A 64,783-nucleotide genomic window follows, 5' to 3' on the forward strand; every position below is an offset into this window, starting at 1 on the left:
TGGCCAGAAAAAACTGCTTCATAGCCTCTCTCTGCTCTCCAGCAAACGTATCCGCCTCATTAATGATTAGCAATACTCTAAGGAGGTTGTTTTGTTTCATAAAGGCGGGCTTGTGCCAGACAAAGGCTCTTGTGACCGCTGAACTGTTCCCGTTTGGGATCAATTACTATTCAGTTGCATGAAACAATGCTACATCCTCTCTGCTCTGGATTCAGCACTTTTTTCTTTCAGTTATTTATTTTTAATTGAATGCTGGAGACAGTGTAGGAGAGACAGACAGTAGTAAAGCTGAGGGAGACAGAGACAGACAGTAGGAAAGCTGAGAGGGCGTAGGAGTTTGATGTCGGTTGGACGGACGGTTCTCGAGATAGGTGATGCTGACACGCACGCATGTACGTACAGTTATAGTAGGATAAAATAATGAATTAATAAAAGTGCATTCTGGTGAATTATGCTGTGGTGTGTGGTGTTCCAGTCAATGTCAGATAAAACAGTACAAAAAAACTGGTAAAACAGTGTCAGTTGCTTGCTAGTGAAACCCATTTTACATTTTGAGGTCCCAAACCAGCGAATAGAAAAGAGTTAATTTAAATTATTGTCCTCTGTATGCAGAGAAGGCTTGCTAAGGGCCAAGTTGATTAAATTCCACTGCTCCACAGTACTGTCGTGTGAGGAGAGGTAGTGGTGGGGATAGTGAACTCAGTGGACCCTGCAGCAGATGTTAGCCTTGTGGTTTAATGAATATATAATCTCCCTGGTGCATGCCACCCATATACAAGCATCTGCTGTTTTTAGCACGTTTTTGGGTGCTGGTTTATGTCATGCTGTGGGACTGACAGTCAAATGTAAGGTACTTTCCAGTGTCAGTGGTACTGTAATATTGGGTCTCCAGACTGTATCGGTTCCCAGAGTGGAGAACAGTATAGCACATTCCTCTATACAGACTTCTGTTTGTTTTGCCAGATATGTTTTGCCAGATAAACCGTCTATTCTTGAACGTCGGAAAGACCAAGGAGATGATTGTAGACTTCTGCACACAACAGCAGAAATCTTACATGCCCCTTTTGTCAACTGGACACCAGTGGAGAGGGTGAGCAGCAAGTATATTGGTGTGCACATTACCATGGACTCACTGCGTAGATATTAGTCTGGAACTTTGGTGTGGAAGATTCATTTCCAAGGGGTGGTTAGGTTACAAGCAGATTCAAACGTCACAGCAAAAAACTGATGCTGATGACGACGACGATGACGACGTGTATATAGGGTATGGGTATGGGTATTCATTTTCATTCATCATTCCTTAAAATTGATACAGAACAGTCTCCAACAGTGATGTCAGAAATAACAAATAACCAATTATGCTAAATCTGGTGTAAACTGTGGCTACATAAAAACTAAACACCAAGTCAACTTCCTGCTAAAAAATCACACCCAGTGTGAAGTGAGTGGTAATATTTATGAGTTATTAATTTCATCATACGTCTCGCTAGCCAATCACAGTAAGTCCTGCGAAGTGACGTGCTTAAATTTTTTACATTATTATTAATTTCATCATGCGTCTCGCTAGCCAATCACAGCGCGTCTGCGAAGTTTGAAGTTAATTTCATCATGTGTCTCGCTAGCCAATCACAGCACGTCCTGCAAATGTTTTCAGACCCTATGGGCGTGTTTTCCACAGCATGGCGTCACAGCGAAAGACAAATTTTCATGACGGAAAGAAAAACTTTCACCACGGATGGGTCCCAAACCCTCTTATAGGAGCGGTTGCACCGCTCAAAAATAAAACTGATTCAGTGATTACCAGGAAACAGTAACAGCCAGCTATTGACAAAATTCAATCAATTGGATATGCAGTGGGAGAGCAAGAATATCACAGATCTTTTTCAACATGACATGTCTGACGTGATGCATGAGCGTTGTACTGATCTTCAAAGCCTTTATGTTAGAATCAGGTCACAGTCCAGCCGGCTGGAGGTTCTCAGAGCTCATCGATTATGGAAGGCTGCTCTTATAATGAGCGAAGGTCAACTGTTTTCGTCAATGTCTTCCTGTTCTCTCCTCTGTCCCTTCTTCCCTACAGTCTCCTTCCCCCCTCTCCTGTTGTGTGACATCCAGCCTTACTCTGTGAGAGCCAATCAGAGAGAAGAGGACATGTCAATGTTATCAGCATGCCACAGACGGCAAGGTTTGAGGGAGACGGGACTTTTGGGTTTCTGCCCCAGTAGATGGCTAATTATCCACATTACTCAGTGGGAAGACCGCTGCTCTCCCTGTCTCAAAACCAACTATTGAATCCCAGAACGCCACGGGTGGCCATTTTGATGTTTTTGTTGAGTCAATGGCTGTGATTTGAACCAGGAGCTTTCTCATGCTGGACAACACTGAAGATCTCATTAGCAACGGCTCAGAGGAGGCCCCCATTAGGCCCTCATGGTTAATCAGTCTTGCTTGCATTTTTACTTCCAAATAGATAATAGCATAATATTGGTTCATGTGCAGCATCACTATTGATATACATGCAGCAACATATTTTTCTGTGTCATATATTTCTAATTAACCTGGTGTTCAGAACAGTACAAATACAAATGATTTCTAGTAACTAAATAGTGTTTAGTTTTTTGGGGGACAGGTACAATACTAAAAGACATTGTTACAATTAATAGATGCACTTTGCATATGGGTTTCTAGTCAGAAGCTATTTCGTAAATCCTGTCCTTAATGAACACAATACAAGTCCTGTTTCAGTATCCTGACATACCAGGTTCCCGCCTGCCTCTTCTTGCCTCTGAGTTCTGACAATGACCTGCTGCATTCTGCATGTTGCTAACATGTCAGCAACCTTTGGGAGTTTGCCATAAAGGACTGGTGGTTAACATGTTCCCACCAGGAGACACCAAGTAACACACGCAACGTGTGGGTGTAGCAGACCTTTAGAGACTTCTCAACAAGTGGGTGTAGCAGCCGTTGAGGGACTACTCGGGGGTGGGGGTGAGGGTCTCACAGCCTCACACAGCCGTAGAGGGCAGGGCAGTCTCCATAAATCTTTAATTCGCCATGTTGGAGCCCCAGATCTTCTTCAGGTCATTGAGAGACTGCCACGCCTTGGCCTTCCATATTTTGATGTCTGCTCATGAGTTGTTCCTGGATATTTGAAGTCCTTGACCTCCTTCAGCTCTCGACCTTACAATATCTTCAGTGGCATATGCTCGAGTGTGTTGTACGTGACCTGTCTTTTTAGCATTCTGACAGAGGCCCACATGCCTGCACTAAGCCTTCACTTGTAGGAGCAGTTCTTGTGCCTGTCTCGCCCTGTGAGAGAGCAGTGCAATGCCATTGGCAAAGTCCAGGTCTGTCTTCACAACTGCTGGGTGGCATCTAGACATGCATGGAGTGATGGTAAATCTGAGCTCGGCCTCCCTCCCGAGTATGGCTCTCCGTAATGCAAAGTCAAGGATGATAATGAACAAGAAGGGGGTGTTAATAGCCTGAGACCAGACAAATCTGCCAGTGCAAAAAAATAAATTGCCCTCAGCGATTTGGGTCCGCTCCGTTGTGAATCCATTTCCTGCTCCCGAAGTCTGGGGTGACCAATCAGGGCCCAGTATTCAAATATGGAAGACTGTAATTGGTAGTTGGTTGTAGGTCTAACCAATTGCGTCCAGAGCCATTGTTTTGATCCCGCCCCTTGGGAAAAAAACGTCCTCATAGAAGCACCAGACTCATATCCACGCAGTGATATAGTCTGGCTACGCAAGGCTAGGGTGTTAATACCCCCATAAAGCCTTATTGTCTTCACCAGGCCGAAAGGCATGGCGAGAGAGTATGTTTTTCACCCTGTCTGTCCGTCCGTCCGTCCGTCCGTCCGTCCGTCCGTCCGTCCGTCCGTCCGTCCGCGTGTGTGTCCGTGTCCGTGTGTGTGTGTGTGTGTGTGTGTGTGTGTGTGTGTGTGTGTGTGTGTCCGTCTGTGAACAGCTAATCTCCCGCACCGTTGGCTTGATCGCAGCGAAACTGTGCACACACACTCCCTGGATGCCAATTCAGAACCTCTGCCCCAAATCTTTCACATGGGTCTGTTATAGTGCCACCAGGAGGTCGCTTTTTGCAAAACTCATTTTTTGACAGTACTCCTACATATTTTGTCCAAATGTCACGCAAATCGGTACACAGTATCTCTATAGTCATTAAACAAAACTGGTCTTCCAGATTTTTCATATTCCATTCTGATTGGCTAAAAATGGCTTCCAAAGTTTGCAGGAGTGCTCCGTTTTGAACAAAATTCCTCAAATCATGAACACAGCATGCTATTTCCGTGAAAATTTGCACGTACATTCCCACTAGGCCGAGGAAGAAATGCCACTTGAAGTTTTTCAAATCAGCCTCATGGTGGCGCTATAACAGGCCGATTTGTGTTTTTAACTATAACTGCACGATCTGTGTAAAACTTTGTATGTGCACTCCCGAGAGGCCAAGGAAAAACCTTTGCACTGCATTTTTCACATCTGCGTTTTATAGCGCCACCAGGAGGCCAACTTATGTAAAACACATTTTTGGATATTACTCCTTCAGATTGTGTCCCCATTTCACGCAAATCAATTCACATGATCTCTATAGTCATGTGATCAAGACGGATCTTTTTCAGAATCCATCCTGATTGGCTAAGATTGACATCTAAAGTTTGGCCCGTTTTTGAACAAAATGCCGCAAATCATGAACGCAGCGTCCGATTGCGGTGAGACTTGCACACACATTCGCACTACGTTCAGGAACAAATGCCACCCTTTCAACATATGCCCTATTATAGCGCCACCAGGAGGCCGATTTTTGCAAATATATATATATATATTACTCCTACAAATGTTTTCCAAACATCACGCAAATCGGTACATATCTCTTTAGTCAATGCCCACACTAACCTACCTGACCTGGCGGAGACCTGTGCTCCGAGTAGCACTTTTTCTAGTTATGTCTAAAACTGTTGTACTACTAAACCTTTCATGGTGAAATGTTTAGTGTAAGGTTTGTTATACTACCAACCAAACCTTTCATGGTGACCGACCCATTCAGATTTGAAGTGAAGAGATTTGATCGTTCGCTCCAAGGGTGTACTGTTGACCTGCTGTACATAATTAATGGATCGGACCGATACTCTGTGACGCTGCAAAAACCACATGCCGTTTCGACTGGGATTCCCAAGGGCAGAAGGACGAGGGGAGTGGGATGCATGGGAACATGAGAACCAGGTGGTTTGTTGTTCACAGAGTAAACGTTTATTTTCTCTCTTCCTATTCAACAGCAAATTGTTCATACTTATCTAAACTTTTGAGATCACAGGGACATCTGAGCTCTTTGCCTCTGATACGGTTTAATATTGGTTGCTTGTCATGCTATTCTGAACCACTCATGATAAGTTTAAAAATGACAAAAGTCAACCCAAAACATATCTAACATCATCTGCTATAGTTCACACACAACAATACTGTAAGTATGTGTATGGGGGTGCCACAGTGTGTTTACAACAACTTTAAAGTCTCAAAATAAATAATAGCATAACAAACACAGGTCTCCGCCAGGTCAGGTAGGTTTTGTGACCTCCTGGTGGCGCTATAATAGGCCAATGTGAAAAGGGTGCCATTTCTTCTTAGGCCTTGCACGATAATCAGACACTGCATTCATGATTTAAGGCATTTTGTTCAAAAAAATGTGTTTTGCTAAATTAGACCTGCTGGTGGCGCTATAAAAGGCCAATGTTAAACGGGTGACATTTGCTCCTCAACATAGTGAGAATGTGCGTGCAAAGTTTGACCGCAATCGGATGCTGCGTTCATGATTTGCGGCATTTTGTTCAAAACAAGCCACTACTGCAAACTTTAGATGTCAATCTTAGCCAATCAGGATGGAATATGAAAAATCACACACATTCGTCTTGATCACATGACTATAGAGATCATGTGTACCGATGTGCGTGAAATTTGGATAAAATTGGAAGGAGTAATATAAAAAAAAATGTTTTACATAAGTCTGCCTCCTGGTTGCGCTATAAAAGGTAGATGTGAAAAAATCAGGGCAAAGGTTTTTTCTTGACCTCTAGGGAGTGCACTTACAAAGTTTTACACAGATCGGTGCAGTTATAGGTAAAAACACGAATCGGCCTGTTATAGCGCCACCATGAGGCTGATTTGAAAATGTTCAAGTGGCATTTCTTCCTGGGCATAGTGGAAATATGCGTGGAAAATTTCAAGGAAATTGCATGCTGTGTTCATGATTTGAGACATTTTGTTCAAAACGGAGCACTCCTACAAACTTTGGAAGACATTTTTAGCCAATCAGGATGGAATATGAAAAATGTGAAAGACCTGTTTCGTTTAATGATTATAGAGATACTGTGTACTGATTTGCGGGATTTTTCGACAAAATCTGTAGGAGTACTGTCAAAAAATATGTTTTGCCTTAATCGGCCTCCTGATGGCGCAGAGGTTGGGGGGCAGAGGTTCTGCTGTGGCATCCAGGGAGTATGTGTGCAGTTTCATTGCAAGCAAGCCAACGGTGCCAGATATTAGCTGTACACAGACAGAATGACGGACACACGGACGGACACACGGACGGACGGACAGGGGGTAAAACATACTCTCTCGCCATGCCTTTCGGCCTGGTGGAGACAATAAATAAAGTGTAAAACTTTTAGATTCAGCAAACAAACAAAGGTAAGTGGATTGTCCCCAACATAATCTCCGTCCCACAGATAATGATTTTTGCAGCACAGGAAATAAGTAGAAAGGCTGAGGAAGTATTAAACATGATCTCATAGAGAGAACATTTCCATGTTGTGTTTGCTCAGTCAGTAATTACTTCTCCTCTCTGACTAACTGAGTTTCCTCTGAGCTCAGCTCCTCTGTGTTTTCTGATCCAACAGCATCACTTTGATTACATTATGAAATATACTGAGAAGACAACCTTTCTAAGCATACTGCTAATGAAATACAAACCTTTAAGCAGAAACAAATAAACAGACAAATAGGGGAAATTCAAACATTTCAACTGCTCCCACAGCCGCCAGCTAGCTAGTCTGACTGAACCAAATGCAAAGGAAACGAGAGAACATTCAATGAAAACTAATGGGCTCTTTTACCCCGTGTCACTATTTATACCTACTCACTGTAGAAGTGCAGTGAACACCAAAAAATAACTGTACTGTGCTGTACCTGGTATTGTTTGCTGCTGGTTGTACCCTGATACTGTACTGTTGGTTCTAACCTTCCAATTCCAAATGTATGTATAATTTAATTCTGACTTGCTGATAACGATTTCTTTCTTTACGATTTTCTCAACACGGTTTCTCAATACAATCACATACTGCATATCTATAATTCTACAAATATAGATTCAGTTTTCAATTCACTTTGTACACAAAGACTGTTTAAACAAAGCTTTGCTTGAGGAACTCTTGTGCAAACTTTGACTCTGGACCCATGAGCGATTCAGCACTTTGTGAAATATATCCGTATTATTAAATGAATTTATGATAAGTGTGTGCAATTCAGATTCAGCTCTGTCACAGCTTCTGGTTGATAATTAAAAGCTTACAGCTCTAATTTCCTTGCATGAAATTGGACGTTGAATATTCATTATGCAAAAAGAATCTTTGGAATTATAACACAATATTTTCAGGGGAATTAAATCAATTTGGCCAAACTTTTTGTTGTTACAAAAGTATTGTTCCATAATTTTGTCTGCAGGAATGGAAAGAAAGATTTCACGGAGGTAGTTAGACTTTTTACAAACACTTATTTTTCTTTTCAAATTCACTCCTTATCTTTCCAAATATAGCATTAAAAGAGGGGATGAAGCAATATGTCATATGTTACTATTTGAATGAAAGCGTCAAGGATGTTTAATTACCTGTGGGTCTTTCAGTTGTGGTTTGTACATTTTTCTCCCGTAGTTATAAACTCTCTTACTTTCTCAGCCTATCGAACCCACACCTTACCCAATCACATCAAACCATTTACTGTTTTAAACCTATGTTATGCATTAAATTACACAGCTTTGTGGAATACTTGATTCGGAAACAACAGGTCTGATATTTCTAAATAGCAGATCACAGTTCTCAATACCTGACCACTGACTCTGTTTACATTGCTATGAAAGTGGAAGCATGTAAGTAGAAACATTTTTCTTTTCTTTTAATGATTGATTTTGTTCATTAAGTAACTGTGTAATAAGCAGGATAAAGTACAGGTAGTCATTGTCTCCGCCAGGCCGAAAGGCATGGCGAGAGAGTATGTTTTACCCTCTGTCCGTGTTTACCCTCTGTCCGTCCGTCCGTCCGTTAGCAGCTAATCTCTGGCACCGTTGGCCCGGCCGCTGTGAAACTGTGCACGCACACTCCCTGGATGCCAATTCAGAACCTCTGGCCCAAATTTTTCAGATTGGCCCGTTATAGCGCCACCAGGAGGCCGATATGTGCAAAACACATTTATTGATGCTACTCCTACATATTTTGTCCAAACATCACACAAATCGGTACACAGTATCTCTATAGTCATGTGATCAACACAGATGTATCCAATTTCCCATATTCCATCCTGATTGCCTAAAATTGGCTTCCAAAGTTTGCAGGAATGCTCCGTTTTGAACAAAATGCCTCAAATCATGAACACAGCATGCAATTTCCGTGAAATTTTGCACGCACATTCCCATTAGGAGGGAGAACTACCTTTTTTTTTCCAAATCAGCCTCATGGTGGCGCTATAACAGGCCGATTCGTATTTTTACCTATAACTGCACCGATCTGTGTAAAACTTTGTATGCACACTCCCTAGAGGTCAAGGAAAAACCTTTTGCCCTGCATTTTTCACATCTGCCTTTTATAGCGCCACCAGGAGGCCGACTTATGTAAAACATGTGTTTTTATATTACTCCTTCCAATTTTATCCATATTTCACGCAAATCGGTACACATGATCTCTATAGTCATGTGATCAAGACGGATGTGTTAGATTTTTTATATTCCATCCTGATTGGCTAAGATTTACATCTAAAGTTTGCAATAGTGGCTTGTTTTGAACAAAATGCCACAAATCATGAACGCAGCATCCGATTGCGGACAAACTTTGCACGCACATTCACGCTATGTTGAGGAGCAAATGCCACCCTTTTAACATAGGCCTGTTATAGCGCCACCAGCAGGTCTAATTTAGCAAAACAATTGTTTTGAACAAAATGCCTCAAATCATGAATGCAGTGTCCGATTGCCGTGCAAGGCCTAAGAAGAAATGGCTACCTTTTCACATTGGCCTATTATAGCGCCACCAGGAGGCCATAATAACCTACCTGACCTGGCGGAGACCTGTGCTCCGAGGAGCACTTTTTCTAGTTATTGTATGTTCTCACTATACATTACCTCTTACATATGTACTGAATATTGTAAAACACTTTGAGTTATATTCTATTTGTGAAAGGTGCTATTCAAATCAATAATATTTTTCTCAATTTCTTCTCAAGATTTCAAGCACCGCCCCCCTGCAAATCCTGTACCCTACCTTTAAGCCATATGAAAAATTATTTCAACAGATATGGAATTCAACAGGTTTTCGACCCTCCTTTGCACCACTCATGTTCACATCGCTTTAATTGTAATGAACCGCTCCATGCGGATCATTAGTCAGAGATGTCAAACAAGGAGAAGCGTTGCTGTTATTGAGGTGAGCTGACCGGAGCAGATGGGAGAGGGAAACAGCAGTAGGTCCTGGAAGCCAGTCAGGCCTAATAAGCCAATTAGGGAAGTGAGTGTCAACACATAGACTTCATGGATGTCATACCAGGTGGCCAGTGTACTGACCAGACCTGCAAGCTAACAACACTGTATCACTGTGACTCATTCACAATGGCTGCCCATACAGACGGCAGCAGGTTTGATTTAAAACAGTCTATTTTACCATACCCAGGGTGGGGTTGGCGAAAGGGCCTTTCTGTGTGGAGTTTGCATGTTCTCCCCGTGTCTCCTAGGGTAGTTAATACCCTCACAAAAACATGTAGTAATCCTGGTCGCTATACCGCCTCCCCCATGACAGCCGGGGCGCCTGATGGAGGGGAAGGGAACTGCCTGGAATAACGTGTTCCTTCCACGCGCTACGTCCAACCAGGGAAACTCCCCCCTGTCAGGTGACAAGTAGGTCAGTTGGCTCTCATGCACTGAAGGAAGCATGAGCTCGGCCCTGGCCTCCCTGGCTGTGGGGGACTGGTGTAGCGCTGGTGTAGGGCTGGTGTAGCGCCCAGGATCACTTAGGAAATTGGCACCGGGTGAAAAAACTGGGTTACAAAAATCGCAAATGATTTGACCTGACTGACATTGCTATCCTTAATGCTCTCACCATTGGGGCTAAAAATGAACAAATAACGAAAAAGGTCAGTTCACTGTTCAGTGAAACTGGACCATTCTGGCAGTCTACTTGTGTGCATGCATGTCCTAGTGTGGTGACATCTATGCCTCATTTGGCAAAACGGAAATAGCCATTTTTATTAACTAGATTTTCAGGCCGCAAAACCTAGTCCTATGTTGCATTGATAAGAGCAATTGTCTACGAATTATGGCCATTTGAAGTGTTAAAGACTGCTATAACACTGCTGCCCAGCAGTGATGTTCTTGCAGCACCCAGGTCTACTGTCATACCTGTGCGACCTTGCGTTCGGGAGGTAGGGCACTTCCGGGTTGCACATCCCTCAGAGAGTGTGTGGGCCGTCTAAGAGCACCCACCAAGTCTGAGGCCTTTAGCATGCTGGGAACTGGAGTTATGGCTGTTTAAAGCCATGCGGATCGGAGCAACGGTGCGCCTTGCCAGGTCCGCATGTTACGTCTGTGACGTCCACCCACCCACCGTCGGTTGACACACTAGGCAATTTTAATTTAGGATATTAAAGCCAGTGACAACAAAGTGCTTTACAAGAACAATGTTGAACAACACGCACGCACGCACGCACGCACACGCACACACGCACACACACGCACACACACACACACACACACACACACACACACACACACACACACACACACACACACACACACACACACACACACACACACACACACACACACACACACTGGTGGCTGGAGGTTGTGTTTCCTGATGTCATGCTCATGGTGGTATGATTGGTCTACTTTTGAGGGAACAGGCATACTGTACATACATACATTACACACAGACAGACAAACAGTGGCGTCAATTCAGCAAAAGCTAAGGTATGGCAAGGTCACCTAACAGCATCAATATCAATGGCCATCAAACACTAATTTCATAGGTTATAGGCTATAGCAAAGGCTACAATGTTATGTGGCAAATGTTTGTCAAAGCCTTGAGACGACTTAAGCTTTGCAGTCTCCATTTTAGTGAAGAATGCATTCAGAGAATACTTTTATATCCAACTAAACAACTGTGACGAGAGAACGTCATCACTACCTGATTATTTACAATGCCATCACTACCTGATTATTTACAATAATGCACCACACTGAAGACAGGGGCAGCTGTAGCTGAGTGGGTAGAGAGGCCGACTGGTAATTCAGAGGGTTGCTGGTTCACAACTCGGTCAGCCCAGTCATTGTGTCCCTGAGCAAGACACGTAACCCCTAAATGTTCCCTGGGTGCCACATTAATAGCACTTCCCACAGCTCCTAAATTTTAGGATGGGTTAAATGCAGAGGACAAATTCCACATATGGGCAAATGTACAGTGACAAATGCCACCAAATAGACTAAAGTGGACTGCATTATTATAATTATTAAACACATTCCTGCTTCCTCTGAGATTTGTAGCAATGGAGAAAGTCACTTTTCCCTGTGGTGGCAACCTTCTAAAAATGTTTTGGATAGACAAATGTAAGTCTATGCATCCCAATGGACTAAACATTGATTTTGTATTCAAATGTTTCCTCTGTTGTGGACTCCAAGTCTTTTAACAGGCCTTAACGCTCATGTTAGGCAGCTGTGGGGCTCGCTTGTTTGTTGCTGATGATGTTTCTACTGATGTAACCCAATTTTCTATTCTATCGTGAGCCAATCGCTGTATTGGTGTTGTACAGTGTTTGCTATGTGATCGAATAAGTTCTTATTTTACACCTATTTATATCTTATAACGTATATTTATTTAACTGCATTCCCCTGGTGTCCCAGGTTAAATCAGTAGTCCCCTGGGTCTCGCGGAACAGGACGTGAGTGATTGTTTTAGAATCACTCTCATGTTGGTGTAGCTGCTGTATGCTATAATATGATTCATGAGACGCTGAAAATAAAATTAACCCTGCATATAAAAACAAAACAGTTAATTAGTTTGATATAATAAAAATCCCCCACAGATGCAACTGAACTGTATCTGTGAATTTCATCTATATTATGTAGAATTAGATGCTGTATACTCTAGCCAATCAGAATTAAGCCTGTGTCCTCGCCCTCGCCCAACTTCTTTGCTCTTTTTGTTGTAATTCATTTAAACTTTGTTGCAGCGTTGTTTCAGTAAGAGCTGAAATGTAAGAGCACACTTGACTATTTAGTTGCATGTGTTATGCATTTTTTAAATGCTATAATTTCTTTCTTTGGTGCGTCAACCCAGTCGGCATGTAAAAAGGGTTGGTGGTACCTGTTAAACTTTATTCAATTCCAATCAGTGTACATCCAATAAAGCACCACAATCTTATAATGGATTACTTGAGACACGTTATTAAATATTATTCTGCTCATGGAGGTGATAAGTGACCTTTTAATCACACAATAATGCTAACATATGGTGCAGGAAGGTCAGTCTGACTAACTACCCCGTTCACAGTCCAGAAATCAAAGTGAATTCCACGGTTGACTGTTCTCTTGTAGTACAACTATTGGAAATCAAAGCTGTATTTACAGCTCCAAGACTGATCAAGCACTATCCCTCAAACTATTGTTTTCCCTTTTTTAGCTTTAAAAACTAAAATAACTAGAAAAGTGTGCTCCTTGGAGCACAGGTCTTCGCCAGGCCGGGTTGCCCAACCAGGGCCCGCAAACTTTGGTCATAGCCACTTGGAATGGGATCTGACAAATCTAACTGATACATCTTGATCACATGACCCCAGAGATAATGTGTACCGATTTGTGTGAGTTTTGGACAAAATCTGTAGGATTATAGCAAAATTGTGTTTTGAAGAAAATGTAATCTGGCACAAACAGGGCTTATAAATTACTGTATGTATTACTATGTAATTTTAGATAAGTTTAGTTTATTAGCATATTATTTTCAAAAAACAATTCCCAAATCTGTCTCATGGTAGAGCAATAACTGGCCAAATTTAAAAATAAAAATAAAATAAAATAAATTAAAAATAAATGGGTCATGGACATCCCATTCTTGGCCTACTGGGAGTAGGCCAAGTTTTCCCTCTGATCGGTCCAGCGGTGCTCGTGCAGAACGGGCCCCTCCAGCAAACTTTGAAAGCCAATCGTAGTCAATCAAAATAGAATCCAAAAAATCTGACATATACCTCTTGATCACATGACTGCAGAGATAATGTACCAAAATCGGTAGGAGTAGTAGCAAAAACTGCGTTTTGTAAAGAAAATTCATCATGGAGGAAAACTAGTCAGGTGGAAATGGGAAGTTTCATAACGATCCAAGGAAATGTTGATTGTATGACCAACAGTTCAAGAGTTAAAGGCTAAAACATGAATTGGCCTGTTATAGCGCCACCATGAGGCCGATTTGAAAAATGTAGGTTGGCATTTCTTCCTTGGCCTTGTGGGAATGTGCTTGCAAAGTTTCATGGCAATTGAACGTTGCGTTCATGATTTGAGGCATTTTGTGGCCACTCCTGCAAACTTTGGAAGCCAATTTTAGCCAATCAGGATGGAATATGAAACATCAGAGGGATCTGTCTTGATCACGACCATAGAGATAATGTGTACCAATTGGCGTGAGGTTTGGACAAAATCTGTGGGAGCAATATAAAGAAATGTGTTTAGCAAAAATCAGACTCCTGGTGGTGCTATAACAGGCCCATGAAAAACATTTGGGCCCGAGGTTTTTCTTGGCCTCCAAGGACTATGCATGCACAGTTTCATGCCGACCGGTCAAACAGTGCCGGTGATTAGCTGCTCATAGACGGACGGTCACACACACACACACACACACACACACACACACACACACACACACACACACACACACACACACACACACACACACACACACACGCACACACGCACACACGCACACACGCACACACGCACACACACACACTGGGACATGTACGGACATGGGCAAAAACATAGTCTCAGCCACGCCTTCGGCCTGACGGAGACAAAAAAAGACATACCAAGTACTTACATATTCTTACATACTTATATTCTGAAACATAATAACTATCAGGTACTTTTATTCTGGGAGTTTTGGGCATCAGTCACTTATTGCAACAGGAAGAGATGTGAACCAAATGAAACCAAAATGCAACCGAATTGAACCATAGGACCCTTACGGGTCCATTTGGTTCCATTTGTAAACTGTCAGAGTTATGCTGGTCCTTGAAATTTAAAGGTTTGAGAACCACTGGTATCGTAATTGACGTCCACATACCAGCTCTGACAGTGTGATGGAACCGATTCTGGTTCCTCAATGTTGCATCCGTTTCCTCCCAATCCTAATAGGCACCACGTGAGCTCCATATAGGGTCACGTGAAGACGTGGTGACATTGCATGTGACATCTCTGAAGGAGCTAGAGAATATAAGACGTGATGTCACTTCCTTGCGGCAGCTCCCTTCAGTTGATGGCTCACTGGTGTTGGAGTCTTAAGCCCAAGCAGTCAGACCACCATCACATCAACAACATCCCGTCCCGGGATGATGGAGGCGGCGAAGAGAGCTTCAACATCAGTGTGCACACGCTCTCACCAGAGACGGCTGTTAAAAGAGGAAGAGGAGGCGAGCCAAGCGGACCTCCACAGGGGATGTGGGAGGAACAAGCTCTTCCGGCTTGTGGCGTCGGCAGACCCCAAGGCCACCAAGGCCATAAAAGCAACTGCCTGCAGGTTCTGTGGAACGGCAAACGGAACAGAATTCTCTGCCGTGGGTAGTACTAGTGTATGCTCAGACCAGGACTGCCAGGAGTATGCCAAACTGGCCTGCAGCAAGACACACACCTGCGGACACCCGTGTGGAGGAGTTAAGAACGAGGAGAGCTGCCTGCCATGCCTGCACGGCTGCGACAAGAGCACCGGCCGTCTAAAACAGGACGCAGACGACATGTGCGTGATATGCTTCACGGACACACTCTCTGCCGCTCCCGCGGTGCAGCTGGACTGCGGGCATGTGTTCCACCTCCGGTGCATTCGCTGTGTCCTCGAGAACCGCTGGCTTGGACCTCGCATCACATTTCGATTTGCGTCGTGTCCCGTTTGCAACAGCATAATGAATCACTCAGTCGTTAAGGACCTGCTAGACCCCGTTAAGGAGCTTTATGAAGACATAAAGAGAAAGGCTTTGACGAGGCTAGAGTATGAGGGCCTCCGTGAGAGTGAAGCGATCGCTACTCCGGGAGCATTGTTCCACAAAGACCCAGCAGGCTTTGCTATGGACAGATATGCGTACTATACCTGCTACAAGTGCAAAAAGGCGTACTTTGGTGGAGAGGCACGCTGTGATGCAGAGGCAGGACATGCAGATGACTACGACCCGAGTGAACTGATATGTGGAGCATGCTCCGACATCCCCAGGGCTCAGATGTGCTCCAAGCACGGCACAGAGTTCCTCGAGTATAAATGCAGGTACTGCTGCTCGGTGGCCATTTGGTTCTGTTTTGGCACCACACACTTTTGCAACGCCTGCCACAATGACCACCAAAGGATGTGTCGTTTCGCCAAGCAGGAGTTACCCCATTGCCCGGCAGGTCCCAGCGGCAAGCAGTTGGAGGGTACCGAGTGCCCTCTGCATGTCGTGCACCCACACACTGGGGAGGAGTTTGCTTTGGGCTGTGGAGTATGCTGGAATGCCTACACCTTCTAGACCAGTGTTTCTCAAACGTTTCCATATCAAGGACCCCCAAATTGAAAATGTAATTAGTTTGTTCCAAAAATGTTCATAAATAGCAGATGTACAAGCTATATATATCTTGTATTTCTGCTATTTGTGAATAGCCAAATAATAAAATAAAGTTAAAGTGGTTAAAATGATTGTGAAGCTATGTTAACTATGCTGGGGACCCTGTGGGACCACCCCAAGGACCCCTGGGGGTCCCTGGACCCTACTTTGAGAACCACTGTTCTAGACCACCCACCTTATCATCCTATAATTGGTCCTTACTATGTGCTTTATAATATGGTACCATTGTTGTCTACTCGCTCTGTGTCTCAGAGGAGGGCTGTGGACAGTTCAGAAACCCGCCAATCTAATAGAAACAGCAGGCTTTCTATTCCTGTAAAGTTAGCATGCTATAATGGAAGCCATTGTTCTTGCATTAATACAAATAATAATAATACAAATACAATACAAAATAATACACAATACAAAAATAATACAAAAAAAATAAATCATATTTAAAATGACCAAACCTGCCTACCGATGATGTCACTGGTAGGCGGATATCTGAACTGTCCACAGCCCTACTCTGAGACACAGACCATGTAGACAAAAATGGTACCATATTATAATGAACATTAGTGAGGACCAATTATATTGTAGTGAACCTGGGTTATGGGTGCCGTTGGAGCAAGTGTCAATCACACTGCTATCCTACATATAATTTAGAAAACCTCTGTAGACAGGATCTGTCTGTTCAGAATCTCTCTGTCCTGACCGGTTCTCCTCAATGACTGGAGCAATTGATCTGAATTTGCACACGCCCATTGTCCATCAGCATAAGCACAAAATTATGTCGCCTGTTTTTAACTTTCCCAAATGTAAGCTGTTTATTAGCGTTTTTCTGTAATAATTCGACAGCCGTCGCCATGGTTACAGCCCCCAAGCTACGGGATGAATGATCAAACTGCGCATGCGTCGACCCACTCTGTTATACTGTTGCCGTCTGGCACACACAGAGAACGCGCTTAAACTTATATAAAGGACTTTCATTTACGGCCCGTGTCCACACACACTGAGTTTCACGAGAGGGAGGTTTTGGATATCATCTTCATGCCACAGGCACACAGATTCACATGCGCAATGTTTAGACGGCCGGTGCTCTTGTCGCAGCCGTGCAGACATGGCAGGCAGCTCTCCTTGTTCTTAACTCCTCCACACGGGTGTACGCAGGGGTGTGTCTTGCTGCAGGCCAGTTTGGCATACTCCTGGCAGTCCTGGTCTGAGCATACACTAGTACTACCCACGGAGGAGAATTCTGTTCCGCTTGCCGTTCCACAGAACCTGCAGGCATCTGAGGCCGGTTTACCCGTGTGATCTCTGAGCTCCACTGTTGCTTTTATGGCCTTGGGGTCAGCCGACGCCACAAGCCGGAAGAGCTTGGTCCTCCCACATCCCCTGTGAAGGTCCGCTTTGATCGCCTCCTGTGTGATCACTGTGTGTGTGTGTGTGTGTGTGTGTGTGTGTGTGTGTGTGTGTGTGTGTGTGTGTGTGTGTGTGCGGGAACCGTTTATGAGCGTGTGTGTGTTCGCTGTGGGTCCACGATGGGACGCTTGCGCGTGTGGGTCCGGCCGTGTGTGTGTGTGTGTGTGTGTGTGTGTGTGTGTGTGTGTGTGTGTGTGTGTGTGTGTGTGTGTGTGTGTGTGTGTGTGTGTGTGTGTGTGTGTGTGTGCGTTTTCGCTGTGGGTTCGCAACGGGTCGCGCGTGCGTGTGTGTGTGTTGGAGCTGTTTATGAGCGTGTGTGTGTGTTCGCTGTGGGTCCAGGGCGTGGTGGCGGGACGCGCGTATGTGTGGTGGAACTGTTGCAGGTACTAAGTACAAAGTACTTTCCATCCCTGATATACTGTCTGTGCACAGCGCATAACCCAAACTGCACATACTTTGGGTGCTCATATTCCCAAACGGGTATGGTCTAGTTTGCTTAAAGGAGGAGTTCACCCGAAAAATTACTTATTTTCTATTAATCCTGAGCCATCCCAAACTAGTAAAGTGTGTAGAATTAGGTGGGTCATGGACTTTAGGCCGAGTAGTAGTCGTATCAGTTTGTTTTGGGAGGTCTGAAGCTTATTGTAGTGCAGAATGTGGATTGAAATCAAAAGCAAAACACCCAGGTCCCCTTAAAGGGATATTTCCCTTTCAAACATGTTTGTGGTAATTTTAATGTCTACTCAGGCGTTTGTGTTTGACAGTTTTTAAGCTGCTTGATTCAATATTTAGATACTTGATATTCATTTTATCAGACACGCCCCCTTCCTATATGAACCCATTATAACTTCTAACTCAATTTGAACCATGATAGATTCATCGAAAACACCCATCCTTGGTTCTGGTGACTGATATTGTCCCTCTAGTTCTAATACGTGAGGAGGCTGTATTTTTTCATTTACTTTTTTTGTTCATTTACTTTTTTTTTTCAAAAGAGACAAAATCTGTAGGAGTAATAAAATGTGTCTAGTAAAAATCGGCCTGCTGGTAGCGCTGTAACAGGCCAATGTGAAAAAGACTTTTACTTGTAACAGAGTGTTTCTAAGTTGCAGTATTGATACTTTTACTTAAGTAAAAAATGTGAGTACTTCTTCCACCACTGCCGACGAGCCCTTTAACTGGCTGAAGCGAGCTGGACTTCTCTTTGTACTATACAAGTGTATTTCCAACATCCATTATGCAGACTCTCAGTGGAGTGGTTGGATGCTTTCCTTGCTTTAAAAAAAAACATCAAGCAGTTATAGTACTGATGTAAGAAACCGTCACATTCAGTTTTTGAACATCCAGTGCCTGTCAGTAGCCTATACCTTCCATCTCTGTCTGACAGAAAGCACCAGGACGCAGATGAAGGAATTAACGCCTGCTTTGTGATTTCCTCTGTAAACAACTGGAGAGACAACAGAAGCCATTACTGTGCTGCGATGACAGATTCAACTGAGTCAGCACTCTGAGTCACAGTCCATTTATTTATATATTTGTGTAGTCTAAGACGCTGGAAAAACATTAGCCTTTTTTCTCTAAGATGATAGAGTGGGAGAAAGACAGACAGACAGACAGACAGACAGAATATAAATTGAATTCCTACAGTATGCCTGGCTCATACAGTTAAAACAAGCGTTTTGTCGCTGCCTTATGCCTTTCGTGAGGCATAAGGCCGGTTCAATTCATTCCCTATGGAAGTCACATGGTTTGATAAAGCTGACTTGCGTTAGGGGAGGGGGGGGTAAAGCCAGAGAGCGGCGAGGCAAGTCAGCCTTATCAAACCATGTGACTTCCATAGGGAATGAATTGAACTGGCCTTATGCCTCACGTAAGACATACTGTAAGGCAGCGACAAAACGCTTGTTTTAACTGTGTGAGCCAGGCCCTACAAGTATGCAGTGGATGATTTGGTTTTGTAATGTGTTTTGGCTGTTCTGTCCTCCAGCCTGGATTTAGCAATGAGAATTACTGATTTAAAGTATAATGTTGGAATCTTCAGTAATGGGATACTGATGTCGTTATGACACAAGTTCATTAATTCTGTCTGTCTGTGAATTCCACTGAGTGGAATTAGTTTTGATCGAAACTAAGGTGAGACGTACTCTGACCTCCACACTACATCTCACTGAGTGAATTTGAGCCAGCTGGACAGTAGAGACCTTTTTTTCAGACAGCTTCTAAGAGAATTCCCTGCTTCGGCTTCAGCTTACTGAAACAACTGACTGACTTCCCCCACTCCCTTCTCTCCCTCCCTCAGCTCAGTCTTCATCCAATTTACCATGAAAGGGAACCAGACAGTCCCATAATACAGCCCTGCAGCCAAACCCATTGAACATGCTCAACAACACGAGAGTTGTGCAGCTTCACACACATAACCAGCTGTCTATCTACAGAAGAGCACTGGCAGGCTGCTTTCTCTTGATAAGACCTCCAGTCGCCCACAGAGAGCCCTCTATCACCCCATTAAAAATGTGTTACAAAGGGAAGAGTGGCCCCTGGTGGACTGGAGTACACAGTACAGTTAGTGTTTGCCTAGCAGATGGGTTCAATAACCAACTCAGATAATCAAAGTGATGGATGTGTTATGTGACATGGATTAGATTCAGATTAACATTAAAGGAATTTGCTTTCACTATAGCAAAGGCCTCATGGTTAGAGTGTCCACCCTGAAATTGGGAGGTTGTACCCAGTGCCTCCCTGCTTGGCACTCAGCATCAAGGGTTGGTTTGGGGGTAAATCCCTGCAACATACTAGCGCCATGTCCAGGGGGTGTTCTTGTAGCCACCTCACACTACAGAAACAGGACATACTATGCTAGGACTAGGCTAAGCTCCTGCCCTGTGCTACATGGCTGTTAGCTCCCAAGACACCCCAAAACAGTTGCCCTTGGGCAAATCCGACTGTATTCACCTGGTATTCCTCAACGTAACCTCAGTAAACTATGCCTAAACCTAACCTTATTCCTACGTTACCTCAGTAAACTATGCTTAAGCTAAACCTAACCTTATTGCTAAACATAACCTCAGTAAACTAGGCCTAAACCTATAACCTTATTGCTAAACGTAAACTCAGTAAACTATGCCTAAACCTAACCTTATTCCTAAACGTAACCTCAGTAAAACATGCCAAAAACTAACCTTATTCCTAAACTTAACCTCAGTAAAACTATGCCTAACCCTAAGCTTATCCATCCTAGTAACACAAATACAAGAATACAAGAACCGCTGGTCCGCGAAAAAAATGGGGGCGAGCGTGGTTTGGGGGAGCCTTCCGGTTACCCCCAAGGCTACTTAGGTCTACCATACTTACAGCAACGGCATTCAGCTCAGCTCTGGAATCTAACATGACAGCACCAGCGTCACGTACATACCGTACATCCATCACACACACAAACAATCACATCCTTAGTTTTATCTTTGTCAATTTATTCCATACCGGTACATTAACCTAGTATTTTGGTTGTATATGAAATCTATCTTCCATTCGTTTAACTGTGCAGGTTTTAACTTTTTTTTTTTTTCTGACCTTAGAAACTCGCCCCTGACAAATAGCCTACGAGGGGCAAAAAAAAAAAGTAATACAAAATTTGCAAACTTTTGTACTAAACTGAAACTGAAGTAACTGAAATTAATAAACTAAATCTTAAAAAATTGAATTATTCACTATAATAACCTTGATCTATACATGTATTATTATTATTACTATGATACATTAGATGCCAGTTTTCAATGAAAATAGGAGATCAAAAAGAGATGTTGTGAGCTTGTAGGTCTACATCTGCTATTTGGCATCTGCTATTTGGTCCATGACACCTTAGGCTTATAGGGTTAAAAAGGAAAAAAAAAAAAAAAAAACATGCATGCGTGCGTGTCTATTAATTCTGCTTTGGACATAGTGGGTGGTGATGTGGACGAGGAACTCACTCTGGGACAGTTTGTGCTCTTCTGCTGCCACTCGGTGGCTACTGGTCGTTATTGCAGCGGTGGATGGACGCTCCTTGGACGATTAACGCTCTTGTCTGGAATCTTTATACATCTTCAGCTGCATGGAGGAGCACAAACACCAGTGGTGGAAAGTAACTAAGTACATGTACTCAATTATCGTACTTGAACTTAAAAGTACAATTTTGAGGTACTTTTACTTTACTTGAGTACAGTATGTCCATTTTTTAAGGTACTTTGTAGATTTAGATTATCATTATACAAAACATACATTCATTAATTAAGCCCCATTTTATACGTCATCTACTCTAAAATAGACGATCTACAATCACATCTGACCGGTCAGATTGGTGGGCTGCGAGATCTTCAAGTGGGCCCTGGTACAGAGAAGGTTGGGACCCACTGGTACAGTATAGACGCTATATATCTAACATGCTTAGCTTTTGCCTATGTCTATTTAAAGTACATCCTGTACCAGCAAGACTGTACTCTGGTCCCCCTCACAAGTGCCAAGATTTCTACCGCAGAGCTAATGCAGAAAGCCTGTTTGGACAGAGGATAATATCTTTCTTTGAGCTTCATACAATACCAACTGTCAAACAGAAGTGATCCTATCTGACCACAGGACCTACATTTCTAAATAGAAGAGTGGGGAGACCGCCTCCAACCACCAGAGTTGTTTTAACATACTCTACCATGCAGATTGTCAAAATACAATTATTCACTAAAGAAGGTATTGATTGCAGCTTTAATACATTATAAAGACAATATGTTAGTAGAACCTTAGGTTATATAGCTACCTGGGCAAGATATACATTCAAATATTGTTGATAATCTATATCTGTTGAGATTATCAAATTGTGTAATTCCTCTGCTTTTGTATCTATGACTTGTCACTAGCATGGTAATGTAACAAAAGGGAGACCACACAGGGCATACATACAACAAAAATATTTATTAAGAACATAATGAGATTAAGCAGACAATAGCAGGATACAGGCCAATTTATGCTTTGAGCGTCAAGTCTCGACCAACATGCTGCACGACGACAGTGACATCAACACAACATACAAATGTGTCGCAGAGAACCCCGCTGATGGTGTCGCGTACCTCTGGAAAAATGAAAGATTGCACACATTTCACGAAATGTCCCCTACACTGATTGGTTGTGAAGATGCATGAGACTATTATCCAGTTCCTTGTTTACATCTTGTGGCAACGCTGTTGGGCCAGCAAGTCACAGAATGACAGACACTTATCGCTCCAAGCATAAAATGGCCTCAAGTGTAATCCTAAAGTGTAGTGTGTAAATGAAATGTTACGATAGAACAAACAAAGAGCTGCTGGACAGCAAGTGAGATGCAACACACTGAACCAGCCCTCTACTACAACCACTTAAATCCTATACTTAGTTAACTGGATTCCCAAGGGCTCTATACTAGGCCGCCTCCATTTTTCCCTCTACACCACATATCTTTGCCTAAAATAGCCGATCCTCTCTCTAGGTCGTCCTCAGACGAGCCCTCCATCGTCGCTTCCAGTCATCCTGGTTCTCCATACATCTGGCCAGTTCATTGGTACTTTGTGCTCCTGCATCATTCTTAATGTGATGTGAGCTTGTAGATGAGCCATTTCTGCTGAATAGAATAGTGACTCTAAGGTACAGTCAGTCAGTCACAGTACATGTGCAAATGACATATTGGTATCTCGCTCACTTCCATTCTATGACAACGAAGGTGAGTGTCCAGTGGCTATGGCTAAGCACATTAAAAATGTTAGGGATATAAATTGTCCGCAATGCGACGCGTTGAAAGCTTGTAGATCAGCTATTTTCACTATTTTTGTATGCCACCATTGTACAACTAAGTATAATACAGAGTTAAGGGGTTAGTCAGATTCATCAATTTGGTATATTATAGGAAATCTATTAAGAGTTTTTTTGTGTCGATTTGTTGATATATTAGGGGGAAAAACATTTATCAAGAAAATAAACCTGTTTCTCGATTATTCAATGAACCTACATGAGCAAGATTATATAGGTTTAGGTTATTGGTTCTAAATGTCGGTTTCTTTCGATATATTTTTGGTTAATTGCCTAACCCTAGTGACCGTACGTACCCTCATTCAGACCTAGAGCCATTCAGCCCAATCTCACACAGACACACACACACACACACACACACACACACACACACACACACACACCTACCAGAATTCCACCTGCGATTGAGAGAACAAGTCCCAAGCACAAGCGAACCAAGTGGGAGGCGTGACAATTTGTTACTCTTCAGTGAAAGGGTCTGTGCGCTGTATGGGTCCTCATGTGTGTCTTCAAATGAGTACTTCGACTAAAACATCTGCCGCAAACGATACAAGTAAAGGGCTTCTCTCCTGTGTGTATTCTCATGTGTGTGTTCAGATTTCCATTTTGACCAAAACTTTTACCACAAACTGTGCAGCTGAAGGGCTTCTCCCCGGTATGAGTCCTCATGTGTGTCTTCAGACGTCCATAGTGATTAAAGTTTTTGCCACAAACTCTACATCCAAAAGGATGAATCTGTTTTGAGGATTTCAGTTTCAAAGACATTCTTTGTCCTTCCACATTCTGTGTATTGTACGTTTTCAGTAAGTTAAAAGACACACTGCTCTCCTCCCACTCATCACTGTCTTCAGTGTCAGATTCAGAGCAGTTTGAAGAGAGGAGCTGGACAGCAGTAGTCGGTAGTGATGTTCCACAGTCCTCTACACCGGCTTGTGTTTTCATGTGTTCAACTGAGGTGCTGGCCAGAGGCTCTGTCTCTCCGTGTTCACCATCATCTTCACTTTTCAGTGCTGGTAATGTCATCGACACACTAACCTCCTCTGATCTTTGAAGCTCCTCCTGTTCCTCTTTAATCTGTGGAGGCTCTGGCTTCTCCTGGGCCACACTGGGGTTCCTCTCTTGCTGTTCAGGAGAAACTTCCGCTATACAAAGTGGCAGGAAGTCTAGCGGAATAGAAAATTAGATAAACAGCAATCAGTGAGATGTTTAATACATATCATTTATTTTGACACAACATACATTATTTATTTGTCGAACATAACATGTGAGCTTGTAGATCAGCTATTTTTGATTTTTTGATTTTATTTTCACCAATAACGACATGCCAAAATAAGGACGGCAGGTTGGAAGAGGTTAAAAATGGAAACACATCGGCTGCATAATTGCTGATGATACCAATGTCATCAAAAAAGTCAAATAATGGCTATTATATCGGCCGTAGTTCTAGTATAACGTGAAAACTAAAATAAAGACACTGAGGGGAACAGCAGGATTAATCAGAGTGATTTCTTTTTAAATTAATAATAAAGAAAAGAGAAAAAGTGTCATGGGTTTGGTTAGTTAGGGTCTGCTGCTATAGGCTGGGGGATATGACAAATCTGAGTGATCACCTCTATCCTATGATGAAACACTTCTATCAAAATGGGAGTTGTCTCTTCCAGGATGGTAATGACCCCATCTACAGGGCATGAGGTGTCACTGCATGGTTTGATCGTTATAGCCCTACAACCCCCTAAAACAAATGATGCATTCCAACCCCCCCCCCCACCCCCCCATAAACAAATGATGCATAACCACCCCTATGAACAGAATGCATAGTCCCCCCCCACCACCACCACCACCACCATAAACAAATGTTGCATTTGCATAACCCTCATATAAACAAATTATGTACAGTCCCCATAAACAAATGATGCAGAGCCCTCTTATAATAGCAGCATAGGAGATGCATCATCATCACCCTTTAAGCAGCTACAGTCTTTAAGTACACTCAGGCGTGCCTTAGATACACAGACATTAGAAACCGTGTAGAAGGGGTGGTGGGGGGGGGTCATGTGAAACACTCTAAAACATCCATAAGATCTGATTCCATCATCACGCACCATCTTTATTAGGAGGATAGTCAAATCTAGTAAAATAGCAAAATCAACAGGAAGTTAACATTTTTATTCTGTTCTATATTGTCTGAATCATCTTTGTTTGCGTTTGTGTATGTGCTAGAAGAGTGACCTTGAGAGCTGTTTCAGCGTACAATGTAAGTAATGAGGAGCATATTTTGAATGATCAATTTAAAGAGCCTAATCACTGGAGCAATTATTTTTTATTTCTTGTCCACCTTCGGAGTTACATCATGGCAAGGTAACTACACGACCCAAACCTCTACCAAATTGGTCTTGCCCTTTAAGTAATGTAAAGTATACACGATGTGAATGTGAACATGCACCATGTGTACATCATTGTCAGACTTAAATTCATCATTCAACTTATTGTTTATGCCCCAAAATGACTGGATATACAGGTCTTGTAGCAATTGTAGAAATGTTAGACCGTAATTGAATAATGTTTAAGCATGTTCTAATCATGTATCTGTGTCTCTGCAGCAGCTCTGTGCCCAACAGTGTTGTTAGTATTGTATTATATAGTTATTTAAATATATATTGTATTATAATATATTATATATATATTGTATGATATAGTTATTTCAAGTGAATGTACCAACCTGTGTATAGTGTATTATAAAGTTATTCAAAGTGAATGTACACTACAAACCTGTGTATCATGTGTATTATCCAGTTATTTAAAGTGAATGTACAAACCTGTGTATAATGTGTATGGATAGTTATTTAAAGTGAATGTACAAACCTGTGTATAATGTGTATTAGTTATTTGAAGTGAATGTTTACCAACCTGACGGGTGTCTGTGTCTCTGCAGCAGCTCTACGTATTGTTGGTATTGTTTTATAGTTATTTAAATATGTATAGTAGTATTAATATATTGTATATATTGTATTCTATAGTTATTTAAAGTGACTGTACCAACATCACGTACCATACATACATACATGTCTATGTATCATATGTATGTATGTATATATGTGTGTGTGTGTGTGTGTGTGTGTGTGTGTGTGTGTGTGTGTGTGTGTGTGTGTGTGTGTGTGTGTGTGTGTGTGTATGTATGTATGTATGTATGTATATACATACATACATACATACATACATACATATATATATATATATATATATATATATATATATATATATATATATATATATATATATATATATATATATATATATATATATATATATATGAACATGATTAGAACATTTATTTTATTTAGTTTAAGTGAATGTCTACCAACCTGCTGGGTGTCTGTGTCTCTGCAGCAGCTCTATGTGTTGTTGGTATTGAACTATGGTTCTGACAAACACGGCTAATATGTCCTCAGCCACGGCGGACAGCCGCTCATTGACGAACAGTCGCAGTGTCTCTATGTCGGCCATTTAACCCCAGAAACACTAACACTCACAGGCGTTACAGCTTGATTGGTGACTGAAAAGTACGATTAAACTAGATGTTGTTTTATCGTTGTGTCTCAGCTCCTCCAACATAAATAAACAACGGTTGGCAAGGTGAACGACTTCCGCAGTCAACAACGTCCACTTCCTTCCAGTGTTGCCAGGTTTTGTGAGATAAATAAGCAACCAGGTTTAGGAAAACAAGGCCACATGAGCACTTTAAACGCCGGCTATTTACAATAAATCTTGAAATACAATGTGGAATATTTGGATATTTTTGAAACATTCTAACAACACAATATGTTAAGGTGCTCCGCTCCCTGACACAAAACAATTTCCAAACATTTTGAGAACGACTCGTAAAATATTTTTTTTAAATTGAGGAACAAGCCCAAATAAGCAACTACACTTTAGAAACAAGCCCAAACAACCGCAACCCACGACTAACGAATATTTTCATGCAACTTCACAGAAAAATAAGGCCAAAGTAGCTTATAATAAGCCGACATGGCAACACCGATGTCACGTAAAACTTGGAACGGCTGGTTTAATGCTTGTCTGCCACCTGCTGGCGAAGAAGACAGTCTGTCGAGAGACCATACTGTACACATGGAAAGGCAAAAACCCCATGGTCTTTCCTCTAGTCTAGAACCACTTGAATGCCAAAATGTCCACATATCTCACATATATCTCTCTCCAACGTATAGGAAGTGGTTTTAAATCCACGCTTGGAGGCAGGTGATGTCCCTGACATCACAGGGAAGACCAATTCAAACTCCCACACTCATTAGATTAGATTAGATTAAAGTGAACAATAAATCAACTACTTTTTTCTTCTTCTTTTAGGTTGAATACCCTTTTAAGAATTCCAAACGTATACAGTTTATTCAGTAAAATATTAAGTCTGATTTCAGGCTGTAAAACAGTTTGTAAAAAAACAACACATGTCACTGTCTGGTGGAAACCTTGCCAGGTCTCAGAGCCGGCGCGCCCTATTAGGCAGAGTAGGCAGTTGCCTAGGGCGCCACTAGGGGGGGGGCGCAAAAAACAAAACAAAAACTTTTTTTTTTTTTTTCCCCAGAATCTAGGTGGCGCTGTGGCAGAAAACGGTGGCGGGGGGGGGGGGGGGGGGGGGGGGCGCCAGGAAAAATATTGCCTAGGGCGCCAAATTACCTAGCACCGGCACTGCGCAGGTCTAAAGGTAAAAAACGTTACTTTTCAGGAAACTGAAAAAATAACCTGTGTACCAATGGATCCAATGTAGTTATTATTCATTCACAAGCGCTTTTAATTGGTTAAATATTTATAAAACAATATTCTTCAAAAATAGCGAAAATAGTGGCTACAAGCTCACGTTTGTGCGACACTCTTATACGACAAAGTAAGGCACTGATTTACAAAAAAACGTATAAAGAATGTGGATACAATGTTTCTGCCCGACAGTGATGATAGGTTATATACTGTACATACATAAAATGGTTGCATATCTTTGAATGTACCGTTAAAAATAATGATAACTACTGTATAAACATGCGTACTGTATAGGCTTACTTATGATGCCCTAGACTCACATGTGGCCCAGGATGACCTTCACCAATCCACAGGGTGTGAAGTGAAAATCTTGTGTGGCGCTGATAGATGCTAGTTTTCTATGCAGATGTTGGTTACTTGTTCACTAGTTTTACATAGCCAGATGATCAGAGATCTTTGCCTACTGGTGACAAATTCCATGAATGCGCTAGAACGGGGTAGAAACCACATAAAACAAAAATGTTTAGGTCCACGAAAGTAATTCATTTAAGGGTTCAGAATAAACTTATTTTTTATCAAAGTATAACTATCAGTGAAATAAATAAATAAATACTTTGATTTTTGTGTGAATTTTTTCACACAAAATAATGTATAGGTATTTACAAATTATCAATATTTGTACAAACTAAAGACCAGGCTCTTCATTGCCTCCATGAAATCTATGATCTGCTGGAAACAACTGTGCTGGAAAAAAATAAAATAACAGCATCACAGAACCGATGCAGGTTTGCTTTAGACTTTAGGGCGGTCCTTCATATTAGGACAATATTGGGATCGGGTTTCAAAGCAGTGGGTGTAGGTTTGTTAGCGCTGATTTTCTCCGTTGTTCAAGCCCATAGATCTAATTTATGGAGATCTCTGATCCTCTGGCTATAAGAGACTACTTGCTCACGGTATATTAAACAGATGCTCTAGTTTGATGTTTACCTGGTATGCTTGTTACTTTATAGTACACTCTATTTACTTGACCATTTACCCTTTACATCATTTGTTGACAAGGGTTCATGCCATTTACTCCAATCTTGAACTTTATAAGTCAGTTTGTAAAGAACGTCCGCTAAATGCCTACATTCTAAGTGTGTGGATGATAAGAATGAGAAACAGGGTAATTAAGAAGTCATAGTTGAGTCGGCGCCTCATATCATAGACGTTTGGTTGAATTAGGTCCCATAACATCTCCAAAAGGCTCAGAAGTTCATTACGGCATCCTAGAACCATTCCACATTCTGAAGAGCCTCGGTTCTATGCAAAGCCCGTGAGACAGAGGCAGACAGACCGTTTTCATCAGGGTCAGGGTGTGACCTCTGATTGAGCCGAGAACGACTGGTTGGTTGTGTTTAGGTTCCTGGAGGATCTTTTCCTGTAGAGGATCTTCTTCCTTCTGCCTTGACTGGCAGCTTTGAGATCACGGTACTGCACCTGTAGATACATATAATCACAGTTGCTATTTAACCACATGAATCCTAGCGTCCCTATTCTTGTGCATGTCATAATAGGCGAACGTTCAGCGGAAATAACTGATCTACAAGCTGACAAGGCATCATATTGCGCCACGTGGTTAGCTGGTATCTCTACTAGGGTGCAAGTGGTTAAAGAAATCAGACCCGTGGTTTGTGAAATTGGCTGGTGCACGCAGTCCTACTGTGTGTGTGTGTGTGTGCGTGTGCGTGTGCGTGTGCGTGTGCGTGTGCGTGTGCGTGTGCGTGTGCATGTGTGTGTGTGTGTGGTGGTACCTTCTGAACGTCTGAAGGCACACGTGAGAGGAAATCAAAGACCTCATTGTTTTCTATGGCGTAGGGATTCCGCAGTTTCTTGGTGAACTTGTTGACACCTAGAGAGACATATTTGTGAGCACAAGCAGGTTAAAACAGTCTCTGCAGCTGTGAGTCAAACCACTGTTTCTCAACGTAGGGTCCGGGGACCACAAGGGGTCCAAATGGACACTTTCTGTAACACTGTACAATCTATATTCCTTTGACAATGTGACAATCACTGAACTAAACTATACTGGAGCGCCCATCCAAACTGTAAAATCCTCAGTCCTTATTCAAATCAGAGAGTTACAGTCTGCTAAGGGTCCATTTAGAACCCAGGTGGTCCCCGGACCCGACGTTGAGAACCAGTGATTTAAAAGCACAGACAAAAATATTTGTGTCTGTCAAAAGCCTACAGAAACAGGTGTAACACTCACCCCATATTAAGACAATGTAGCGAAAAGGGATGAAATATGTAATGATGGTCGCCACCACAAGAACCAGGAGAGCCAGAGTAGACAGGAACGGAACGGACCAGTTGAAGGTGCTGACGAATCAGAACAGAGAGAAAACAGTTCCATATGAATGAGTTGTTTCCCTACAAACGACACATCTACTCATTCTCACATGTTCATTATCTAATAAAAGGCTTTTTCCCCCCTTTTTTCTTTTAGGGGAATGTTCTACTCTGCGTCAATTGGTTCCCTAATTGACAAAGACATCAAGAAATCTAAAAGGGAGACTTTGTAGGAAAGAGAGAGAGAGAGAGAGAGAGAGAGAGAGAGTGACATTGTAAAGAGACAGACGGTAGGAAAGCTGTGAGGGAGACAGTGTAGGCCTCTACTGTAAACCAATAAAATCTCAAGTCTCAATAAAACAGAAAAGAAAATCCAAAGCACAACTCACTTTCTTTTGAAAAGGAACACAATCTAATAATAATGGGAAACATACTGTATAATGATAATAATTATTATTATGGTTCCTACTTCTTGATCCTCTCTCCAAAGCATGCAATGCCCTCCAGCAGGTTCTGAACAGTGAGCACTGTCTCCTGAACCATGTGGATCTTCTCCATCAAACCTCTCCTTTCTGATTCCTACAACACATACTGTATTAGCACACATACAGTAACACACGCTGTCAGGTAGAATCCTCATATGTCCAAAACTGTTATTTTTCAGGAAATGGAAAAAAGAACCTTCGTTCCAATGGATCTAGTGTAGTTATTATTTAGTCACAAACCTTCTCATCCTCATCATCTTCGTCACCCAGCTCCATGTTGTCCTGAAACAACACAAAATATGAAGGTTAGCTGGCTAATTGAACCGATTCGGTAAAAATAGCCAATCTACAAGCTCACAAGCGTTGTGAGCTTTTTTGGCTTCAGGGTTAAAAAGTTAAAAGGTTAAAACGTTTTATAAATGGCATTCATAAAATGTCCTAAAACGTAGATGTCCTTGTAATTATAGAAATGTGTGTGTGTGTGTGTGTGTGTGTGTGTGTGTGTGTGTGTGTGTGTGTGTGTGTGTGTGTGTGTGTGTGTGTGTGCGTGCGTGCGTGCGTGCGTGCGTGTGTGTGTGCACGCGCGCGTACCCACCGGGTTATGGCTGGCTCGTCCCTTACTGATGCGTACATAGTTCCAAGTGATTAGACCAACGAGGAACAGAGGCAGCATGTAGACCTCCCAGTGCCACACTGTTAACACAAACAACTGAACAAACAATCACAAACACTTTAACATGTTTTCACCGTCATATAATACATGACTTATTATGTCTTCAGTTTACATTTCTATTGGCTTATTTATTTGCTTGTGATACTATGTGAGGGAATAAACTACAGAGCAACATTCTCAGCATAAATTCAACTTAACACCGGCTCCGAATTTGCTGTGCGGCAAGTGGCTGCGGCGATGCGTTTTTTTTTTTTCAATCGAACCCAGTTCGATTTGTGCGTCTTTTCACATGCTGTAAAAACTGATTGGCTAATCGCACTCTGTCTGCAAATGCCTTTACACATTGAAAATGTAAAAAGATTTACAAGATCACAGTCGTTAGTTTATTCTAATCTATTCTATTGTGCTCTGTTGTATTGATAAAGTACTCACTAGGAATGCAATCAGGCTTCTCTGTGTGCTCTCCCACTGGAAACAGCTCTTTATGTACTGCAAGGTGGACATAATGGCTCTGTACAGGGTACGCACCCGCAAAACATTCCTTGCCAGCATCTGAAACATACACATTGAGATGACATGAAACCACATGGGATGGGGAAGAGATCCTCTCCTCACTTCGATGGGACATTTGTTGTTGTTATTTCATTAACAATTATCACAATTATTTATTGCAACACGTCTTCCTGTTTCAAACCTTTTTGGAAAACTTGGGATTGTCTTCTAGGAATCTTTTCTCTTTGGGCTGAAATGTTTTGACACTGGCTCTGACCTGATTGGGGGGGGGGGGGGGAGAAGGAAGAAAGACTAAATTAAAGACATGGACAAAAAGACAGTTATGTTGACATCTTATTGATCTCCTTTGAGATCTGTATACTTCGTCGTACAACAAATAGAGGAAATAACCAAGGCTAGCCAGGGCTATTTTAGAAAATTTAGAAAATTGTGACATTTTGGATGTTTCTTTAGAGATTTTTAAACATTTATTTTTGCCGATAATGCCCAAAATAGGGAAGCCGGGGGTAATGTGGCTTAAACTTAAAGATGAAATCCAGGACTTAATTTAATGAATTAAACATTATTTTAACCAATCTGTCTCATAAAGGTGCACTCACAGGGTTAGATATAACGTTGAGCTCTAAGGTGATGGTCCCTTTCGTCCAGCCTTCCAAATCTTCTTTTTTGCATGAGTAGGTAATCTCCTGCCGGTTATGGATCTGGAGAGAGGATGGGCTTTTTAGACAGACAGTATTTGTGTGCAATTTCTTTTGGAACAGCTGTTTGTGCCAAGTTTAGTGCGGATTGGAGCATCTATTGTATGTGTTAAATATGTCTATATTCTGATAGTAATCATTGTGCTATAGAGTGTTTGTTCAGTAACAGGGGTCTCCCTGTCTCTCCAGCTCTTTAGAAAATGCATTTTCAGGTCAATTCTTTCCTGATTGGATGAAATTAGCCTTCCTGATTGGATGAAATTGGCAACCCACTAGAACCCTCCTGGTGTGACTATTCTCATGGCAGAACCCTGAACAGTGTTTGTGCCAAGTTTGGTGCAGATCAGAGCAATGGTGCGCAATGGTAAGTCCAGATGTTACATTTGTGACGTCCATGGTTGACCCACCCTCTAGGCAATTTGAATATAAGAAGATACCATTGCATGTTATTGTTGCATGTCGTTGCTGTCGGGCGGAAACCTTGGCAGTCCGATATTGGGCTTGGCATCACAGTTGAATTTGTTTTTAAAAATGTCAAAAATAGCAGATCTTTTTTTTTCATTTCCTGCAAAGTAGCAGCTTTGGACATGCAGTACAAGGTTTCTGTCCGACAGCGATGATACAGTCTGTACAGTAAATAGCATACCGACAGCAGAGGAATGGCTATTTTGCCCAGGAAATCTGGTGGTTTGTCTCCATCGTCATCAAAGATGGTGACCTCCAGGACTTCATGCATGTCTTTGACAGGACTGTAAGAGGAGGAGAGAGACAAAGGATGGCAGATGAGTCCACTGGTGGAAAGTACTGCACTTAAGTACAATTTTTAGGTACTTTTACTTTACTTGAGCATTTCCCTTTTTCAAAACATTATACTTCACTAAATCTCAGAGCCAATATTGTACTTTTTACTCCACTACAATTATCTGAAAACTGGTTACTTTGCAGATTTAGATCGTTGTTACAGTAACCAGTCGCATTGTGACATGGTCCACAATGCTCGGTCCAACAAAATAACAGCACATACTGATAATAGTAATAAAACATTTTTTAACATCACTAACAACAAGGAATAATATAGAAAATATACAACTGACTTTGCAACATTGCTTTACAGTTGTGTTGTGTTGTGTTGTACATACTGTAGGTTGATAAAATGTGACCTACTTGACCAAAATCACAACAAGATAAAAAATTATAATAAAGAAAATCTTGTAACAAATCCCTGGACTTAATCAAGAGTATGCATTGAGTGTTAATTTTTTGCTATAGAAAAGTATGTATTGGACACTGACAATGTGAAGACTTTGTTCCACTCTGGGTTCAGGGTCTTATAGACGATGTGAGTCTGCAGCCGGTCGTTTCCCAGCTGCAACACGCAGTAAGGATCACTCTTTCCTGCGGAAACAAAATTACAAAGTACCTTAAAAATAGAGCCCGGCGATATGACTTCAAATCAGTATCACAATTACTTCAAACTTTTGTTTAGATTATGATTAATGGAATAGGAGGATCTGTAAAATCCTCATTGCTTATTGTCAAAGAGAGTGGACCAAATGGACTCGTAAGGGTCCATGTAGTTCCATACAGTATGTCCACTCTCTGAGTTACAGACCCACAAGGTTCCATTTGGACCCCTGATGGTCTCCGGACCCCAAGTTGAGAACCAGTGGTTAAATGCCAGACCGCACCAATGCAAATTGTCGCAACACCTTGCAAAAAAACAGTTTTAAGGCCATTCCACACCAATGCAACTCCTTGCAACTTCCATTGGGGCTAATAGTTGCAAGGAGTTGCATTGGTGTGGACTGGCGTACTTTTAAACTAAGTGCACAAGATTAAATGTACCATTTAAATCAGCTGCCATCAGGTCAGTAGCTCGGATCACTTTGATCTTGAGGAATCCCACGTCACGCATGTTCCTGAAGGACCTCCTCACACTCTGTGAGACAAACACATACACACAGACATTAATGGAGCTCGAGGTGATATTTTCTGTTAACCCATTCAATCCGGGAAAGCAACTGTGTAATTTTTTGCATCACAATCATTTTAACCATTTGTTCATACTTTGGCTCTTCAAAAATAGCAGATATACAAGCTCATAGCGCGGCACAAAGTGACGCGCTATGAGCTTGTAGATCTGCTATTCATTTCAAATCTTTTCTGCAAATCTTTGAATATATATTTTTTTAAGCGAACTTTCAAATTTCAAACTCAAATCTTTGCTTCTGGGGGTCCCTGGAACAAAATATTGTGACATTTTTATAATCAGCCTCGGGTCTTAATGGATTCAAATATGTAATAAGTGTTAAATCAGTGTTAAATGCTCTATGCTGCCATAGCAATCATTGTTATAGATTATTTGGTCAATAGCAGGGGTCTCCCCGTCTCTCCAGCTCTTTAGTAAACAGAAAGTAGTGACATTGGAAGTGATGAAACAAATAAATGAGCAAACAAAATTGGAACTGGAACACAAGCTGATAGATGAACTTTGTGGGGATCTCTCTCTTGATCAAATGAAATTTGTAACCTACCAAAATGTATTTTCTAAATAAAGTGCTGGAGAGATGGGGGGGGGGCTGTTACTGAACAAACACTCAAAATCTATAGTAATTACTATAAGAATATAGGGCTTCAACCTTTTTACTAAAAACTTTTAGTTTTAACCCCCCCAAATCTTACTTACGGCAGCTTTAAAAGATAACATCTGACCTACCGACTCACAGACAAATTCGGTGTACTAACAGCCATACTACAGTGTACTTACATATTTGTCCAACAGGGCTTCTTTCTCACTTGGCTCGTCCAGGGTTGGGGAACAGAGGTCAGAGATGGAGACGCCACTGCACGCGGTCAGTGTGATCAGGAAGACCAGCTCACCCGGGCCATAACCCAGCTTTGATTTGAACACCTGGGTTTGATTCACCGGGAGTCCGGAGAGGTCCACCTCACACCTACACACACACACACACACACACACACACACACACACACACACACACACACACACACACACACACACACACACACACACACACACACACACACACACACACACACACACACACACATACACACAGATGCATATCAGAAAACATACAACATACAGGCATACACATGTAAAGTTCAGAATGCAAGGCCGTAAAGCCATTGAAGGCTTATATGCAACCTTTGCTGAACCTCTTCATATACCTCATTAACCAGAGTCCCCCATGGGTATACAGGTATAGTAGGCGCCCTCAATTCTCTTAGCCAAAAATATCCTGTCTACAAGGTCACAATGTGTTGCGTTGCGATGTGTTGTGACTTACATTCCGTAGCTTTCGTTTTTACGTCCCTCCTTAGAAAACACCTCCAATTCCAATTTAAAGTCTTTGTCGTCTTTAAAGTGGTTGAATTCAACACGCTCTCTCCACTGGGGATTTGCAGTTTTATCATGGTTCTGTGGGGGGAGACAGAGAGGGTCTCAAATGGAATGTTGAGAAGTACTGTAGTAACTATTGCACTCTTCTAAAATAACATTTTCTTTGAATCGATTATATGGTATATCTCACACAAAACAATCAGAATCAGAATCAACTTTATTGTCACATCACAGGTTTACATTTGTAAAACAGTGGGATTTTGGTTGAAAACGCATACATTGTGTTTATCCTCAATCATACCTTGTACTTTATAGCACTATTAGAATCACTACCTTTCTCTTACACCTCTAATAGAAGCTTAATGGATATGTCCTGCTATATTGTTCTTGTACCATTTTAGAAGTATTATGGATATGCCTGGTATGTTGCTTGATCTTGTGCCTCTATTAGAAGCATTATGGGTGTGTGCCCTGGCCGGTATAGTACCTTGCTCTTGTGCTTCTATTTGAAGCATTATGGGTGTGTGTCCTGGCCGGTACTGTACCTTGCTCTTGTGCCTCAACTCTCCCAGTCTGAAGCTCACAAAGACGTCTCCCTGTCCCTCCACTGGCAAGTTCCGCCCTTCGACCAGGGTGACTCCCACCACACTGCTCCACAACTGGCTCTTTTGCTGTTCTGCCAGACTCCTGGTATTCTGAGAAGTACCAGACTAGAGGAGGAGAGGAGAGGGGAGGAGAGGAGAGGAGAGGAGAGATCTAAACTTTAAGAGTTGAAACTGATTGGAATGAAATGGACTCACTGCTACAGTATGTGTGTCATCATCATACATAGTCTGTCATACATACTTGTATGAGTATGTCATGCATATTTAGTACGGTGAGTCAGTCTAATCCAGTGGTTTCCAACCTGAGGTCCGGGCCTCACTTGCGGGGTCAAAATCTGAAGCTTTTGTCAGATGTAAAAAATAATTTAAAAAAGAGGAAAAAAGGGGGGGGGGGGGAGGGGCAAGGAAAAAAGCCTGGTAACCACTGGTCTAATCCAGTGGTTTTCAATGTGTAACATTGTTTTCTCACTCAACAGTAAACAAACCAAAATAACTTAGTTTTGACCATTACTGCGTCAAAAGTAAAGAAAAAACTATACTATAAAAAATTTAAAACTTTGAGAAAGAGGCGAATATTGTGAAAATATAGCAGATCTACAAGCTCACAACGCCTCACATTGAGAGGCGTTGTGAGCATGTAGATCTGCTATTTTCACAAACAAAAGTCAAACAAAATGTAATGCCTTAACTCCTACAATTCCAAGTGCTTGTCAGGGTGGGTGGTCCCCAGTTCAAATAAGATTCTTTTTGGGGGGGTCGCAGCCTGAAAAGGTTGAGAACCACTGGTCTAATCCACGATGGCAGAACTCCCGGGACATTTACTACCCCGACAGTGATGGCAGATATAAAGTTAATCATGACTTCAGTTATTATACCTTACCCTAAAACTTCTCTTTGGTGTTGGCCATTTCAATGACTGTAGCATGCAGGTTAGGTGTAAAAGAGAACAACAGCTTAGTTAGTAGGGCACAGGGAGAAAATACAACAATTGATTGGATAAATAAAACAAATAAAGACCTTCCTTGCATTCTGTCTCGACTGAAATCTATGCTTTTAGAGGAGCTTCCCAAGCACTGGCAAAAATAACTCAGTTCTAAAAGGAGTGAGTTTGAGTGCGTTTTTTCTTTTTTTCAAGACAGATAATCTGTTAATAAACAGATAATGCAAGGAGTTGTCTTACCGAGGCACTCATGCCGTCTCCATCTCTGAGAGACAGACACAAGTCCAACAGAATGACTCCCATGTCCTCTTCTAGACTGTTGACATCCTCTAGGGCTAGAGACAGCTCAGTCACCCTGGAGAAAAAGCATTATCATTATTGCAGTAGTAGCAACTCTGTGTGTGTGTGTGTGTGTGTGTGTGTGTGTGTGTGTGTGTGTGTGTGTGTGTGTGTGTGTGTGTGTGTGTGTGTGTGTGTGTGTGTGTGTGCGTGTGCGTGTGCGTGTGCGTGTGCGTGTGCAGTGGCGTGCACAGACATTTTGAGGGGCAGGTGCTCAAGTAAAAAAAAAGGGCACCTTGTGTGGCGCGCGGAACCGCCGGCTGCCCTAGTAATGTGATATTTATTACAGGCACATCTTGTACGTCGTAATTGCATATGTATTTGTTTCAATAGCCATATGCTGTCTGATGCAGATGTGTAAACTAAAAAAAAAAGTGTTTTTTTCAGTTTTTTTTTCAAAAGGGCACTTCTGGTCTAGAGGGCAAAGGGCAGGTGCTCTAGCACCACCTAGAGTCTATCTGTGCACGTGCCTGTGCGTGTGCGCGTGCATAGATATATATAAAGGCTAGATGACTCACCCGCGCTGCTGGCCAATGGAGTACGACGTCGCCACATGGCGGCCATCTTGGGACGGTCATTCATAACATTATGTCTATGGTGCATATACTTTGAAATAACCATAGCGTGCTCAATTTTCATCCGATTTTCAAACGGTTTGGTGTTTTGTAAACACCAATGATGTAGTTATGATATTATTGTATAAAAAAAAAAACATGATTATAATTATAAGTATGCAGTATCATAACTACATCTTTGGTGTTTACAAAACACCAAACCGTTTGAAAATCGGATGAAAATTGAGCACGCTATGGTTATTTCAAAGTATATGCACCATAGACATAATGTTATGAGTGACCGTCGCAAGATGGCCGCGGTTGAGCTACGCTTGCGCCGCCCCCTTGAGCCATCTAGCCTTTATATATATCTATGTGCGCGTGTGTGCGTGTGTGCGTGTGTGCGTGCTTGCGTTCGTGTGCGTAAAATCCTCAGTGTTAATGTAACTCTGAGGGTGTACATTTGGTTCCATTTTGTACTCTCTGTTACATAACAGCACAGAAATAGTGAGAAGGGGGAAAATAAATATCCTTTAAAAACTGAAGTGAAAAGTGTAGGTTAGGGGGGGTCATTTGAGATTTATGAACACTGTAACATTTATTTGACTCTTGAGAGTTAAATGAACAGTCCAGATTTAGCTGTGAATGAATAAAAAGAGAGGGTGTGGACGGGTGCATGGGACATAAATGTTTGTGACACTGAGGTCATTGCAACGACTTACTTGTCTATCACCAGCTCACTCAGTAGGACTCTACTGGACCCCATGAAGTCATCTGAAGTTATATCACGGTCATACACCTGTATTGATAACAACCATTGATTGATTGATTGAATACTTTATTAGCAGTTTGCAAAAAAAAAGCACAGGACAGTACAGTTCAATACAAGGTCTGCTAAGAGGATTTTAAACCCAAGAAAGCCTACGGCTTGTTTCTATTGGGGTCCTTTGTACTCAATTCGTGGAAGATTCACCAGAATGATCAATCTAGTTAAATAGGGATATTTATAGTAGTGACATATATATGTTTGGGGTCATTTTCAAACTTTTGTGAGCACCCCAGACAGTTTTTAAGTTGCTTGATTCAGTATTTCGATATTTGATATTCATTTTTATCAGACACGACCCCTTCCCATACAAACTCATTTAAACCCATTTTTAAAAAGAAAAGAATAAAGAGATTGAAAAAACACGTCCCCTCACGCATTAGAAGGACAATATCAGTCACCAGAACCAAGGTATCAGTAGGTGGAGATCTGTGATTGACTGGCTACATGAGACTAAAACCACTTTATGTGAGCAGTCGCTGACCAAGCTCACCTTGATGAGGATGTTCTTGTTCAGATCACTGACAGGCAGACAGAAGGACTCACTCCAGGTGGGGTTGAGGCTTTTATAAACCACTTTGCTCTTGTAAAATGTCTTGCCGTCTAGTTTGAACTTCACATAAGGGTCGCTGGTCCCTGAGAATAGAAACAGTAGAATTTGACAGTATTATCATTTATTTTAAAAATTTTATATTCACATTCATCAGAAGCCCTTGTTCAGAATAACGTAATTTGAGTGACAGGAGTTTGTGTCTTGCTCAAGGACACTTCAGCAGAATCCATGGATGTCTTCTAGGTTTAGCAATTCAGCTCATTCACCACTAGATGGAAGCATAGTATTTTGGGTGGATATGAAATCTATCTTCCAAACGTGTAACTTTTAACTGTGGGTACAATTTATCAAAAATAGTTTCTTATTTGCACAATGCTTTTTCTGACCATTTGGAATCTTTTGAAAAAAAAGACAAAAACTTTAAAACGAATTAACAAGTAAGACTAAGCCGTTCACAACATATTAACTAAACCATGGGTCTTCAACGTTTTCAGGCCAAGGACCCCCTAGCTGAGAGAGAGATGAAGCAGGGACCCCCTACTCTATATTGTATACAATTGTGTTTCAGAATAAAGTTTATTTTTTACTTAGTCTGCTCTTTTTTCCCTCTGCACCTATAGCCTCTTTGCCAAAAATAGACGATCTACAAGCTCTCAACGCCTCGCGTCTGCTATTTTCGGCTAATGTTCCCCTCAGAACAGGAATTCTAGGGTTCAAGTGGTTAATGTAAAAAAAAACTAAATCCTATCACACAAAGATTTGGTGGACCCCCTATAGTAGCTCTGGGGACCCCCTAGGGGTCCCAGACCCCCTGTTGAAGACCCCTGAACTAAACATATCCACTTTAAAAATGAATTAATGGGTTTGAATCTCATGCAAGCTTGTGGATCAGCTATTTTAGCTACATATCAATTTGGGGGTCCTCGACACGAAAATGTGCACGAACCGCTGCTGTACAGTATATACAGTAGTTCCAAACATTTAATCCTCATAATGGCCGTTGATTAAGCACATGAACCACTTGATTGCATCATGGTGAAATCATAGACTATCATGAGTCATGATGACTCTCTCTTTCAACAGGTCTGGGACTTGTAAAGGAAATGAAAAGTATTAACAAGAGCTTATGATGAAATAATAGCTATATTGGATCAATTGGAACACAGGTTCCTTTTTTCCATTTCCTGAAAAGTAACGGTTTTGGCAGGGACGTGCACAGATAGACTCTAGGTGGCGCTACAGCACCTGCCCTTTGCCCTCTTGACCAGAAGTGCCCTTTTTTCCCAGTTTACAGCAGGGGTCTTCAACAGGGGGTCCGGAACCCCTAGGGGGTCCTCAGAGTTACTACAGGGGGTCCGCCAAATCTTTATGTGATATGATTTTTCTTTTTACCATAACCACTCGAAACCTAGCATCCCTTTTCTGAGGAGAACTTTAGCCAAAAATAGCCGATCTACAAGCCCACAACGCCTCGCGCTGCGAGGCGTTGTGAGCTTGTAGATTGGCTATATTTGGCAAAGAGGTATAGGTGTAGAGGGAAAAAAGAGCAGACCAAATAAACCAAAAAAAAGTATAATTTACTTGAGCACCTGCCCCTCAAAATGTCTGTGCACGCCACTGGGTTTTGGACATACAAGGTTTGTGCCCGACAGTGGTGATAAGGAGGGCTGGGGGTGAGGTGAGGTCACACACTGAAATACGGAGCATTCATTTAACTCTGAGAGAGTACAAACTTTGACCAAGAACTACCGCACTCTCAAGAGTGAAATGAACCCTCAGGACGTTAGATGCTGGGTGTGCCTCCTCAGACAGGTTGGGATCTGCTGGTGGAATGGAATGCCGCTCAGACAGGGGTGGAAGTGTTTAGATCCACCCTGACTGTGATTGTGTCTGTGTGTGTGTGTGTGTGTGTGTGTGTGTGTGTGTGTGTGTGTGTGTGTGTGTGTGTGTGTGTGTGTGTGTGTGTGTGTGTGTGTGTGTGTGTGTGTGTGTGTGTGTGTGTGTGTGTGTGTGTGTGTGTGTGTGTGTGTGTGTGTGTGTGGATCATCACCATGCATCATCTACATAGAGACACATACCTGGGGCTATTTGAATGAGGCAGGGCATGGGCGTATGCACCAGTGGTGGAAGAAGGACTCAGATATTTTACTTCAGTAAAAGTAGCATTACCACAATATAAAAATACTCTGTTACAAGTAAAAGGCCTGTGTTCAAAATGTTACCTGAGTAAAAGTACAAAAGTATTGGCATCAAAATATACTTAAAGTACCAAAAGCAAAAGTACTTAATGTTTAGCAGATCTACAAGCTCTCAACCTGCGTTCTAATCTAGTGGATCCAATGTAGTTATTATTAAGTCACAAGCACTTGTTAATACTTTTCATTGGTTCAATATCTATAAAACCCACAGACACACATAACATTTTTTTTTTTTAAATAGCGGAAATAGAAGATCTACAAGGTCAAACGTGTCGCGTTGCAAGTTGCACCACACTGTGAGCTTGTAGAGTGGCTATTATCGCTACTCTTGCCTGTAACTCTTGTACGACGAAGAAGGGCATTCATTTATGGGGGGAAGGGGGGGGGGTGTTCTGCACAACATTAGTGCAAGTAAACACTGTGAGCAAATCTACAAGGGTATATTTACGGACTGAATGAGGTTTTGTTTTGCTTTGTTGTCCTTGTCCTTGTTCGGGGGTCTGACAGCTCCGGGGATAAAACTCTCGCTGAGCCTTGAGCCGAGCAGTGCTTTGAGACACCGCAGGCACATCCACACAAACCGTCCGTATAGCTGTACACTACAGCAATGCTTCTCAAACTTTTTCATTTCGGGTCCATTTGGTTCCATTTGTACACGGTCGGAGTTGTAGACCTGTTAAAAGGCCAGACCACACCACACCACACCAATGCAACAATGCAACTCCTTGCAACAAAACAGTTTTAAGGCCAGTCCACACCAATGCAACTCCTTGCAACTGCCATTGGGGATAATGGTTGCAAGTAGTTGCATGTTGCAAGGAGTTGCATTGGTGTGGACTAGCCTTTTAAGGGTACATTTGGTTCCTAACTATCAATGTTTTAGCTGGGGACCCCTGGAACCCTCCCGAGCACCCCTGGGGGTCCCTAGACCCCGAACCACTGCACTACAGAACCAAGACACATGCTTGTTAAGGATAACTGTTGAGAGACTCACTTACTTGTCTTGAATATACTCTGTGTGTCTTGTATATCCTGTGTGTGTGTGTGTGTGTGTGTGTGTGTGTGCGCGCGCGCGCGCGCGCGCGCGCGCGCGTGCGTGCGTGCGTGCGTGCGTGCGTGCGTGTGCTGTGTGTGTGTGTGTGTGTGTGTGTGTGTGTGTGTGTGTGTGTGTGTGTGTGTGTGTGTGTGCGTGCGTGCGTGCGTGCGTGCGTGCGTGCGTGCGTGCGTGCGTGCGTGCGTGCGTGCGTGCGTGCGTGCGTGCGTGCGTGCGTGCGTGTGTGCATCTGTCACCTTAATAGCTGTCACAGTGTTATTGTTTGCAGGTGTTAACTTGCTCAAGATGCCATCCATCTCTCATTAGCATTTTTTTTCCAGAAAGACCAGAAAACAGCATAAGCGTCGGAAATATGTCACATTTAGGGCTGCAACTATCGATATATATACTGTATATATATATATAATATATAAATAATATATAATAATAATTGAGAAGCAGGATTCTCTTTTTTTTATACTCGTATAAATCAGTTGATCTGATTAACTACGCAAGCTCGCTTCGTGGTCACAACAGTGTTACACAAAAATAGCAATTTTTTGGCAAGTAAAAAATGAATTGCCCGATGGACAAGTGCTATTGAGATCTTAGTATCAACCCCTGTATATTAATAGTAGTGACAGCAGTAGTCATAACAGTATTATTGTAAGACTGATTTATACTTAGTTGCTTGCGGGTGTCACGCACCTTAAATAGCCAATCTACAACAGTAAGGACTCCCTTACCACAGCGGTCTCTGATGACAAGATTTCTGCCTTCCTTCAAGTTGATATTGAGGAGGTAGGACCTGGGAGTGTCCTTCACTTCCTCCTTCTTCGACACGCTCAGAGTCTCTCCTCCCGTTTCACACTGTAAAAGTAACACATTAACTAGTAAGTAGATAGATCTATTGGAGTGGTTTTCAAACATTTTCAGGTCAAGGACCCCCGAATCGATATGTATTTGACCACCACCTTAAAAAAAATGTTTGTGTCAGTGACAACCATTATTAAATTAAACGATATACTGCAGGTCACCGTTTCTCAATCAGTATCCATAGCATAATTACAGGTAGTCCAAGGGGAACTGGGTTGCATGCTGTGCCGTTCACTGAAAACTGAATGTGTCGCAGCGAAAATAATATTAAATTCAAAAGTGTTGTGGCATAATTGTTTAGTGTTATATATGACATAGTATAGTGTAACAAGCCAGCCGTCACATTGCATCTACTGTATCAGGGTTCATCTTGAAGAACCTTGAAATGGGGAATGATTTTGAAAGGTTTCAGAATTATCCAAACTGTGACATAGATACTAATCCATATGCAAGTAAATAATCTAGCATTCTTATCTACCTCATCTTCTGTAGTTGACATACAGTAGGCCTACAGTAGGTAATCTCACTATCACTGCTGTCCCAGATAGATACTGTGAAACACTGTGCACTTTGTGGCTCATGAAGCTTCATTATGTTTTGAATTCTCAACTTGTAAATACTAGAGGCTGCTAAGGGCGCGCTCCCACCACACTTTTATTTTACCTCTGGGGCAGCATCTGCCAATGCTTCAATGCAAATGCGTGGATTCCTGGTTTTGCAGATTTTTTCCAAGAATCCACGCATTTGCATTGACAAAGCATTGGCAGATTCTGCCCCAAATGTAAAATAAAAGTGCGGTGGGAGCGTGCCCTAAAGGCTCATTACTAGAACATTTTACACACTATTTCACTCAAGTGAAAAAAGAAAGTGAATTGTGGCAAAATTACTGCACTGCGTGCACACAGTTTAGTTCTGTTATTGTTTTTGTTTTTTTCTGTTTTCAAATAATTAATCCAAACCAGGAACTAATAAATCAACTAGGATCATGGATCAACAAAGGTGACATGATTGCAACACAGCACTCCCACAAGGTAAGTAAAGTAACAAGGTAAGCACACCTGCACAGCCCTACTAAGGCAAACAATTTTTAATGGGTGTTCAAACATAACAGGCTATGACTACTGTGAAATTATTTCCTTTAGCAACATAAACACTATGATGTCATTTTTCTCAGTTTCAGTACTTCCATAGTCTCGCGTAGCCAGACAACTATTCCACAATCTCAGAATGCTATATAGAGTCTGGAAATACACCTCCCGAAATCCGAGGCAGGAAGCTGTCATCTGTTTGTCATTTCCGTTCACGAAAACATATTTTAAAATATCTTTACATTATATTTTTTGTATTTCCATTTCTGATAAGCAGGGAGCTATATATGCTTAGATTATTTTGATTTATATAAGGATACATTTACGTGACTGAAAAGGAGAAACGGAAGTGCTGCTTCACATCCGCTTTATCGCTTGATCATTTTCAGAGCTTCCGTGCTCCAGACTGTATGACGGAAGCTAATTAAACCTTAAAGTTACTGGGTCACTTCTGCTTTTTAACAGCATTATATAGGTTCTTTATATAAGTTAATAGTTAGCCGTACAGAATACAGAATCTGACAAACTTCAACAGAGTCAACAGTTTTTTCTCCTGATTAAATACTGCATTGTATGTAAGTTTGGTTATTCGTCAAGAGTCATTCTACCTTTTTTTCCGACTAGCAATATTACATTAGTACATGCTCATTCTGTTTTTCAGAGCGACAGTCAGCAGTTCTCAGATTGAATTAACTAATTAATTCTACAAAAATGTCATTAATTCACAGTGCTATGATGTGCCGAGGTGTGCTGCTAGTAGTGATATCTGAACTGCATTTACTCTGTCAAAAGCCACGATATTGACATGAACTATATGCTGTTGGATTAATCCAACATATGTCGCTGGCCGCTATTAAATAATATCAACATCAAGGGGGAAATGATCGCTTTGTTTTCTAGATTCAAACTCCAAGTAAGTTCAATTTTTGTTTTTTTAACAAAAGGCTTTGATCTGAAACCCTATTTGATAAAGTGACATCTACTACAGTGGTTGTCAATCATTTTGCCTGGCGACCCCCCAAAGAGACTTGGCCAATTCTCACGACCCCCTCCTTCACGACTCTGTGATCTAACAACATATTCGCACTGATCTAACATACATGTACACGCATTCAGACGCCTATAATAGGCTAAATAAAATAGCAAAATCAACTATATAAGGTTTATGGCTTTTAATATACGGTAGGTACATTTTCTAGGAGTAATATTACGACTTACTCGGATATCCACCGTCCCCAGGACTGTCGATGGCCCCTGTTCCATGTTGTAGCAACAGAGTAAAATATGTTTCCCTTACATAGATTAATGTTTTGCTGCTGTTATATGAAAGTTCATAAAACTTTGATAGAGCTACTTATGTTAATGGAGTAAAAGGGAGGAGTCTTGCCTGCTGCACAGAGACAGCATAATCAGTCTGCCCAGATGCACACAGGCATGAACACACACACACACACACACACACACACACACACACACACACACACACACACACACACACACACACACACACACACAAACTTCCATGCTCGCTCGCTCGCTCGCTCTCTTCCTCCTTTTGCCTACTAATTAAATATTCTTGATTGTGCTTCTAGTGAAATATTTACAGACGTTAAATAAACATTATTCATTTCAAATTAATTCAAATTTTTGGAGCACATTCAGAAACGCACACGCACGCACACACACACACACACACACACACACACACACACACACACACACACACACACACACACACACACACACACACACACACACACACACACACACACACACACACACACACACACACACACACACACACACACACACACCTTCCCAGCATCCCCGCCTCAACTGCAAATAGCTGTCAGTGTGGGTGTTATCTTGCTAAAGATGTACAGTTTTGAGTTACAAATATGAGGAACTTTTGACAAAAGTCTAATGATGTCTTCCTCTTTCGATCTTTCTAGCATGATTTGGCTAAACCGTTGTTCAGAAAAAGTGCTGTTTGGAAATATGTCATTTTGAGGCAAACAAGAAAAGGCTGCTACTGTAGCATAATGCACTACTTTGAACCAGGAGAATAATGATGATGATGATAATAGGGCAGCTCCCTAACATTTTGTCATTTCAATATCTCTATTTCAATGTTCATCATCATCATGCTATAAAGAGAAACATCACATGGATGCACCTGGGACGTATCATCAGTGTAGCCTGGGGTCGACGGGTGTTTTGGGTTTCGCAACAACATACACCCTCGCCCAGGTGACCCAGCCGGGGTTGATCAAGCCCCGACCTACGTCCCAGTAGCTACCCACGGTCAGTCCTCTTAGGGAAAGACAGGGCCACTCAATCCGCTTCTCCGGAACTACTCTGCCGGGACTGGTAAGAGGAGAGGCTCTGGCACGTGGAGGGACTAGGCTCTGTGGGTGGTCTCACCAGGTCCAGGACCTGAGCGTTGCACCAGACTCCCCCCGTTCCAAACATTTCCTTCTGGCGTGATGGTTACTTGGGCCGTGGTGGTACTGCAGGCTCGACTTGCGGCTTTCTTAAATGGCCCTCCCAAAGGCCTCACCGTGGATTTGTTGGGCTTCTTCCTCGCGGAAGACACAGGCTGGGGTACTAACCCATACTGCTCCCGGATGACGTCTACATTCCGGCTGTCAACCGTCTCTCCAGTGGTCATCAAACTATTCCTGGTTGTCACGTAGTCTATTCCTATGAGCCACTATAAATATAATAGCTATAAAGAAAACTATTACAATAATTCTTTCAGTCATCATTTTTAGACTATATCAGAAGCACCTAGTTAGCTTTTCCCTTTCTTCAAAATCCAGTTTTCTATGACTACATTTGTAATTGGGGGTTTTGGGGTGATTCTGGGTCAAAGTCAGTAACGTAACATGAATCCATAAACCTATTAAACCCTATGCGTACTTTATACTTCAATGATCGGGGTCAAGCCAGAAGTCCAGATTTCCGTGATTTAAGTCCAACTTACTTCAAAGTAAATCTTAAAATTACATTTTGTAGGTAAAGATTTACAAGAACGTTTTTAGGTCAATGTTGGCTTTAACATTTCCCCTATTCTATTTATAATGCGTAGCCTGCGAGCTAGTTGTTCAGACAGATACACTTGAGGTTTACACACATGTGCACCACTATGTCAGCGATGTGTGACATATCAAGCAGCTAACCAATGTGGTCTGTTTAAAGCAATAGGATACTTTGGTAGAGGTTTGCATTGAGTAGTTCATGATCTAAGATGGATATATATATAGATATATATCTTCTGACAGTTAAATGATCTACATACTGTAGATGCTGATTTTGTATTGCTCTCCCTCTTAATTGTGGGTGTGTACTGTACTGTAGGTGCTTTGGACTCACAAACTGACTTTAACAAATGTAGGCCAATTTACAATCTACAGTCTAAAAAGGCCAGACCGCACCAACGGAACTAGTCAAGACTCCTTGCAACAAAAAAGTTTTAAGGCTAGCCCACACCAATGCAACTCCTTGCAACTGCCATTGGGGATAATGGTTGCAAGTCATTGCATGTTGCAAGAAGTTGCAAGGAGTTGTATTAGTGTGGACATAACTTCACATAATAGCATGTATTAATTCAGAGGATAAATAGTGGTTCTAAATGACAGATCATAAGAGTCCTAACCCTAAACTTATAATGCAACTTAATTTCCAGACATTTACTATTTACAACATTTAAAAAATTGTAAATAGTCAATGTTTCAAAGGATGTACAGTAAGGGTGCAACAATTAATCAAATGAATTGATTAAATCTTTGAAAAAATATTTAAAAATAAATAAATATTTCAAAACATGAAAAATACGCTTCTCGATTATTCAATGAATCGATAGAATAATTGCTTAGAAAATAATGGATAGTTGCAGCGATGCGGTGATGAACAGGTGTTCTCTCTTAGATACACATTCATAGTAACGTGACACCAGTGGCTCTATCAAAACTCTAATGGAGATAAATGGATGGAATTTATATAGAGAAATAAACATACTGCTCTCCACATTGTACCAAATACAATTGGCTATTGACAAAGGATGCTACTGCAAATATTTATCTTTGATATTAGCCCATGCTTAGACTGACTCACTGGCTTGCTGGGAGATTATCATTACTGTTGCCTTATAGTGACTGATTAACCTAGGTGTCTCATACACTGTGTAGTATGGCTTTCAATTGCAAGAATATCCAGCTACTGTAAGTGCAATGCTAGATGCCTTGTAAGTAGGTGAACATTCTTGAAAATTGTATTTAAACCAGAGGCCGATTTTAAAAAAACAGTTTTGTGAAAAAGGTATATGTTGTATATACAGCTAAAAATCAAAAATGACACAGATGCTTTCCCAGATTCAATGGGTTAAATAAATTAAGGGATGCAATCGAGTGGTCGTACTCGACGCTGCCCTGTTCACTGCCCTTAGGCAGGTCCCCAGGCAGTCTACTGAAATTCGTTCTCTCCGACTGAGTAAGATGCTCTTTCACCTTTGGCTAAGAACACAAGTCATACATAACATAAGGCTAGCCACAAACAAACATGTTGACCAACAAATCTGAAAGCATCAACACAACTCAGTTTGGAAACATGTCATTCGACACCGTGGACAAACATTTATGAGAATAAAACAGCTTCTAGATGGCTCAACTGGACCTGCTGTCCTAGGATCAAATCCCTCCCAACATCTCATCTCCATTGACTCCCTGTCTGCTCTCCTACTGTCTGTCTGCCCCACAGGCCTTCTCAGCTTTCCTATTGTCTGTTTCATAAAGACAAAATACAAAAAAGGAGAAAACGGACACGAGCGTACATACACCACGTACATACAGCACCACACTAGGTAAATACTATAGATTCAGTAAGAGCCACCAACGTGGTGGTGTGACTGGATGGTCTCACCCCTAAGCTTACGCTTTTGTGACGCGTTTTGAGCTTTAATTTTTAATTCATGGTTTTATCTATTTATGTATTTATTTTTATTCGTGAAAATCTATTGAAATAATATATTATTACCCATGCAAATGGTTGTATGACACAAGAATGGGCCCGGCCCATTATTTGGGAAACGCAGGTTAGGCCAACACAATAGACCTTTGACCAAACCCAAACTCAGCGCTATGCACATGCAGAGCAGATCAGACACAGTCTAATTGTAAAGGATGCGACCTTTGACAGCTGTATTACTGGATGACCCTGTTTTTTTGTCGTAGCAGCAACAGCAGTAAGCATGAAACACTGGATAAGGTACAGGTAAGAGTAGAGAGGTAAGAATAAAGATCAATTAAAATGAAATAAATGAGCTTATTCTACCTCTTAAAATGTGAATCTAAAAACGTTAATGTCACACACACACGCACGCACACACACGGACACACACACACACACACACACACACACACACACACACACACACACACCCATCCAAACTCAGCAAACAGCCATAAGTAAACAAAGTTAACACTGTACATTTTAACGGCAAGAACATGCAATGTTTTGAATGTAAAACATCAACATACATGACAAGGCCTCCTCCTCCTTACCTGTGATGTGTGGTGGGACACCTCCATGTTGGGAGGGTCTCTGCTGGACGGGACCTCCTGCTGCGCCTCCGTGCCGGTGCTGTAGCTGTGCCACTTGTCCCCGTCGTCCTCCTCCTCCTGCTCCTCCTCGGCATAAAACTCCTCCATCTGCTCCTCACCGCCGCTGCTGCAAGCTGACTCCTGGGAGGAGGAGCCACCGTCTGCACTGTCCACATGGCTGTGTGCCTTCCTTCTAGGAGCACAAACAGTTCATCCAATTAATCCGTTTAATTGGTTATTTAAAAATACATTAATTTTAATCAAATTATTGATTTTAATAAAATCATTGATTTTGGGTGAAGAATTTGAAACATATTTCTTTATTTTCAAAAGTAACAAAAATAGCCTAAAAGCTCAGCATTTTTAAAGTGGTTAATCAGACAATGAACCTTAATTCACAGTAATTGATAATAAAGAAAAAAATGCAAATTATCAAAAATATGCTTCAAGATTATTTGATTAATAAAAAAGAGTAATTGATAGAATAAACGCTAAGGAAATAATGGCTAGTTGCAGGCCTACCTCCTTCCATCTCCAGAGGCACCCAGGTTGCTGTCGCTGCTGCCGTGCCCCAAATGAGGCCTGCTGAGCGGGGATGTAGTGGTGGTGATGTGTGCCTAAGACAAGGTTATTATTGTAACAAAATACTGAAAAACAAGGCTTTACAAAGAAACGATAACTACCTGAGATTGTATTGTGTGTTTCAAAACTAACTAAAACTATCTAAAATCATAAAGAAAATGTCCTTTAGTTTTTAGTCCATGTCAATATTCAAATATTTTAGCTGGGGCAGTTTTTGTTTTTTTATTGAAACTTTTCCTATATCTAAAACAAATAGTGAAAATAGCCAATCTACAACCTCTCCGTGCATTTGTAGATTGGCAAATTTTGTGATTTGTTTTGCGATATTACAATAAAAAGAAATAAAACTAACAGTAAAACTAATCAAAATAAAGCAAAAATTAAACTAGCCAACAGCTTTAAAAGATGAAAGTGAAAAACAAATAATAACCTTGGCCTGAGACAGCGGCGGGTTTTGTGGACTGGCATATCTCACATCGGGGGCGGAGGAGCTGAGCGTTCGCTGGTCCACCTCGTACTCAGGGCGGACACCATGCTTGTAGGGGTTCAATTTTCCCTTGCGGAGGCTGCTCAGGAGCGGCCGGGCTCGCTGGCGGAGCTGGGCCAGACGCCCAGGCTTCTTGGGGTCCATGGTGTCTATTGGGGCCTCTGTCTGCTACTGCCTGGTCATCACTAACAGCTAGAGAAGACGTGGAAAGTAGGGATGCACAATTAATCGGTCATTGTGTCGGTATCAGCAATATCGGCCTTAAAAATGCAATATCGGTATTGAACCGATATCAGAATAATATATCTGTTTTAGCCAACATTTTTTTTTTTTAGTTTGAATGCTTTTTGTGATATAATGAAGGCTGCAGATTCTATCAGTGTTTTCTGGGGAAGCTTTCAAATGGGTCAACCAGTTGGAAAAATGTGAAGTAAAAATACTGAAGTAATGAAGTAATAAATGACTTTGAACTAATGTGCATCATTAGGCATAATAAATCAGGTATTAAGAATGCACTGCTTTTTAGAAGTCTGCATCTGCAATCACAGTTACTGTATAACAGGTGTAAGGTAAACTCTAGTGGAAACTTGCATTGCAATATCAGTATCAGTCAATTTGACCATGCATTTAGTCGGTAATCGGATATCGGCCAAAATGTCAATATCGTGGAAAGAAATAGTGAGTCAGATGCATGTACGTCTTTACAGCATGGCTACAGGGAAAACCGTCTATAGCGGGGGTTCATTTTCAGCTTAAGACCCAAAACATTTTTTTTTTGTCTACCCAGGACACAAACGTACAAAATATATTATGAATTAATAACTTCAAGCTTAACTACAAGCTACAAGCTCACAACGAGTCACAATATGACGCAATGCCAGATTGTAGATCGACTATGTTTGGCAAATGTTCCCCCCAGAATAGGGAGGCTAAGGGTTAAAGTTGTTAAGGAAAGATGGCCACTGTATCTGACATATCAACTTGTCAAGATGTCAGTTTGTCAAAATGCTGTATTCATCATCACAGACAGTTCCGGAAGACAGAGAGTTACTGTTACTCACGTTCAACCCAGATTTGGCTCAAAGGGGTTAGATTTGTTCTTCTGCGATGCCACAAAAATGTGGAATGCCCTACCAACAGTCATAAAAAAGTGTGAATCCTTACTCTACTTCAAAACCGCTCTAAAAGAGCACTTACAGGTGGCTGCAATTCGGAACTGGCCTTTGTAAAACTAATTCAAGCCTATCACCAGGAATGCCCCCCCCCCCCCCCCCCGCCACAAACTGTTTACTGTATATATTTTTGTTTTTGATTACTACTCATTTATAGGCTATGATGTTTTTGCAGAGTATTGTATATTTGTCCATCATTAAATGTTTCAATGAATTTAATACACAGGACCCCAATGGATACAAGCCATAGTGCTTTCTAGGGTGCAATACTTTTAGCATTGTATTTGAATTAAACTGTACTTTCTGTGCTTTTTTTGTAAACTGTTAATAAAGTATTCAATCAATCAAAAAATAAGTGCTGTCTGAGAGCAATTTATACACATAACACTACACACAACTCTAGTCTCTAGACTGTTGATACACCACCATGCCTTTTTCCGTTATGTGTTGCGGTCACTACCCCTAGACAGTATTAACTGATGTGACATTAACATTGCTGAAAAATCAACAAGCGTGTTTTGGTTTATATATATATAAATATTTCTTCTCCCCACATTCATTACAGAGAAACTAATGCAAAGGAAAACCAATGCTTATCAATGAAGCATACAGTATTGTAACAATATAATGCCACCCTGTATACTTACAGCACTACAGCCTTTGTTAAACATTTTATTTGTTTAGGGAAGTAGAGCATGCATCCTCCTTTACAGCTACACCCTGCTTCTCATACTGTGAAGCAAGTGTGTGATGGGCACACTCAAACACACACACACACACGCACGCACGCACGCACGCACGCACGCACGCACGCACGCACGCACGCACGCACGCACGCACACACACACACACACACACACACACACACACACACACACACACACACACACACACACACACACACACACACACACACACACACACACACACCTTACACTCATCACTGAAAAGGACCAAAGTCAGACTTGTGCATGCTTGTTTGGTCTTAGATTATATAACATTTATGCATTTTTTATATTGCTCATCTGCATCTTTAACAGTGCTTGTAAACTATTAGAATTTAAAAGTACTGTACCATTGATGCAGTGGTGGAAAGTAAGTATATTTACCATTTTATGCTACTTTATACTTACACTACACTACGTTTCATCCAAAGGTTTGCATTTCTTTTTTGCTTATGACGTCTTTGGGCATGTCAATATAGGCGTAGTGTGGGGGGAAAAGCTTGAACTTTACCCATATTCACACACCAACGGCAGAGGAAACCATACAAGGCATCAATCAGCCTGCTTATCGGGGGCAGTTAGGGGTTCAGTGTCTTGCTCAAGGAGTCGAGGACACGTCGATCAACCCGGGAACCTCGCGTTTCCCAAGTGGCCATTCTACCTCTGGCTCCTGAGCCACTGCTCCCCCTAATAATAATAATAACTTTATTTATATATTATATTATTATATAACATTTACACATTAAAACAAAGCAACAAACTAAATTTAAAAGGATGCACAAATCAGCAACTTTGGTCCTCAGGAATCTAACGGCTAAAACTGAAAAATTCAACAAAAAAAGAGGGGGATTAGGCTGTATAGGGTGATTTACAATATGCTTTTTCTGAACGAATATGTTTTAAGAAGTGATTTAAAGGATGTGATAGTGTCCGCTTGTCGAATACTCTTGGGTACGAGGTGAAATATTTTGGGGACCTCTAAAAGAGCCCCATCTGGGGGCCAGAAGGTCAGCAAGATATTGGGGTGCAAGACCCTTTCGTGCCTTAAAAGTTAATAAAAAGGATTTTAAAATCAATTCTAAAAGCAACTGGAAGCCAGTGAAGAGTAGCCAGGACTGGGGTGATGTGGTCCCGTTTCCTGGTGTTAGTCAGAAGCCTGGCGGCTGCATTCTGGACTAATTGCAGGCGGGAAATGGATTTCTGGGTTAGGCCGATGTAAAGTGCATTACAATAATCTAAGCGTGATGATGAAAGCATGAATTACCCTTTGTAAGTCGGGAACTGTTAAAAATGACTATATGTTAGCTATGTTTCTTAGCTGATAGAAACATGTTTGAACGACTCTTTTCATTTGGATGTTAAAACTAAGGTCGGAGTCGATGAAAACCCTAAGGTTTTTGGCCACTGGGGTAACATTCATGGCCAGGCTAGCTATGCTGTCTTTTAAAAGGTTGGTGGCATTTGGAGAGCCAAAGAGGACAATTTCCGTTTTGTTTGAGTTGAGCTGCAGGAAATTTGTCAATGTCCATTGCCTTTACAAATGAGGGCCGCTTTTGAGTTCCCAGGCTTCTGTAACCAGTCTGACCAGACCCTCAATCCACAAATGGAGAAACAACTGGCCCAGTAGATTTTCATTAGAGAGAAGCCGACTGATGTTTTGAGTTGAACTGAATTCTTTGGAGAAATCTACAGAGTCCAGGAGAGCAGGCACGCCTTACATAATGGTCAGATAAGAGAACAAAGCCCTTTCCTCTGTGTGGTTGCCAAATTACTGCTCCCAGCACACCCAGTCTCCCCTAGAGATGAACAGAACTTTCTGATACGTTGCATACAGTATGTAGTGTATGGTTTGCAAAATAGACAGTCTGGTCCCATAGTAGACTACCATACTGGGGACCTTTAGTTGATAGACTCTGACTGATCTGATCAGTTGGTTAAGGTAAATGTAAAAAATGTATGGTTCATTTATGTAGCACCTTTATTTACGGAGCACATTTCATACAGCAAGTGCAACCCAATAAAAAATTATAATCATTTTTTTTAAAAAGCGAAATAGAATTGAGTAATGTTAAAACCTTGGTAAACGCAATGCTGAAAAGGTGTGTCTTAAGGTTTCTTTTAGAACTGTCCATGGATTCAGAGAGCCACAAGTTTGCTGAAGGTCTGGACAAGTTGTAACCGGACAACTTATTTTTTCACAGTCTATCCTGCTAGTGATAAAATCATGCATTAGCCTTTCTGTGTCGGCCTGGGAGAGAAAACAGCGGACTCTAACAATATTTCTCAAGTGATAAAAGGTTACTTTTGTGATGTTCCTGATATGGGCCTGAAATGTTTAACTAGAGTCAAATATGACACCAAGGTTTTTAACCTGGTCCTTGGTGTTTAGTGCACTGGATTTTAGTTTAGCAGAAACGTGTTCTCTATGAGCCTCATCCAATAATAAAGATTTGGTTTTGTCTTATTTAGCTGGAGAACATTTTCTGACATCCAAAAATGTACATTAGAGATGCAGTTTATTAAGGTGTCAATTAGGCTAAGATCCTTCGGGGATACAGATATATAATTGCATCAGCATAACTATGGAAATCTATTTTGTGTCTCCTGATGACACTACCTCGGGCAGCATGTAGAGATTAAAAAGCATAGGACCTAGAATTGAACCTAGAATGCACCTAGAATGGAACCTTGGGGATCACCATATGTCATCTCTTTCTAAAGCGCTTTACAATGTGTATTACATTCACCCATTCACACACACATTCACACACCAACAGTGGAGGAAACCATGCAAGGCACCAGACAGGGCTGCAACTATCGATTATTTTCTCAGTGATTATTATATTGATACTAATACTTTTTGGATTAATCGAATAATTGAGAAGTGCGTTCAAATTAGATGTCACAAAACAAAGCAAGTTGGGTATACATGCCCCACCCGTTTATGCAAATCCGTTGTACTAGTTGTCAGAGTACCTGTTGTACCCGTTGCAGTACCCACTAACATACAACCTAAATAGGGAGACACAGGGACCTCTGATGACGTCAGAAAATGCTGACATTGTGTAGATGTACAGTACATGGGCACACACAGATGGAGTTCTATTGTGCACGGCACCACTTATACAAACGTGACGCAAAGCACCACCAATCCGTGAAGCCGACTAGTCCGGTTGGCCAATCAGGGAAGCCAATGCCTACACCCTCCCCCCAAACACACAAAGATTCATGGGTGTCCTCCGCAGACATGCGGACAGACAGATACAGACATAAGTCTCGAATTGCTAGCCTGGCATTGCCAGACTGATGATGTTGATTCACTCACACGTGAATCCACAGGAGGCACGGTGTGGAGGATACCGTGGAGTCCACGGTATCAGTCTGGACTTCGGCCCATAGGCAAGAGAGTATGAGAAATCAGAAAATGACCGGGCCAATCAGGGGCTGCTTTTCACTGTTTTACGGACAGCAGTTGAAACGCAGTCACTCTCTGCTAGGCTATCGAATTGCCACTCTGCACTGCTCACCGACCGGGTCATCTGGGACAAACACGCCAAATTTGAGGTGAAGCGGTATGATGATTAACCAACTAAGCCATACACTATACTTCATCATACAATGGTGTCTCGTAACAATACTGAAAATAGCATACCGAAAAATAGCCACGTACTGCATTTTCCACTTTTGTATTTTATTAACATTTATTATTTTTATGATCAACTAAATTGGTTAGTTAGTTCCATACACATTCCGCTCACATTGAAGTGGGAAGCACAGAGACACACATTACTCTCTGCATAGTCTCTTCACATCCTGCAAACACAGTTCAAGCATTGCTGTATGTGCTCAGAAGAAAGTCTAATTTGTTGTTTATAAATCTACCAGGCTAGTTGACCAGTGCCATCATCTGACAGACAAACATTATTGTGTTCATTGGATTCAAACAGACTAGAACATAAGCATTCATGACATTAGTCAGAATTAGTCATTCTCAATTGCATACACTTTCCTCTTCAATTGTGTCGCCAAAACACAATGTCATCCCATTCTCCTCCTGAAATGTGTGTACGCCTACTGCAGAGTAGCCTACATCAGTGTCAGGTTTTCTTTGTCATAAATACCATTCTTTGTGAAGAATGTTGCACAACATAATTTTTATGGGTACACACCCTTCTTGCATTGTAAACTTGCAAATGACATGTAAAATACAGGCAGAAATCTGTATTTGCCTACTGTTCTTGCGTGGTAACAAATCCTAAACTTCTCTCCAGTGCATTCTCTAATATTTAACAATACATATAATACATTTGTTTATAGATAGTTATAGAACAGCAGGGAAGCTTGTTATTGTTATTTATAATGTAGAATGGGTGGGAGCAAATCACTTATAGGTCTAGGCTACTTCTGTTCACTCATTTTCAAACATATATTGCTTTGTTCCTTGCATATTCAAAACAAACATTTCAATCAATCTATCAATCAATTATAATACACTCAGCTGTCCTACTGTCTCCCTGTCAGCCTCTCCCGTTCAAAAATAACTTTTACTTTACAGATAAGGGGAAACAGATCAAAACAGGCCTACTCCTACACATTTCCCCTCTCTGTATTGCCAGCGAGATAAGATCATCAGTGTTGACAGAACTCACAGAGTGCACTTACACAACATGTAGGGGCAACGTGCATGAAGTCATTCTCAAGAGAGTTCTGACATTTTGAAACCATTGTGTCATCTACCCCACTGGTTCTCAAATGTTTTAATAAAGGATCCTCCCACAACTCTGAAAGTGTACTACACATGGAACCAAAATGACCTGTCCTTGGGCAGTTTCCATTTGGAACCCCCTTAAGGAACCCTGAGTGAGAACCACTTTGATCTATCTATCCTTTCAAAATGATCAACAGCACACAAATTTAAGAAATGCAGTGTTGTGTTATCCTGTTAGCCCTATTTGCATAATCGTACCACTGTACCTTTTTGCAAACTGTTAATATAGTATTCAATCAACCTATCAATACATGATGAGGCATGCCTTTAACTAGTTAGGCTATTATTAAATAATAGCCTAGCTATAACCTACCTCGTACAGTTGGCTCTCACAAACCTGCCATGGCAAGGACAGTAGGCCTTCAGTACAACTCTTACAGTGGTGCAAAGTAACTAAGTACATGTACTGTAGTTAGTACTGTATTTAAGTACAATTTTGAGGTAGGCCTGCTTTTACTTTACTGGATTATGTCCAATTTTCTATACTTTTACTTCAACTCATGTCATTGTAGGCATTGTGAGGTTGTAGATCTGCTATTTTCAAAAATAATTGTATACATTTGAAAACTTGTAACTTGATCTGCATAAAGAGACAGACCAAGAGTAGCCTACTTTCTACTTTTGGTACTTTAAGACAAGTACATTTTGATACCAATACTTTTGTACTTTTACTCAAGTACATTTTGTATTACGGAGTTTACTTGTAAACGAGTGTTTCTACATTGCAGTATCGATACTTTTACTTAAGTACAAAATGTGAGTACTTTTTCCACCACTGCCTAACCTGAACATAACAATACGTTTTAAACGTCTTGCAAATCTGCCATGGCAGGTACAGTAGGCTTACAGTACAGTACAACTACTCGTATAACATCTTATAGATCTGTTTTTGTCTGTTCCACTGTTTGTTTAGTAAACCCTGCATACTTTATACTATGTCAGAGAAACAACTGATTTCCTGGATTTCAACGCGGTTTCCTCGAAGGCGACACCCGGCGACTCTGTAGCCTACGTCGGCTTCGCTAGCCGATAAGAAAATAATTGATCCACGTGCCACTATAGCGACTCTTTTCGGCCAGCGACACTGTACGTTCTGAACGTTCAGGTGTTCCCTTTACATTAGCCCTGGTCCAGCGCGTTAGTGACTGCCAGGCGCGCTGCTCTGCTCATAGACCGAAAATTCCACTGCCGTGCGAGGTCTTCCTCTTTAGTAAAACAAAATAAACAAAACTACTTCGCTACTCACCGAAACAAAGGCATTTTTGTGTTGTTGAAAGTCTATTCTCCAGGATGGGAAGCCTCTCAGGACCCCACCTTCCTGTATAATACACTTTTTGGGCGGAAAATAAAAGATTTCCGCCAGACGGAAATTATTTATTTTACTCCACTGCGCTCTCTACAGATCTGGTCAATGGTAATTTATATCGTCCAGATCTGTAGAGGGCGCAGTGGAGTAAAATAAATAATTTCATTTCATAAAATCATTTTATTTTTTGCCCAAAAGGTGTATTAGACAGAGAAGTGGCGTCCTGCGGGGTTTCCCACCCTGGAGAATAGACTTTTTCAACAACACAAAACTGCCTTTGTTTCTGTGAGTAGCGAAGTAGTTGTGTTTATTCTTTACTACAGACGGAGACCTCGCACGGCAGTGTAAATGTGGGTCTATGAGCAGAGCAGCGCGCCTGGCAGAGCGTTAGAGAGAACTCACTAACGCGCTGGACCAGGGCTACCTCTACATCATCAAGTCTTACCTGCTTCGGTAGAGTTTCCTAGTAGAGCCAAGGAAGCAAGTGCGTCCTGTTAAAAAGTGATGCACGTGTTAAAAATCAGAGTACGTGACATGTTCCTTTTTGCCTAAAATAACATAAAGTCCAGTGCGTGCGCGCGTGCCCATGAACCGCTGTCCATCAACATTGTTTACAAATAGAACACAGCAGCACACGCGTAGCGCACATGAACTGCACACTGTGACGTGTTCCTCGGTCCCTGGCTCATGGCTCAGGCTGGCTGACTCCCTTACAAGAATGCGCCCCCTTCAACTCCGCCTTGTTCTAATCAGTGATGGGAAAAGTACTCAAATGTTTTACTTAAGTAAAAGTACCACTGCAATGTAGAAATGCTAGCTGTTTACAAGCAAAAGTCCGGAATTCTACATTTATTTGAGTAAAAGTACAAAAGACAATTAATCCTTTTCCTGTCGTAAATGTGTACATGAGACGACATTAATGATAACGAGATAGATACAGTGAGTGGCCTACAACATTGCAAGGCACATTCAAAGATAAAGTTGACATACAGCGGGGATATCATTAGATGCAGTGTAGCTGTAGGCTACATACGTCTAGACATACCAATATCAATATGAGATATGAAAATATGAATAACTCAAATATGTATCTGTATATATGCTGTTATATATATCAGTACATTTTATTATGTATACTTATTTTATATGAGTTCTGCAATTTACAGAGTCATGTAAAACACAGAAAGAATGCCAACAAGTTAAGATTTCAAACATATTTATGGACAAAAATACATATAATTTGACAATTGAATACAATCGTTCAAAATCGTCCAGCTTCTGATGCAGCGACGTATTCAGCTTCAGTCCATGTCTCAGGTCCCACACGCCTCGGTGGCACCGTGGCATGATGGCACAGCGTTAGGGCAGAGCACGGACTTGGGTTTTGGTGACCCCTGGAGTTAGAAGTGCAACGATGAGCTTTAATAGTCAGTTCACACTGAGTGAACTTTTCCTCCAGGGCAGTGGTCCCAGAAATATTGATGGGTCCAAGCGCGTTAACTTATACATATCAAAAGTAAAAATAATTCTCTCAGCTTTCGCACCTAAAAGTCTCACGTTCTAAACTCTGCAGCTTTGACGTGCCTGATTGAGAGGCTTAACTGCTGATGATGGCTTATTGACTTGTACCCTGTCAGATAAAACTGGATACGATCGGCTATATAAACAATTGATTAAAATGATAGAAACCAAAGCTATGACATAACAACAACAAAAAAATCTTTGGTAAATATCAAATTAGAAGTTAAGCTAAAACGTAGAACTCTGGACCAGAGATAAAACTTTCAACTTCATATAGTCTTAAACATTATTTCGTCCTTTTTAGCAATTCAACGGCTGGACTGTTAATGAAGTTGAAAAAAAGATACTAGATACTTCATGTATATTGTGGAAACAGCCGTAAGTGACATTTTAGCCAATTATTAGCCGCTAGCTGAAAGCGCGGCTCTGTATTCACTCTGACTCTCAATTCAATTCAATTCAATTTTATTAAAGTGTCAAATCACAACAAGTTGTCTCAAGACACTTTACATGTAGAGAAGAGACCCAACATCCCACCCTGAGCAAGCAATTTTGCGACAGTGGCAACGAAAAACTCCCTCTTAATTCAACAGGAAGAAACGTCAGGCAGACCCTAGGCTCTAGGGCGGGGGCCTTCTGCCTCGACCGTGTTGGGGGAAAGAAGAGAGAGAGAAAGGGAGAGACAGAGGAGAGACAGAAAGAGATACAGTGCAAGCAGTAACAATAACAATAATAGCAAATATAATAGTGTAAGATACTAGCATATGATAGTATAATATAGTACAGCAATAGTGTGTATGCAGTATATAATGGAATAATATAAAAATGTTTAAGATAATATAATATACAGTATAGTGTAGCGGCAGTGTTGTGTTCTACTTTTTTTTTGAAGGTATACTATGATTATTCCCTGCCTCCCACAAAATGTAAAAATTGTTCAACAATTGTTCTTGAGGTGTGTGTGGCCCACAAAAATGTTTAATGTGAAAATTTTCCGCGCGCTACGCGCGCGTGTGTGGCCCACAAAAATATTTAATGTGAACATTTTCGTGGCCCACAAAAATATTGAATGTGAAAACAAGAGCAACGCTGGAATCGACAGGCTGGTTTTCCTTATTGAGTGTAGTGTCAGCAGATGAGAGTAGCTCCAATCGGAACCTCACCCTCCGCTGTATACATAGCGGAGGGAGAGGTACTATATGGGGCTACAGATGAGAGCAGAGAGAGCGATTCTGTCCGGGACAGTGGCCGTGTCTCTGCCTCTGGTGCAGCAGACGGAGGCTGTTCTGGAGACGCATCAGACGCGCCTGATTAAAGTACTTCATTAGTATTCGCGTCGTTGTTAATGTGTGAATTCCGTCGCAGCCATTACTTATCACCTCAAGAACAATAGCTTCACACTTGATAAGCCATCAACTCAGAGTTAGCCCACATTCTTGCTGCCCCCCCTGCCTTGGGCAGTTAGCGTATCACAGCGTATCACAGCGTATCAGATGCGCTGTTTTGAACAGTTTTTGAAGGTATACGATGGCGACGAAAAATAATCTCAAGGTGTACGCCGTACACAGCATCTGACGGTAGAACACACCACTGTGTAGCGGTATAGTGTAGTGTAGTAGAAGTCCACGGTCGTGTCCAGGTCGTGCTCCATGGAGAGAGGCCAGGTCCGGTCCGCAGTCACAGTCTTGAGCCGCAGCTGGGGGTCCGTAGTAACAGTCCATAGACTCCATGGAGAGGCCCAGGCCCGGTCCGCAGTCACAGTCTTGAGCCGCAGCTGGGGGTCCATAGTAATAGTCCATGGACCTGCGACGTGGGTGGTAGAAGAAACTCCGGGGAACGAGTCCCCGGTTGTAGAATTAGTGGCAGGCCTTACTAGAGCGTGAATCCGTACAGGGTTAATTACGATTGTACCAATGGGACACAAACCCACACAACCAAAGGGAGGACGAGAAGAGAGAGGACGAGGGGAGAGAGGAGAAAGGGGAAGGTGGGGGAGAGAGGATGACTATAGGGGGACTGAGTCTATACACTTCGGCTATAGGCTTTATCATAGAGAAAGGTTTTTAGTCTAGTTTTAAATATACAGAGTGTGTCTGCTTTACGGACTGAGGCTGGGAGAAGGTTCCACAGCTGAGGTGCTTGAAACTTAAATGCTCTACCTCCTGTTCTAGTTTTTTGGGGGTTTACTGGAACCGTAAGCATTTTTTCATACTGTGGACGCAGTGGTGTTCTGGCTGGTTTACGGGGCTCGATGAGTTCTTTGAGATATACTGGTGCCTGTCCATTGAGAGCCTTGTATGTGAGGAGGAGAACTTTAAACTCTATTCTGTATTTAACCGGGAGCCAGTGCAAAGAGGCCAATGAAGGAGTGATATGATCTCTTCTTCTGGTTCCTGTCAGTATGCGCGCAGCGGCATTCTGGACAAGCTGCAGGCTATTTAGGGACTTACTTGGGCAGCCTGATAGTAAGGCGTTGCAATAGTCCAGCCTAGAAGTAACAAATGCGTGGACAAGTTTTTCTGCATCATTTTGGGACAGAATGTGCCTAACTTTTGCAATATTACGCAGGTGAAAAAAGGCATTTCTTGAAATTTGTTTTATGTGGGACTGAAAGGACATGTCTTGGTCAAACGTGACTCCCAGATTCTTTACAGTGGCCCTGGAGGTCAAGGTAATACCATCTAGGGTAAAATTCTTATCGATTAATTTATCTCTGAGGTGCTTAGGGCCGAGTACAATAACTTCAGTTTTGTCCGAGTTGAGGAGTAGGTAATTACGGGTCATCCAACTCTTGATGTCTATAAGACATGCTTGAAGTTTAGCCAGTTGATCTGTTTCATCTGGCTTCATTGATAGATATAATTGTGTATCATCTGCATAGCAATGGAAATTTATAGAGTGTTTCCTAATTATCTCACCTAAGGGAAGCATATATAGAGTGAATAGTATTGGTCCAAGTACAGAGCCTTGTGGGACTCCGTATTTAACCTTTTCGCGTAGTGAAGGTGTATCGTTAACGTTTACAAATTGAAATCTGTCAGACAGATAGGACTCAAACCAGTTCAATGCAGCACCCTTAATGCCAACCAGATGCTCAAGTCTCTGCAACAAAATATGGTGATCAATAGTATCAAATGCAGCACTGAGGTCCAACAGAACCAGTACAGAGAGAAGGTTATTATCGGATGCAATCAGGAGGTCATTTGTGACCTTCACCAATGCCGTCTCAGTGCTATGGTGTGCTCTGAATCCTGACTGAAAAGCTTCAAATAGCTTGTTGTTATGTAAAAAATCACATAACTGCTTGGCGACTGCTTTCTCAAGGATTTTAGAGAGAAATGGGAGGTTCGATATAGGTCTATAGTTAGCCAAAATGCCTGAGTCGAGAGTAGGCTTCTTGAGGAGGGGTTTGATGACAGCTACCTTAAAGGACTGTGGTACGTAGCCCGTCACCA

General features: G+C 41.7%; 2 protein-coding genes across 4 annotated transcripts; both read right to left on the minus strand.

Moving 5' to 3' along the window:
• Positions 1–21,465: 21,465 nt before the first annotated feature.
• On the minus strand, positions 21,466–26,845 carry LOC311034205 (uncharacterized protein). Its single transcript, XM_084042000.1, has 3 exons — positions 26,684–26,845; positions 24,357–24,484; positions 21,466–21,599 (listed from the first exon to the last, which is right to left on the minus strand). Exons 1-3 carry the CDS (start codon positions 26,823–26,825, stop codon positions 21,564–21,566), a joined length of 306 nt encoding a protein of 101 aa, XP_083898126.1. The 5' UTR covers positions 26,826–26,845; the 3' UTR covers positions 21,466–21,563.
• Positions 26,846–28,104: 1,259 nt separating this feature from the next.
• mctp2b (multiple C2 domains, transmembrane 2b) lies at positions 28,105–60,503 on the minus strand. Of its 3 annotated transcripts, none has more exons than XM_084041996.1 (24): positions 60,253–60,503; positions 51,780–52,028; positions 51,290–51,384; positions 50,729–50,957; positions 43,950–44,073; positions 39,913–40,055; positions 39,316–39,392; positions 37,941–38,055; positions 37,641–37,676; positions 36,701–36,865; positions 36,103–36,233; positions 35,559–35,745; positions 34,637–34,730; positions 34,084–34,186; positions 33,438–33,540; positions 32,693–32,794; positions 32,275–32,349; positions 32,013–32,132; positions 31,503–31,616; positions 31,148–31,189; positions 30,892–31,001; positions 30,343–30,452; positions 29,885–29,982; positions 28,105–29,570 (listed from the first exon to the last, which is right to left on the minus strand). In XM_084041996.1, the coding sequence occupies exons 2-24, from the start codon at positions 51,978–51,980 to the stop codon at positions 29,442–29,444; spliced, it is 2,703 nt and encodes a 900-aa protein (XP_083898122.1). In that variant the 5' UTR covers positions 51,981–52,028; positions 60,253–60,503; the 3' UTR covers positions 28,105–29,441. The 3 variants fall into 3 exon arrangements, with proteins under 3 accessions (XP_083898122.1, XP_083898121.1, XP_083898123.1); XM_084041995.1 differs by having other exon boundaries at positions 50,729–50,960; XM_084041997.1 differs by lacking the exon at positions 37,641–37,676 and having other exon boundaries at positions 50,729–50,960.
• Between the last annotated feature and the right edge of the window lie 4,280 nt (positions 60,504–64,783).

The sequence above is a fragment of the Gymnoscopelus microlampas genome (assembly GCF_963454915.1).
Source record: "Gymnoscopelus microlampas genome assembly, chromosome: 18".
Classification (NCBI taxonomy): Eukaryota; Metazoa; Chordata; class Actinopteri; order Myctophiformes; family Myctophidae; genus Gymnoscopelus; species Gymnoscopelus microlampas.

Bases quoted from the DNA above. Each gene is read 5' to 3' on its own strand.
- LOC311034205 (XM_084042000.1), bottom strand. From the start codon at position 26,825: ATGGCCGACATAGAGACACTGCGACTGTTCGTCAATGAGCGGCTGTCC. The intron at 24,485-26,683 runs GTTGGTAGACAT...CTATTCCGCTAG, and splicing joins GAGACACAGACACCCAGCAG to ACTTCCTGCCACTTTGTATA. The intron at 21,600-24,356 runs GTTAGTGTGTCG...TCCTCCATGCAG, and splicing joins AGCTTCAAAGATCAGAGGAG to CTGAAGATGTATAAAGATTC.
- mctp2b (XM_084041995.1), bottom strand. From the start codon at position 51,980: ATGGACCCCAAGAAGCCTGGGCGTCTGGCCCAGCTCCGCCAGCGAGCC. The intron at 50,961-51,289 runs GTAGGCCTGCAA...TTGTGCTCCTAG, and splicing joins GCCTCTGGAGATGGAAGGAG to AAGGAAGGCACACAGCCATG. The intron at 36,234-36,700 runs GTACAGTACCGG...CTCCCCCCACAG, and splicing joins AGTTGAGGCACAAGAGCAAG to AACCATGATAAAACTGCAAA.